We start from the raw sequence: 72,089 nt of genomic DNA on the forward strand, positions 1-72,089 counted from the left end.
CATGTTGTTTGGGCCTTTGATTATCATCATTCAATCTATACCTCTTTTGAACTGGTCGGCAATTGTAGTAATTGTAAGGTCTGATTTTTAAGTAATGTCTGGTTGACCCTTCGTATCCAGTTGGATTTGGCCTGAGTTTGTGCCAAAATTGTTTGGATTCATAACCCAAACCACATCGCCTCCCGTTGTTCTTAAGATTTATGTTTTGAATGCCTTGAACCGTAGGCTCATCATGTTCATATACCGAGCTAGATCTGACAAATTTAATTGATCTTAAACTGTCTTTTTCTAGCAACGGTTGAGTTGAAGCTTCTGAGGTATTACAATCATTTATGCAGTAACCGAGCCCAGTTCTATCCCCGGCTGGTTTCTGCATTTCATGTATCTTATCAAGAGAAGCAGAGGACTTGTTCCACATGTTGATGGTGCTTAATAAACGTTTGTTTTCTTTTAAAGTAGCATGGAACAGTTTTCGTAAATCATCATTCTCAGCTGCTATCAGACTTAGCTTGACTTTTAAACTTTCAACCTCTTTGTGCTGCGAACAGCTGGAGAGAGTTAGTTTGTTTTTCAAGTCTTTCTTTTCTGTATCAGCTTCATTGAATTTCATATATAGTCCTTTGAACTCATTCACCATCTCGTTAAGTGCTGTAACAAGATCTTCACGTGTAAATTCTTCAGAATTAAAATCAAATACCATTTCATCAGTAGCTTCTTGATCTTCCTTGGCCATAAGACATTCGACTCTTTCGTCTTCACTTTCACTCGAAGATTCTTCAGAAGAAGACTTTTCTGATTCTGTTTCAGCCCATTTGCCTTTGTCTTCTTCTGCAACCAAAACTTTCTGACTCCTTTTCTTGAAGAACTTCTTGTCGTTTTTGAATCGTCTTCTATTTTCCGGCTTCTTTTCATCCTTCTTTGGCTTATTGCATTCTGCAATAAAATGTCCCTTCTTTCCACAGTTAAAACACCCTTGACCATCCTCAGTATGGTCTTTTTTGAAGTAAGGTTTATTCATTTGAGATTGATTTTTGCGCATAAATTTACCAAATTTTTTAACGAACAAAGACATGGCTTCATTGCTTAGTTGCTCAGCTGATTTCTTACTTGTGGACTCTTCGACCGGAAGAGTCACTGTAGCTGCTACCAAGGCTTTTGTTTGTTGGGTTGTGGGCGGCTCTTCTTCAGTTCGTATTCCTAGCTCAAATTCATATGCCTTGAGATCAGCAAATAAATCATGTAGTTCCAGTTTGTTTAGATCTTTGGATTCGCGCATAGCTATTGTTTTCACATCCCACTCTCTGGGAAGAGCTCTCATGACCTTTAAAGCAATTTCTCTGTTGGAGTATTCTTTTCCAAGTGAGGTAAGTTCGATGATAATGCTGCTGAATCGCTCATCAAATTCTGCAAGAGTTTCTCCTGGCTTCATTTTTGCATTGTCAAATTTTTGAATAGCCACTGTCAGTTTGTTCTCTTTGGTCTGATCATTTCCTTCGCACAGTTGAGTGAGTTTTTCCCATATTTCTTTTGCAGTAGTGCAGGTCTTGATTTTGGCGAACATGTTCTTATCAAGAGTTTTATAGAGAATGTCTTTTGCTACGTTGTCTAAGTTTGCTTTCTTTTTATCTTCAGCGGTCCATTCAGATCTGTGCTTCTCCATCATTTGAGGAGCACCTTCAGTTATCCCAACAGCCGTGTTTGCTTTCATTATCTTCATTGGTCCATCAGATATCGTCATCCTGAGCTGCCAGATGTGCCTGCATACGAATTTTCCAATCGTCATAATCTTCTTTGGAAAACATAGGGATTTTGTTGAAAGAAGCCATATTATTCAAGATATATCAATGTTTGAGAAGAACCCGCTCTGATACCAATTGTTAGGATCGAGAAAGAGTTAAGAGGGGGGGGTGAATGAACTCTTTCACATTTTCTTTTGTAAAATATATTTTCAACCGTTTTTAGGCGGTTCGAAATACTTCTCTCTCAAACGGTCGAAAGAGGTGAACCACAGAAATGTGCGGAAGATGGTTCACTTCCTTTTGACAGATATTTCTCAAATATTTAGTAATCTAAACAACAAGAATATCAATAACAGATTGCATAAGATAAACGACACAGTATTTTATGGATGTTCGGAGATTAAATACTCCTACGTCACCCCTTCTTCCTTGGTAGGAAGGAATCCACTAAAAGACTTTGACTTTACAAATCGTTTGTAACAGCACAATCCAATCAGGACTTATCCCATTGCCTGTTTTGGAACTCCTAGTGATCACTTTACACTTCTGGATGTTTACGAACCCTCAGTTCACCAGACTTCCAAACTTTAATCAAGTAACCATAGGTTATTGATAAAACAGTAGTTTGTTTTGGTAGCACGAAAGGATCCTTGAGAGATCAAATATGTGACTGTAAAGCTGCGTGCAAATGAGCGATAATGAAGATGTAAACTGTGAATGCGCTCTAAGATTTTTGTGAAGGCAAGCTGAAAGACTTCTTTCAATCAGTGTTAGAGTTGTGTAGCTTGCTTGTCTAGCTTTCATTTCTTTCCAGATAATATAACCGAGTGATGTAACGGTCAGAAAGTACATTTACCGTAAACCTGAGCTCCTGAATCAGATGAGTCATTTTCTCATTTATGAGCAATAAATACTTGTATTTAAACTTCCTTTTGCTTATCATAAATTTGAAGCTCTTTTCTTGAGGTTTACTCCTTTGAGCGACTGTACATGCAGCAGTAGGATATGAAAACTGTCTCTGAATGTCTTTTCTAAGAAAGAGTTATTAATGCATATCTTCCTTGGAATTGATGTGAGATCGTTGACTTTCGAGAATTTGAATTGCATTCAACCGGTCAGGGAATGTTGGAAAGCAATAAGTAGATCTCTTAAATGAAACGACTGAACCATAAGGAATAGACGGTTGAAAACTAGCGGTTGAGAATTTCTAACCGCGGTTGAGAATTTCTAACCGCGGTTGATTTCTAATTTATCATATACCAAAATTCCTGAAATTTCATTTCTTAACACAATCATTCAACCATTGAAGCCTATATGGTTGAGGATGTTTTATTGTAGGCAATCCCAATTTCTCCACCATCTCAACACTAGCCACATTGGTGAGACTTCCCCCATCTATGATTACATTGCAAACCTTACCATTCACAAAACATCTAGTGTTGAACAAATTCTCCATTTGGCTAGCCTCCCCATCCTTGACTTGGGCACTCATGATTCGCCTAGTCACTAGCGCTTCTCCTATAACCGCTCCATATCCCTCATCGGGATCCTCCAACGCAGGCATATCATCATCACTACCCTCGCCATCTCCCTCACTTTGAGACTCATACTGACCATACTCATTCAAAAACATTACCCTCTTATTAGGACAGTCACTAGCAATATGACCCAACCCTTGACATCTAAAACATTTAGTATCTCTAGAACGAGTAGAAGGAATTTCAGTTTTACCTTGCACTCCGTGTCTAGGTGTCTCCTGCTTTGTCTCAATCTTAGGCTTGGTCACCACTTTGCTATCATCACGCTTTGCAACATTTGGTCGCCAAGAGGAAGACGTACCTCCAGTTTGGTTGGTGCGGCCAACTCCATGCCTTTTGAGTTGTTGTTCCACCTTTATGGCCATTTGCACCATCTCGTCAAGGTCCAAGTAGTTCCTAAGCTCCAATTGATCTTGAATCTCCCTGTTCAAGCCACAAAGAAAACGAGCCATGGTTGCCTCACTATCCTCCTCAATATTGGCCCTAATCATGACTACCTCTGACTCCTTATGGTAGTCCTCAACACTCTTTGACCCTTGCCTCAAAGTTTGTAGCCTCTTAAACATCTCCCTATAATAGTGATTGGGCACAAACCTCTTTCTCATTACCCTCTTCATCTCATCCCAAGAATTAATGGGTCTCTCGTTATACCTCCTCCTAGTGGTCACTAATTGATCCCACCAAATGAGAGCATAGTCTAAGAATTCCACCACCGCCAACCTCACCTTCTTTTGTTCGGAGTAGTGGTGACACTCAAAAACAAATTCTACCCTCTTTTCCCATTCTAAGTACGCTTCCGGGTCAGATTTGCCATGGAAAGATGGAATTTTCATTTTAATGCTACCCATGTTCTCATCTTCCCTATGCCCATCATTAAATCTACCCCTCATAGCTTCTCCTCTTCCTCTACCAACTCCTCTACCTCTTCCATTCCTACCCCAATTTTCATTTTGACTCTCCTCTTCTCTCCCCAAATCATATTCCTCATCTTCGCCTCTACCCAAGTCTCTAACCTTAGATTTACCCCCACTAGGACTCACTTCAATCCTATCCAAACGCTCATGTAACGACTCCATCTCAATCTTTATCATCCTAGAAAAATGTCCAGTCAACGCCTCCATTTGGACCTTAGATAACCTCGGATTAGAACTATCTCCTACCTCCCTCTCCATTTAATTTCAAATTTTTACCTGCAAGAAAAGGTTAGTAGAAATAAAATAATCCTCACCCAAATGCTCACGGTCACTCCAAAGAAATTCACTCGTCTCTCTGATTTTGTTTGCTCACAACAAATACTCACCGTTCACTCCAAAGGAAAGTCACTCGCACTCAAGTGTATCACTCGAATTTTGAAGGCTCTCTTAGAAGTGCTCAAGCTTTGTATTTGGTTATATCAAACAACCAAGTTTCAACTTGTGAACAAATGCGACCGACTCACTTGGACTGTGTAGACAAGAACTTCGAATATATGAAATAAATTTTTTTTTTTTGACTGTGTGAGGCAAGTGTATATGATTCACAAAAAAGAATAGAACAAAATATCAAAAAGAAATAATGGTGGATTTTCGGATTTTTGGTAATCTTTTTTTTTAGGCTGCGTACTACTTGAAAATCCCAAAAAAAAAGACACCAACAAATTTCGAGAATCACAGATTCACGAAAAATTTACGAAGAACAATAGAACAGAACACAGATATGACTGCGAAACTAACAGATAACTAGATCTGCTAAAAGAACGAATGATAAACTTACTTGAATTCAATAAACCCAAAGCTCTGATACCAAATGATGTGAATCTCGATACGAATAAATAGCAAACACGATTAAAATGCAATCGCACCCTCTATTTATTTACGATAATAAGACTCGTGTGTTTTCCCGATCTTTTGAATCAAGTAATTGATGTGTTAATCACCTCTAAATTATGAAAGTTTAGCAACAAATAATCACGAGGATAACAATCGAAATTTGATACGAACCTTCGAAGAACGACGCCTACGACAATCCGCACAAGCACGATCGACAAACGCCACAAAGTTTTAAACTTTGATAAGTTTGATTTGATTTAACAAAGCTAAAGCCTTGAAAAGTTGAGAGAAAAATTTCACAAGTTTGATAAAACTCAAAATAATATGTGTATTGTGTGTAAAATTTCGTCCAAGATATGTCTTATATAAAAAAGATAACAAAAATCTAGTTTTCTAACAAAATAAAAATCTAAAGAAGGTAATTTTTCTCGCCCAAAACTCTAAGACACGGATCCCGTGTAGCCCTCCGGGTCCGGGTCCGTGTACACTCGGGACTAAGCTTCAGCTGGAAACAAGGGACACGGACCCCGTGCTCACCTCCGTGTACGGGTCCGTGTAGACACTGTCTTCACCAATATAATAGGGCACGGACCCCGTGCCTGGGTCCGTCGTCGGGTCCGTGTAGACACTGTCAACGGGCTTCTCAGGCTGTATAGAGCACGGACCCCGTGTGCAGGTCCGTGTCAAGGTCCGTGAAGACTCGGTTGATGAAATTAATGCTTGAATCATATTCCTTTGACCTTCCAACATACTCTTATGCATCACGACCCCTTCATGCCTGCTCATTACTCCCTGTAGTGCCTCCTTTAACTTCTTTAGTCGACCCCTCGTGACTGGTCCTTCCGGCAACTGCAACGGATCCCATGCTTTCCTTAGAGCTTGGCCGTCCATGTTCGCATCAGTTTGTCTGGATGGAACACATATGCAAAGAATGGATGTCTAACATGTGCTGATAAGACAAATGCATTGTACTTTAAGAATGGCAATAAGTGGTCATTCAGAGGGCACTGTCGCTTCTTATCTCCAGATACAGAAATTCGAACAATGGCAAGTTATGGAAAGCCAGAGCTACGTGAGTTAGATATGTCTCCGTTGTCTGGATCTGATGTCCTTAAAATGACTCTAAACAAAAATGTCTTGTATGGTAAGAGTAATGCATCGAAGACAACTGCACGGATAAAGGGTCAATTGAACAAATGTGGCAAAAAAGAAGTATATTTTTTATTCTTCCTTATTGGGAGTTAATTTGATCAGACATAATTTGAATCTCATGCATATTGAAAAAAATGTTTGTGACAATATCCTAGGTACACTTTTAAATAATACAACCAAGAACAAAGATAATGTTGCCGCGTAGAGATTTGAAAATTTTAGGCAATATGAAATAATTATGGCTGCATAAACAACCAGATGGTACAAATTATTTTCCAACCTCTTGTTATTCTTTGAGTAAACCCGAGAAGAAAATATTTGTTGGGTTCTTAAATATATACGTGTCCCTGATGGTATGTCATTTGACATTTCAAAGTGTGTTGATGTTGGATGTTGTAGAATTATGGGTTTAAAAACCCATGATTGTCATGTCATTATGGGATATTTCTTTCCAATTGCTCTTCGTCGAGTGTTGTAAAAAAAAATTTGTTGCACCATTAATCATTTTGTGTGAATATTTTAAGGCAGTTTGTGGAAAGTTATTACGAGAAAATGAGTTACAGAAAGCTGAAGAAGGTGTTATATTGGATTTATGTCAGTTGGAAAGAATTTTACCACCATATTTTTTCACAATAATGATGCATTTGGTGGTACATTTAGCATATGAGGCAAGAATAGCCGGACTGGTACATTATCGATGTATCCAATAGAAAGATATCTTGAGAAACTTAAAAATTTTGTTAGAAATAGAGCACGGCCAGAGGCAAACATTGCAGAGGTATATTTGGCAGATGAATGTTTTGTATTTTTTTCTCGTTATTTAGAGGGTGAAAACCCATTCTATAGTAATGAAACAAGACACAAAAAGACATCAAATTTTGAGTTTCTTTCATTGCCAATGTTTCCACAAGTAGGACGACCTACGAAAGGGCGCAAGTAGTCACCTTGGATGTCAAAACTCTAAATCAAGCTCACATATATATATTCTTTCTAGATGTACAATGTTGAACCCATATCGTGAGTATGTTAAAAAAAAAATTAAAAAATATTATTTTTATTGTTTTTATCATCAATGAAAGTTTCTAACTTTCAGTTCCTGCCACTATTGAACAAAGAATTTAAGAACAAGTTGAATAGAAGACATATATATATGGGCGTTGTTCAACTAATTTTGAATTAGATGATTTGGTACAAATGCGATTTGTGGGCTATTTTGCAAAAAAAGTAAGTAATTTATGATTATATGTTTGTACATCAAATGTTCATCGATAGAAATATTAATTTTTTAATATTTATATATGATAATTATTGAAATTTTTTGTATATTGTAGGCTGATCGAACAAATGAACAAATTGATGACTAAGATCTAAGAGCTCTTTCATGTGTACAAATTCTATTGCATTTCGTTATCATGGGTTCAATATAAATGGTTTTGCATTTCGCACAGTGGAATCTGAACAAAACAAAAAAATATGCCTGCTCATGATAATGATGATCACGAGTCAACTTATTATGGTCGAATAACTGATGTTATCTCACTTTATTATGGTGGTCGTGGACGAATCGTTCTTTTTCAATGTAATTGGGTTAATGTTACTAATGGAGTGAAAATTGATTTGTTAGGATTCACAATGGTGAACTTTTCGCATTTAATACATACAGGAGAGCGTGAAGAACATGAACAATTTATTTTGGCTTCACAAGCTCAAACCTTCTATTATATATGTGATCCAAAAGATGAGAATTGGTATTGTGTCATTTGTCACACACCAAGAGATATATACAATATAGGAGATGAAGATGATTTTGATACAACACATTTCATTCATAATAATTTTTCTGGTGTGCAGTCGTTGTTAGGTGATGTAAATAGAGAATATATTGAGTTGATAAGAACCGATGTAGAGTGTTGGAACTTTTCAAGTTTGCAATCTTGATTTTGATGATAACAAAACTTATTAATTGTGTTACTAATGATCTACCTTAGTTATGCAGAATCTAGGATCACTCTCGAGATGTTTACATCGCAAAACTGAAGACCCAACTGATCACACAAATTAAATCAGTCTAACTGGCTACGTCATTTGAGCAGTACAGCTGGTTGACCAGTTGATAGGTGATTCAACAGGAAAACCTCAGAAGCCTGGCCAGCCGAAGGAGTGTTAAACTGATGAAGAAATCCAGCTGATCAGTCCAACTGAACGAATGTGAAATCAGTTCTACTGACGAGTCAACTGATTTCACCAGCCCAACTGAAAGATCAGTTCAAACTGACCAATATGAAGCATCAGTTAGAATCCTTCAGTTATGGTTGATGATAATTTCCTTCGAGTGGATTCCAGCTGTGCGAGAAGGTACAAAGCCATTATCCAGTCAAAGGACAATAATGGACGTTGCATCAGAGCATTAAAGACAAAACGCTTCAGAGGGACAGTCAAAAATATGAGACACATAGTCCAAGAAGCCGATTCAAATGCAACAGATACAATAAATGAGTCTCAATGTACGATCAGCTTCCTCCGCCTATATAAAGAGAAGATCAGTGAAGACTCAAATAATAGAAGGAGCACATATACAATACTAGAGAGAAAAGGGCACGCTCAGTTGCATATCAGCTTTCAGAAGCACTTAAGCCCAAAGGGAATTCTTCATCGTTGTATCAGCTTAGTTTAGAAGCCACTTTCCCTCAGTTTGTGAGAACATTCTTGTTCAGTTCTCACACACATACTTACTGTAGTATCCCGATGCCTAATTTGAGTTAATTATTGGATTAAATATTATTTCGGTGGGATCGGAAGGACCGAACAGGGTTCGGATCGTCCGATCAGGGTTCGGATCGTCCGAAGACAGGTGGCTGGACACGTGGAAGACATGCAAGGTTCGGATCGTCCGATCAGGGTTCGGATCGTCCGAAGACAGGTGGCTGGACACGTGGAAGACATGCAGGATTCGGATCGTCCGATCAGGGTTCGGATCGTCCGAAGTGTGCCAGATCGGATCGTCCGAAGTGGATCGGATCTACCGATCGTTGTCTATAAATAGAGGCGCGAGGCTTCATTTGTTACTCGCCAATTCCGAGTGTTCCAGAGCGTTTTAGTCGTTTCTGATGGGTTTCTAGTCTTTTCCCGAGGTTTAGGCACTAGCGGGGAGCTACTGGTTTTGTAGCGGAGTTGTGCTCTAGTTGGGAGCTAGCGGCATCAGTGGGCTGACTACGGACGCAGGCTTGATTCTAGGGCTGATTGCTAGGATCTACTGGTTTGAGGTACGAAAGTACTATCCGAGATAGCAGGATTGAGTATACTTTGCTATGTGTTGCATGTTTATATGTTGCATTATTATCTGTCATATGATGCATGGTTTATTATGCGGCATTTGCATAATCATGTTGAGCCTGATTATCTTTGAGATAGCATGTTGAGAGGGTGCTCAGCCCTCGTTTGTTGTGGATGGTTGGACCCCGTTGGCCGACGGTGGTCAGGTCACCGGTATATCCACAGGTTTATTTTGGTATGGGAGCCACCTCCTGGTGCGACGGCGCAGAGTGCTACATACCTTGACGTCATTTACCTGAGCAGTATTTCGTTATACCCAAATCCTGGTATCCAGTACATTTTGCATACATGCATGTCATAGTCTTGTATACTCATGCTTTCGGTGCTGAGCGTTTTATGCTCACGTCCTCGGTTTATCTCTGTTTTGGACACCCTATTCGATGGGGCAGGTCTCAGGTTGGACGGTCCAGGAAGGAGTGGACAGGGAGCTGGCAGAGGTTGACTTGTAGTTATTGGTATTCGTTCTTGGTATTTAGTTCGATCTGGTTGTTTAAGTATTTTGTACTTACAGATTCGATTGGGTTGTATTACTGTTTTTCCGCTGTATTACCTGATTCAGTTTTAAATGTTAATTTTGCATGCTTAAGTTCTGATTAGTAGGTGATTCTGGAACGGGTCACTACATTTATGGTATCAGAGCATGCATTAAGATTTTGGGATTAGAACTGTTCTTTTGGGTTTAATCTCTGGTAACTTTTGTAGCTAAGAGATGTCTGGTTTTGACGACGATGCTAGTAGTCATGGCAGCATTGGACGCTGGGGAGACCGCGACGATCGGGAGCGTCGTCGAGAGCATCGAGAACGTCGTCAACACCGTCGTGATGAGCCTCGGAGTTTTAGTATGCATCGGTTCTTGCAGATGGGGCCGAAACCTCTTTCGGGCGGTGAGACTCCGGATGTTGCGGAGAACTGGCTTGAGAGGATGGAGAGCTGCTTCAAGACTTTTCAGTGCTCGGCAGAACAGCAGATTGATACCCTTGATTTCTTGCTGGAGGGTGGTGCGCGCAAGTGGTGGAGGTCTACCTCTGCACCGATAGTTCAGCGACAGGGTCGAGTTCTTTGGGCCGATTTCCGAGCCGCTTTCATGCTGCTTTACTTTCCACCAGCCCTTCTGCAGACCAAGGCGATTGAGTTGATCAATCTGAAGCAGGGAAGTTTGTCTGTTGATGAGTATCAGCAGAAGTTCTTTGAGTTGCTTCCGTATGTTCCACATGTCAGTGACAATGCTAGGGCCAAGTATAACCATTTTCTCCAGGGCCTCAATCAGGAGATTTTTGATCGGGTTGTTGTCTGCGATGATCCGACATCGTATGAGGGCCTTGTGAACCGTTGTCGCCAGGCTGAGGGCAGTTTGCTGAGAGGTCGAGCTATACAGTCTGCTCGTCCTACTAGTTCTTTGGGTCCCCGCGCCCAAGCATTCAAGAAGGCTGGATCTACTTCTTCTTCCTCTGGATCTGGAGGAGTTCACCATTTTGGGAAGAAGAAGGGCCCGTGTCAGCATTGCGGGAAGGATCATCCGACGGAGCATTGTCGCAAAGTTGCGGGTGCTTGTTACAAATGCGGTGAGATGGGCCATATGAAGAGAGACTGTCCACAGACGGGCGGAGGATCAGGATCTGGTTCTCAGGCTTCAGTTCATCAGAGGCCACAGCAGGGACAGTCTACTCAGGGTTCTAACCTCCGACCGCGTACTCAAGGGCAGGTCTTTGCTCTTAACCAGGATCAGGCTGCTGAGGAGAACGACAGAGTTATCGCAGGTGTTTTTTATTATGTGGATTACCTGCTTACGTTCTCATTGATACTGGTGCATCACATTCATTCATATCTGCGAGATTTGCTAAGCGTCATGCATTACCTTTCACTTCTTTGGACGTTGTGGTATCTGTTTCCACACCGATGGGTCATTCGGTGCTAGCTAAACGTCTAGTTTTGGGTTGTCCTCTAGAGTTTGAGGGTAATGTTTTAACTGCTAATTTGATGATTCTTGCGATGGAGGATTTTGATTGCATTCTGGGAATAGATGTGCTGACTGTGTTTAGAGATACTGTGGACTGTTATCAGAAGTTTGTGCAGTTTCGTCCAGTTGAGGGCGACAGTTGGTTTTTCTATGGAGAGAGAGCGCGACCCCCGATGCCTGTGGTTTCTGCTCTGAAAGCCTGTCGTGCTTTAGAGTCGGGCGGGAAAGGCTACCTTATCTATGCTATTGATTCGTCCGCAGATAGTGTCGGTATCAGCGACATTCCAGTGGTTTGCGATTTTCCGGATGTTTTTCCCGAGGAGATTCCTGGTTTTCCTCCCGTTCGGGAAGTGGATTTCGGCATTGATTTAGTGCCAGGCACGGCACCAATCTCTAGAGCTCCTTATCGTTTAGCTCCATCAGAGATGCAAGAATTGAAACAGCAGTTGCAGGATCTTCTTGACAAGGGGTATATTCGACCCAGTGTGTCCCCGTGGGGAGCACCAGTTCTTTTGTCAAAAAGAAGGATGGTTCTATGCGGCTCTGCATAGATTATCGGCAGTTGAATCGTGCTACGATAAAGAATAAGTATCCGTTGCCACGGATTGATGATTTATTTGATCAACTGCAAGGTACCTCTGTGTATTCCAAGATTGATTTAAGGTCTGGTTATCATCAACTTCGGGTTCATCAGGGAGATATATCGAAGACTGCATTCAGGACCCGGTATGGGCATTATGAGTTTCTGGTTATGCCTTTTGGGGTGACGAATGCACCAGCAGTTTTTATGGATCTGATGAATCGGGTTTTTCGGGAATTCTTGGATAAGTTTGTTGTGGTGTTTATAGATGATATCTTAATCTATTCGCATGATCAGCAAGAACACGTACAACACTTAAGGATTATTTTACAGACACTTCGCGAGAATCAGCTTTATGCGAAGTTGAGTAAATGTGAGTTTTGGATTGACAGGGTTGTATTCCTTGGTCATGTCATTTCTAGCAAGGGAGTTTCAGTTGACCCGAGCAAGGTGGAAGCGGTATTGAACTGGTCGCGTCCGACGACGGTAGCCGAGATCCGCAGTTTTCTGGGATTGGCTGGGTATTATCGCCGTTTCATTGTCAACTTCTCTCAGGTTGCTAAGCCACTCACTCAGCTCACTCGGAAAGATGTTTCATTTGAGTGGACATCAGAGTGCGAAGAGAGTTTCTTGGAACTTCGCAGACGTTTGACATCTGCGCCTATTTTGGCTTTACCGTCTGGATCTGGTGGTTTCAGTGTTTACACCGATGCCTCTTTACAGGGACTAGGGTGTGTTCTGATGCAGAATGAGCATGTGATTGCTTATGCGTCGAGACAGTTGAAGCCTCATGAGGAAAACTATCCTGTTCATGATCTGGAATTAGCAGCGATCGTTTTTGCTTTGAAAATCTGGCGCCATTATCTGTATGGTGAGCGATTTGAGATTTTCACTGATCATAAGAGTTTGAAGTATCTGTTCACTCAGGCTGAGTTGAACATGCGTCAGCGTCGTTGGATGGATCTACTCAAGGATTATGATTGTGAGATCAAGTATCATCCAGGATCTGCGAATCTCACGGCCGATGCTCTTAGTCGCAAGGTGAGATTGTCTGCTCTTCAGACTTGTGCTGTATCTGAGATTATTCAGGATTTCTGTTCGATGGGATTCAATTGTAAACATCGGAAGGGAACGGAGAGTATCCGTGTAGCTACTATTTTGTCTGAGCCAGTTTTGTATTCTCGGATTAGAGATGCTCAGATGTCTGATTCTAAGATTCAGAGATTAGCTCGGTTGGCTGATGGAGATAATACTTCTGGATTCCACTATCAGTCCAAGGGTCTTTTTTGCTTATCTGGTCGTGTTGTTGTACCGGAAGATGACACTTTGAGGGAGGAGATTTTATCACAGGCTCATCGTAGCAAGTTGAGTGTTCATCCGGGGAACAACAAGATGTATAAGGATTTGAGGACTCGATTTTGGTGGAAAGGTATGAAACGTAATGTTTATCAGTATGTCTCCAAGTGCCTAGTCTGTCAGCAGGTGAAGGCTGAGTATCGACGACCTGGAGGTTTGTTGCAGAATCTTCCTATTCCGGAGTGGAAGTGGGAGCATATCACGATGGACTTCGTGACTCACTTGCCTATGTCTGTGGGGAATAGAGATGCTATCTGGGTGGTAGTGGATCGGCTTACTAAGTCTGCCCATTTTCTTCCGTATAACAGAGATTTCACTTTCGATCGGATGGCACGGTTGTACATTCAAAAGATTGTACGGTTTCATGGTGTGCCCGTGAGTATCGTTAGTGACAGAGATCCTCGATTTACATCTAGATTTTGGGGCAGCTTTCAGCAAGCCTTGGGCACTACCTTGAGTTTGAGTACTGCATATCACCCAGAGACTGACGGTCAGTCAGAGAGGACTATTCGTACTCTTGAGGATATGTTGAGATCTTGTGTGATGGATTTCGGGCCAGCTTGGCAGGATCATCTGCCACTGATAGAGTTTGCATACAACAACAGTTTTCATAGGAGTATTGGTATGTCTCCGTTTGAAGCATTGTATGGTCGACGTTGTCGTACTCCTCTGTTCTGGGAGGAAGTCGGAGAACGACAGGTCGAGGGTCCAGAATTGATTCAGCAGGCCATGGACAAAGTTCTTGTGATCAAACAGCGGATTAAGACTGCTCAGGATCGACAAGCGAGTTATGCGAACACCAAGCGCAGACCTCTTCATTTTGATGCAGGCGAGAAAGTGTTTCTCAAGGTATCACCTTTTCGGAGGATTCTGAGATTTGGACTCAAGGGTAAGCTATCTCCGAGATTCATTGGTCCTTTTGAGATCTTAGAATGTGTGGGAGATTTGGCCTACAGATTAGCTTTGCCACCGTATCTGTCTAGTGTTCACAATGTGTTTCATGTGTCTTTGTTGAGACGATACGTAGCGGATGAGTCTCATGTTTTGCATCCGACAGAAGTTCAGCTGAATCCGGATTTGTCTTTTGTGGAAAGACCGGTTTCGATCTTAGACCGGAAGGATAAGGTGCTGCGGAATAAGACTATTCCTCTTGTCTTAGTGCAGTGGCAGCGCCGAGGTACTGAAAAGCTACTTGGGAACTAGAGAGTCGCATGCGGTCAGAGCATCCAGAGTTGTTCTAGTTGTAGTATTTTCAGTTATGATTGTAATTTCAGTTGTACTTTCAGTTGTAATTCATTCTTAAGTTGAATGTATTGTTGTTCAGAATTGTCATTTTTTTCAGACTCGATTTCGCGGACGAAATCCTTTTTAGGGGGGGAGAATGTAGTATCCCGATGCCTAATTTGAGTTAATTATTGGATTAAATATTATTTCGGTGGGATCGGAAGGACCGAACAGGGTTCGGATCGTCCGATCAGGGTTCGGATCGTCCGAAGACAGGTGGCTGGACACGTGGAAGACATGCAAGGTTCGGATCGTCCGATCAGGGTTCGGATCGTCCGAAGACATGTGGCTGGACACGTGGAAGACATGCAGGATTCGGATCGTCCGATCAGGGTTCGGATCGTCCGAAGTGTGCCGGATCGGATCGTCCGAAGTGGATCGGATCTACCGATCGTTGTCTATAAATAGAGGCGCGAGGCTTCATTTGTTACTCGCCAATTCTGAGTGTTCCAGAGCGTTTTAGTCGTTTCTGATGGGTTTCTAGTCTTTTCCCGAGGTTTAGGCACTAGCGGGGAGCTACTGGTTTTGTAGCGGAGTTGTGCTCTAGTTGGGAGCTAGCGGCATCAGTGGGCTGACTACGGACGCAGGCTTGATTCTAGGGCTGATTGCTAGGATCTACTGGTTTGAGGTACGAAAGTACTATCCGAGATAGCAGGATTGAGTATACTTTGCTATGTGTTGCATGTTTATATGTTGCATTATTATCTGTCATATGATGCATGGTTTATTATGCGGCATTTGCATAATCATGTTGAGCCTGATTATCTTTGAGATAGCCTGTTGAGAGGGTGCTCAGCCCTCGTTTGTTGTGGATGGTTGGACCCCGTTGGCCGACGGTGGTCAGGTCACCGGTATATCCACAGGTTTATTTTGGTATGGGAGCCACCTCCTGGTGCGACGGCGCAGAGTGCTACATACCTTGACGTCATTTACCTGAGCAGTATTTCGTTATACCCAAATCCTGGTATCCAGTACATTTTGCATACATGCATGTCATAGTCTTGTATACTCATGCTTTCGGTGCTGAGCGTTTTATGCTCACGTCCTCGGTTTATCTCTGTTTTGGACACCCTATTCGATGGGGCAGGTCTCAGGTTGGACGGTCCAGGAAGGAGTGGACAGGGAGCTGGCAGAGGTTGACTTGTAGTTATTGGTATTCGTTCTTGGTATTTAGTTCGATCTGGTTGTTTAAGTATTTTGTACTTACAGATTCGATTGGGTTGTATTACTGTTTTTCCGCTGTATTACCTGATTCAGTTTTAAATGTTAATTTTGCATGCTTAAGTTCTGATTAGTAGGTGATTCTGGAACGGGTCACTACACTTACTCTCAATACCACCCAAAACAGTCTTGCACAAAGACATTAAACTTGTGTATGTAGTCTTTCTCACATAGACGTTAAATAAGTATTGGCTGGAAGTTGTTGTTTTCAGTCGTAGCTAGGAGTTCAGTTTAGGTAGTGGATAAGTCCTAGCTGAGTGGGCTTGTACATGTAATTTTATAAACCAAAGTATTCTAGTGCATCCTATCCATGGAGATAGAAGGGATGACGTAGGAGCAGTTGAAATCTCTGAACATCCATAAACATATCTTGTGTATTTAACTGATTAACTATCGCTTTAAAATCATTTTGATTAGTTAGAGTGTTCGTGTGTTCAGTTGTTATCATAACTGAAATACAAGAATGCAAAAACTAGTATGTGTTCTTTCAGTTAGTCAGTTTACACAAGTTAAAATACTTTCTAACATTTCAGCTTTCTTTACGAAGGATTACTTCGAGTTTCTTCAGCTTGGTTTAAAACCAAACTCGATTTAATTCATCGATGTTGATAATCTTAGAACACGAGCTATTGAAGCTCATTGAAGGTTGTTTTGTGCTAAATGTCTTCGAAGGCGCTAGCACAAACGATCCATCATAGAGGGATCAAAAGTTGAGGACATGCCAATACTGAACAATGAAACAGATGATGAAAATTCATGTTGATTTTTTTTCTCCTTGTGAATCTTTTGCTACTCTAATTTATGTATATTAGATCTCATTGACTTATTGATTGTAAGATTCAATGAAAAGGGGTCAACCTTATCGAGAAATGCAACCCAAACTTTCAAATTTTGTGAGAACGATTGCTCGGAATGGAAACTTGTCGCCCCTTAATTTTTTGGACTAGAGGAAAATACCTAAGAATCGTTTGGATCTTACATGGGGATCTGTAACTATAAGTTGAGAATCCTTTAGTTCCAAACTTCAATTTGAAATTAATATAATGTGTTTAATGTTTGTAGGCACGTTTTTGTATCCCTACTCGCCACAGAAATATTGTGATGCAAATAATGGGAGCTGCATGGAGATAATGGAGGACTCAAGTCAAGGCAACATCTTATGACACAAATATTCCTTTAGATGAGCTTTTGCAAATTCGTCCTGTCCCTCATAAGATGACACCCGAGGTTTGAGAAACCTTTTGTGACTATTAGAAGAAGAATGAGGTAGAAATAATAAATTTATTGTTTTTTTTTAAAATGGATAGATAAGTGTTTATGATGTATTTTTTTGTAAACTTATTGCAGAGAACTTCAAAAATTAATAGAGAAAATGTTAATAAAAAACGATGACGTCATGCACAAGGACACATAAATATTCCAACTTTGGAACATAAATTTGTAAGCATTATATATAATGATTGTTTCTGCAAGTTTTATATGATTTTAATTCGTAAGTTCTATATTTTTAGGGGATTTTAAGTATTGACTAAAGTGAATAGAATATATTTGGTGTTAGTTAAGTGTGATGGCAGAATTTGCTGCCAAAATTTGTTGATTAGTTTAAGGAGAATGGCATAAAACCTACTCGTATTGAATTATTAGAATTAAGTTGTCGCATTAAAAAGAAATATAGGTGCTCCTATTGATGATGAAGCTATAAGACATGAGGTAAGAAATTATTTCAGTTGTTTTAAAATGACTTTTCAATATATTTTTAAATTTTATGGAAAATTTCTATGTCAGGCTTTGTTGAATGAGGCTATGAAGCACCATCTCCAAGACATACTGGAGGGAATAGATCCAGGACAAGTGCATGAGCAAGCATTTTGATAATGAGCACTTTTAATTTTGTAAAGTTATAAATTTTATGATACTAATTATTTTTTATGCAGCGATGTGTTTGGGCATGAGCATTCTGGGCGAGTTCGATGTTTAGGAGATGGTGCATTGCCTAGCCAAGTTTTTCAAGAGAAATATAAGCATAGCCATTTCCAAGGATATGACAATGCTTTAGATGTTATAGAAAAATTCAAAGAATGGAAGAAAAAATAAAAGATATGGAAGCCAGGGAGGCAGCACGAGAAGCACAATGGAAGGAAGAAATAGTGCCAAAAGAAGCAGAGAGAGAAGCACAAATACATGCAGAAATGGAAGCACGTGAAGCACAAAGGCAATCTGAGATGGAGCAATCAATGAGGCGGATGCTGGAACAACAATTACAAAATTTTACCCGTAGTATGCAAAGTATGATGGTCAGAATTGCTGTGGGATCTCGAGGGCCCGAAACGTTACCAGGAAAGGTGTTAACATGTTTGATATTAAGCAGCCGTGCCTTTGCGACCCACAGCACCAGAACAGGGTAGCACCTCCGGAGATCCAATGGATGTTACTGCTACACCCATGGAGACTTTGTTGAAACGATTCCAGTCTTTCAGACCACCTACCTTAAGAGGTACAGAAAATGCAATCGAATGTGAAAGCTGGTTGGAGGATATTGAGATGTTATTCGAGTCTCTGGAATATAGTGATGAAAAACGAGTGAAACTCATTGGCCATCAATTGCAAGACGTAGCTAAGAATTGGTGGTTGAACATCAAAAGAGCATTTGAGCAGCGTGGCACGGAGATTACATGGAAAGTGTTCAAGACAGAGTTCTATCAGCGATTCTTTCCTGTATCCTACCGTAAAGATAAAGGCGCTGAATTTGCAAACCCGAGGCAAGGGCAATTGAATATTGAAGAGTACGTTGCTAAATTTTCTTCCTTGCTTCGCTTTTCACCTCATGTTTCAAGTAGTGATGAGGCCGTAGCAGATCAGTTTATAAACGGCTTAAACCCCGATATCTTTACCTTGGTAAATACTGGGAGACCCAACAATTTCGCCGATGCATTGAACCGTGCCAAAGGAGCAGAAGCAGGATTCCTTAGGCAACGGAGCGTTCCGTATGTTGCCCCGGGCCCGAGACCGCCACAACCTCCAGTGCAACCTCCTCCTAGATTCGATAGCGGCGGTAGTAGTAGCGGGCGGAAAGATCAGTTGAAAGCGAAGGGGAAGCAGTTTAAAAGACCCGGGAGCAGTTCGTCGAGCTCCAGTGGATCGAGACAGAGTGGTTTTGAGCAGAGTGCAAGGTATACAGGAGTTTACTGCAATTCTTGTGGGGGTAGACAAATGATATTTAAAAAAAACTTATATAAATGCATGTCGTAAAATCCCCTTTCTTTTGTAGATGACAAGTGTCATGTCAGAAATAATGCAACAATATCTGAGTATTTCTTCAAATGCTCAAGAAAGTATCCATAGATCTCCTTGAGAGAAACCACTATTAGAATTTTGGAAAAGGATTTTGGATTTATATTAGGGTTGAAAATAAATAATATTTTTTTAGTTGACTGATAAGTTATTTTAGTTGATAATGATTTCGTAAGGATTATATACTGGTTTTTTTATATATATATATATATAATGGAATGTCATTGTTTATTTCAACTATTTATTATATTGAGTTATGCAGTGATTTCGTTTAGAATGAATTTTTTTTTTAAAAAAAATCTATTTGCGATGTCTAGTGGATTGGATGAAAAATCAAAGTATTTATTATAAATTTTTGGAATAGAAAATAATTAATTTGTTGAATTGAAAGCTAATGCAGTGGTCGATTGGTTAAGACTCATGATTTGTAGGAGCGGATGTTTAACCCTTCCTAAATTACAACATTCAAGTGTAGTCACAAAAACTGCTTCGAAATATGACTTTCAAAAGCAGTAACGAAACCGCTCCCCATGCACGCATGTAGAAGTAGTGAAGAGAAGCGCTCTTGCAGCCCACATTTAAGAGTGGTTAATATATGCTCCGAATACCTGCAAACAGAAGCTGTTTCGTAAACCGCTCCTAGGTTTCACCTTCTGCCTCGGCTTAAAAACCCTGGCCATATCCATGTCTTACGCTCGGTTGGCAACCGATTTAACATCCTTACTTGCAAGATCGGTTCATGTCCATATCTGATATGAAGACTTCAGATCGGTTTACTTAAACACTCCATCTGAGCATATATTACCGATGTTTCTAACCGGGGCAAAACTAACTTTTTAGAGCGGTGATGATAACATTTACCACCGCTTTGTTCTTCTGTTATAATTGCCCCTGGGAACGGTCGCAACAATTGCGCTTGAGAAACTGTTGCCATATTTGTAGGAGCTGTAGAAAACCACACTTGCAGGTATTGGAGGATAATAATTTAGTCTATTTTTGTCTACATAAATACACAACATAAATACGAAATTTACAAATAATTTTGAGTTTTCGAGCACTAACTTGAGTTACCTGATATTTTCAATGGTCAAGCTCGAGCTCGAAACTGAATACATGATTAAGTTTAAATCGAACTCGAAACTATAAAATTTAAATCGAGTTGAGTTCGAATAGAATGATACTCGAGTTCGACCCGTGTACACCCTAAATATACATGTACGACCAAAGCCGAGACACAACTATATTTTTATTTCATCCAAATTTTTTTTATTATCAACAATATATTATCAGTCAATCAAATATTATAAAGGAAAAAAGAATTATACATTTGATCTAACTTCTTTGCCACTCTTCAGAGAGATAAACAAATATAGTAGAATTTGGCTATAGACTTCTAAAGCAAAAACCAAAAAGTCGGAATTCGTATCAGGTCAGGGCCTGCGACTACGGCTCCAGTGTTCCCTTTCCCCCTTCCACAAGGCACCGAGTCGACTTTACCCAAAATTCCCCCACAAAGAAGCTGAACAGTTGATTGGAAATGGCGACGCCGATGGTGGAAGACAATTTCGAGGACGACCATCTTTCCTCCATGATTACTGAAGATATCATCCGCGCATCGCGCCTTCTGGACAATGAGACGCGAGTCCTCAAGGTTTCTTCTTGTCCTCCATTTTTGTGGCTATTTTCGGATTATTTATTCAATAATTGAAGTGGATCCATATGTATTGGGATGTTATGTGATTTTTTTCTTTTTTTACAGGAAGAGTTGCAGAGAACGAATCTAGAGTTGGATTCGTTCAGGGAGAAGATAAAAGAGAATCAAGAAAAAATTAAGCTCAACAAGCAGCTTCCTTACCTTGTTGGAAACATTGTCGAGGTGCGTATCTTCAAGTAGGATTCACCTTATTGATTTTGGTTCCTTTTTTACTTTTTGTGAAGTGTTTTTTACTTAAGTTTTTACAATTTTGTCTTTTTGGCCCGGGGAGGAGTACAATTTGAAAGGAATAGAGGCAACACAGTTTTTATTGTGGGTTGGGACTTTAGGTTTTGATTAGGAAAGTGAAGGAATAGTTTACAAGGAAACTAGAAAAGTGGATAAAGTGCAATGGCCAATATATTAAGTCCGGCCGTCCAGTTTTTGCGTCAAAACGAGTTGCAGTGGCTTCTCATGGTATATCGTATATCTTTGTTAGAGCACCACTTCAATAGATTCGATCGCAGGCAGTTAACACATCAAGGAAAGAATTCACAGAGAAGATTAGAAGAAGAACAGAGCGTAGTTGGGATTCTTATTCCTTCTTTTTTGTTTCACTATTTATACTCAGGTGCAAAGTTTGCTACTGTAATTGATTTACAAGTTAAATGGTATTTTGTTTCTTCTACCCTTTACACATTTATTTACTTGCATACAAATCGAGTCTTGACATTCTAGTATTATTTATGGGCAACAAAATCCACCAATTGTCTCTGTGCTCCTTTCATACGTGTTGACCTTTGTTGGTTTCTTCTCTGGTTGCCGAGAGAAGATTGCTTATGGGGGCTGTAGCTTTACATAACACCATTGTCCCACCTCTATAACCTTATCCGAGCAATGTTTGTCAGCATGAAATTTCATTCTTTCTTAGGACCTTCATAGATTGTCACGTAAAATGGAGAGTAATTCATCTCTATCCTGTTACAGCGCATCTGCAGCCTCGATAGAAGCAGACCCAGGAACATATGATGGTATAGATTATGGGGTTGGCCGAGTGGTATGATGACAAGTTTTCTGATTCCACTTTGTATTCTCCTATCTGGGCCTCTGGGGTGATAATGCACCAACTGTTGTTCCTCGTTTCTTGTCAACACCAGCTGCCCTTCCGCTGTTACTTCCCAATCCACTCGGACCATAAAAACTTTACGCTAGAAAAAATTTACAACAGCAGAGATGCTTTCTTGACGAGCGAAGGGGCTGTGTTATAACTCTGATGAGAAATTTTTTGTTGGTCATAAGTGCAAAGGGCAGTTGTTTCTGTTTGTGACTGAGGAAGAGGAAACCATAGAAGAAGGTGGTGTTGAGGAAGTATCTTTTTATCAACCTTCTATGGTCCATGAGCGTGAACTACCTGAAATTAGTCTTCACGCCATGGCTGGTCAAGTTTGCCCTAGGACCTTACGGCTTAAAGGCAAGATCTCGGGGCTGCCGGTGCAAACACTAGTGGATGTGGAGAGTACACACAATTTCATTCAAGAACATCTCGTCAAGTTTTTGTAGATTCCTATTGTTACTTCATCTCATTTTTCGGTTTTGATTGGCAATGGGGAGTCAGTGGAGTGTCGAGGGTTACTGCCCGAAGACAACCTTTCAATTGAATGATGAGCCATTTGAGGTGATTTTTTATGTGTTGCAGTTGCATGGGGTAGAGGTGGTTTTATGGGTTCAATGGTTTCAGATTTTGGGTCAAATAATCATGGACTATGAGCAGCTCTATATGGAGTTTTTGTATGATGGCAAATCAGTTCGCTTGCAAGGCCAGCCGTTGTTACAGGTGGAGGAAGTTCAATCACACGAACTCCTGCGGTTGACACAGACTGAGGCTGTTGCCCAATTTTTTCAACTATTTTCTATATCTGTTTCAGCTACTGCCATTACTCACATTCAATCGACACCAGAGTCATTAGCATCTCTCCTTGAGTCGTATCAGGATGTCTTTATGGAACCTAATAACTTGCCACCCCATCTCACTATTGATTGCTCTATTCGTTTACTTCCTCACACGAAACCATTTAATGTTAAGCCTTATAGATATGCTCACTCTCAAAAGGCTGAGATAAAAAAGCTTGTTATTGAAATGCTCGAATCGCGCATCATTCACCATAGCCAATGTTCTTTTTTGTCTCCGGTCCTTTTGGTAAAAAAAGAAATGGCACTTGGTGTTTCTTTGTTGATTATAGAGCCCTTAACCATGTCACCACTAAAGATAAGTTTCTTATCCCTACGATATATGAACTCTTGGATGAATTGAATGGTGCAACTATCTTTTCTAAGCTTGATTTACGGGCTGGCTATTACCAGATCCGTGTTAACCCCCTTGGTATTCCCAAAATAGCCTTCCGCACCCATGATGGCCGTTTGGAATTTATTGTTATGCCGTTTGACCTCACTAACGCCCCCGCCACTTTTCAAGCTTCCGTGAATCTTATTTTCAAACCATTTCTTCGTAAGTTTGTGATTGTATTCTTTGACAATATTTTAGTTTATAGTCAATCTTTTCCAGATCATCTTATTCATCTTACAACTGTCTTACAATACCTACTTGATGATTCTTTTTTTTTCAAACAATCCAAATGTTCATTTGCTCAAACCTCTATTGTTACCTTGGGCATATAGTTTTTGCTCACGGTGTTCAACTGGATCCCGCAAAACTGCTGGTTGTGCTTTCTTTGTCAGTACCTAAGGATTTGAAGGCTTTGAGGGAGTTCGAGGGCTTTCGGGGTTCTATAGAAAATTTGTTCAGGGCTATGCCACTGTTGCTTATCCACTCACCGAGCTTCTAAAAAAAGATAACTTCACTTGGTCCCTAGCAGCCCAAGATTCTTTTAATTAGCTCAAACAAGCTCTCGTTCACGCCCCTGTCTTAGCCTTGCCGAATTTTTCCTTACCCTTTCAAATTCAAACAAACGCATCTGGAATGGGCGTAGGAGCTGTTTTGTTGCAGCAATACCACCCCATTGCTTATTTCAGTAAAAAACTCCCTTCTCACTTGCTTAATGCATCCACTTATGTCTGGGACCGTTACCCTGGCTGTACTTAAATGGCGCTAATATCTATTGAGTCAACATTTTTCTATTTTAACGGATCACTATAGCCTCAAAGAAATATTAAACCAAGTTATTCACACTCCCGAGCAACAAAAATATCTCATTAAACTCTTGGGTATGATTTTGATATCACCTATCATTCTGGAAAATCTAGTCTTTGTGGCGGACGCCTTATCTCGAAAGTTTGAGCCCGACCCTTCTTTACCTTCTAGCAATGATCAACTTTTTGCTCTCTCCATACCTACTTTCTAGTTTATCGAACAAATTAAAGCAGAAGTAATCTCCGACCCTTATCACCATAACCTTCTTTCCACCCCGACCACCTCTTTACATACTCCATTCTACATCCGGGATGGGTTGGTTTATATAGGCCATATGATTTGTCTCAGCCCTTCTTCACCCATTATCCCCAAAGTATTATTCGAGTTCCATAACACACCGGCTGCGGGTCATGGAGGGGTGCGCAAGACGCTGGCTCGTATTGTTCCGGGGTTTTACTGGGTGAAGATGAAACACGATATTTGGAATTACGTGGCAGCATGTTCTGTGTGTCAGCAGACCAGATATAGCACGTAGAAATCTTGTGGGTTATTACAGCCTTTACCGATCCCAAGGAATGTGTGGGACGAAATTTCTATGGATTTCATTACGGGGCTTCCTTCTTCCAATGGATTTACTGTCATTTTGGTGATGGTCGATAAGCTTTCCAAGTATGCGCATTTGGCACCCTTAACTATGGTTTTACAGCCTTGACAGTGGCCTCCTTGTTTGTTGAGATTGTGGTCAAACATGCTTTTCCAAAGAGTATTGTTGTTTTGGACAGAAACCCCGTCTTCTTTAGCAAGTTTTAGTCCGAGTTGTTCAAGTTCAGTGGCACTTCTTTGGCTATGTATAGTGGGCAGATGGAGGTCCTTAACCGATGTTTGGAGCAATACTTGTGAGTGTTTGTGATGCATCTACCTGCAAAATGGTCTCGCTACTTGGCCAACCCCATAGCTTGAATTAATAATTGCGGCCTATAAATCTGGGTTTCCTTTTGATATGCAAAAAGTTTATTTTGTAACTTTTTCATTATTATAATAAATTTAGTTTTCTATCAAAAAAAAAAAGAATTAATGATTGCGGCCTGTAAACTTGGGTTTCCTTCCGAGTATCACTACGTAACCCAAAGACAAAACAAAACTAATCAATACATGTTCTGGCACTCTAGAATATCATTAGCAAGTTGTTCGAATTGATGTTGATAGGTAACCAAAGTTCCTGTTTGCGTGAGCTTACTAAGTTTTCCAAAATATCCTCATACTCGGACGGACCAAAACGTTTGGTGATCGCAACTAAAAATCCAGGCCAGCCGTGAATCAACCCATTTCTACTCATCCAGTCAAACTAGTCTAAGGCATCCCCATCATAATGAAAAGAAGAAACAATTAAGTGCTGAGGTTCAGGCGTTTGGTTATAATCAAAGTACCTCTGGATTCGTGCAACCCAAGCTGATGGATTATCTCCTGAAAACTGCGGAATATCCACACACATCGACTTAGAGAATGGCGGAAACTCACGAGCATTGTCAGATCGGGATTGAGGCGAAACAGGAGGTGGTTGTGGAGTCTGCATCGACATCGAAGTATGTCGTCTCCGTTGCTGCTCAACCTTACCATCAAGTGCCTGTAATCCAACAGTAAGCTCCTTCACCGAAGTCGTCAATGAATCGAGACTCAAATTCTGTTTTTCAACAAGAATCACCTGCGATTCCTGAAGTGCAGTGAGCTTCGCTAGATTTTCCTCCAACCGAGCAAACCTAGTTCCTTCCTCCATTGAAGACGAGAGCACCAATGTTAGAGCACCGCTTCAATAGATCGATCACTGGCAGTTAACACATTAAGTAAGGAAAGAGAATTCACACAGAAGATTAGAGAAGATTTGAAGAAGAACAGAGGGTAGAGCTAAAAATATGGGATTTTTATTCCTTTTTTTTGTTTTGACTATTTATACTCAGGTACAAAGTTTGCTGCTCTAATCGATTTACAAGTAAAATCGTATTTTGTTTCTTCTACCCTTTACACATTTATTTGCTTGCATACAAATTGAGTCTTAACATTCAAGTATTATTTATCGTTAATAAAAACCACCAATTGTCCCGGTGCTCCTTTCATACGTGTTGGCCTTTGTTGGTTTCTTCCTGCACTTCCCTGTATCATAAATCTTCTAATCAGTGTCGGAGTTTTATAGTATTTTTAGGATTTGTTACCATGGATGCTACGTGAAACAGATTTTTGGGAGATGAGAATGTACTGACCTTATAAGGGTTTAAAAAGTTCTTATGGACAAGCTTTATGACCTTTCAGTGGCTATGTTTATTTCGTGCTTTGCTCTCAATGGCTGTGTCTTGAGGTCCAATCTGTGCATTTTCTATGTCCAAGTGTTCCATGCAATTTCACTTATGTTACAAATTGGCTTGTTACTGTGGAGTTAATGGGTTCTGACTTTCGTTAGATTTTGGAGATGAACCCAGAGGAAGAGGCTGAAGAAGATGGTGCTAATATTGATCTTGACTCACAAAGGAAGGGAAAATGTGTTGTGCTAAAAACATCTACACGCCAGGTTAAATAGAATACTCCTATGCATCTCTAACTCTCATTTTCTTTCAATCTCTTCTTGTTCTTGTGCATGTGTGGTTATGACCTATGGGGGATTTTGTGTGAATTTTTTACTTTCAATGGTTTCAATCCAGTGCGTTTCTTTTTTTATTACTATTGTTATTTTTCTAAGAAAATATTGACCTGAGGCTTTTGATATGCATTTTTGTCTTTCGAACTCTTTCAATTGATAGGTGTTTGTCCGTCAAAATTCATTTTAAAAAAATGTGCTAATAAAATTTTAATCTATACATGCGTGGAAATATCGAAATGAAATAATTCTTTAGATTTTTCCTTTTTCTTAAACCCTCTAATCTAGATTTCTACGCCATATGGAGCCCATGAATGTGTCTACTCTTTTGAAAAGTGTATTAATTTTTTAGTTTATGAAATGCAGACGATTTTTCTGCCCGTAGTAGGCCTGGTCGATCCTGATATGTTGAAGCCTGGTGATCTGGTTGGAGTAAACAAAGACAGTTATCTCATCTTGGACACTCTGCCATCTGAGTATGATTCTCGAGTGAAAGCTATGGAGGTTGATGAAAAACCGACTGAAGACTATAATGATATCGGTGGCTTGGAGAAACAGGCAAGCTTATCCTGCTAGGGTCTATTAATAAGATACAAATTCTTCTTGGGAATCTTTTTCAGGCATATTTTGTTAACTATTCTATTATTTGTAAATAATGTTTAATTGCTTGTAAGGCTGGACTTAACCTATTTTGTCTTTGGAGGTCTTGGCTGATGCTTTATTTCAAGAGACCACCAACTTGCTTGATAAAGCAGAATTTAATAGCATTAATTGATACTGACAAATGAAAGTTACTTTTTATGATTCGAGATGAAAATATTTGACGAATACTATTTGATTTTTTATGTTGCTGCAGATTCAAGAATTGGTCGAGGCAATTGTATTGCCCATGACACACAAAGAGAGATTTCAAAAATTGGGAATTCGTCCGCCGAAAGGAGTCCTTTTATATGGTCCCCCTGGGACAGGGAAAACTCTTATGGCCCGTGCATGTGCCGCCCAAACTAATGCTACTTTTCTGAAGCTGGCAGGTCCCCAGCTTGTGCAGGTTAGGCATTTTCATAATTTCTTGTCAATGATCTGATGGCATACTTTCTGTAGCAGGCAATTTGTATAATCTAATTTTTTAAAAATGCTATTTTTACTATATTACAATCTCTGCCTATAAGGCTTTTACAACAAACAACCTTGATAAAGATTCGAAGTAAAATTTAGTCTTCAAATCTTCAACTTTAAGCAGCAAGTTGTGAACCCTGCTTCTCGTATGCCTTTAAGGTCAGTTTAGATCTTTCTAAATGTGGATATATAAACCACTGTTTGTAAATAGGATTGATTTCGGGATCTTTTAATCGATTTTCGAGACTCTCAATTTGAGTTTTTATTAAATTAATTTTCTTTTTTAATATTAAAAGATAATTAGCAAATGACATGATATAATAATCGAAATGTGGATCATAAATATAATCATAAGACATATACTTACATGATTTTGCAGAAATATGAGAATAGAACTTGAGAGAGAATGCTTCAAAATAATAGACTTTGTATTCAAAAAGAGAAAGTAGTATTTTTGGTGTGTGGATCACAAAAGGAATCCACTCCAGTAGTTCCATTTACTACCTCTAAAAACATGACACGTAAAAGATAGACGAGTACAAACCGATAAGAAAGCATCTACAATAATTTACATCAACAATTCAAACTTTGAGTCATGGGTTCCAGATCATCTTCCCATTATGCATTCAATAATGCAAAAATGTCATCATCTCCATCATACGGATCTTGAGCATCTTGCTCTGGATTATCTTGATCTGTCGTAGTAGTATCATCTCCAGTTTTTTCTTTTCCTTTTGAGGAGGTCGAGGTCGATGCCTGAGTTGATAAATTTGATTTTTCACCAAATACTCCAGAAAACATAAAAGTAATGATATTTTATCCAAATGTTGGAAAAGCTCTTTAAGTAATGTAGTCTGATTTGAGATGTCATGATTTTTCATAGTCTCTCTGGTTGGTCCTAGAGCAATTACCCCTTGTCGATCATAAACTTTTCATTCTGCAAAGAAGTCCTCTTTTCCTCATCATTTTATTAAAATTTTTCTGATTAAGATAGTAGGGGCAAATTTGATTTCGAACTTTTCTTTAACCATTTCTTGGATTCCATATTCCCATCGTATGATCCAGGAAACATTATAATTTATGACAAATTGAATCATGGCTGTCAATCCATCAAACTGTATATTTGCTTGTTGAAATTTAATTCATATATTTTAACATTTCTCGGAAGAATAGAGGGCATTACCCACCATGAAAAGAAGAAAGTTTTAAACCAAGTAGGGATAGACTGATGAATATTATCTAATTAGAATTTTATCCACCAAGAATGTTTGCGTTGAGAATTCTCGTATATAAGAGTTGTATCCCAGGCCATGATATAATCATGATAATTGAACATATTTGGCATTGCCTGAAAAGTGTTCAATTGCCTAGCTTGACCAAGAGGTAAACACCTATTAGCTGCTGGGATAATTTTCTTTATAATCATTTTAGAAAATGTGAAATCTCTGTTGCGATCCATATGTTGTATTTCAACTGAACCAGTTTCTACTAGGATTGTTTCAAAATAATCTGTAGTTTTTCTTCCCAATATGGGTTGTAAATCTTTAATTAAATAGCTTTGAGCTATATGGATTGGTGATAGACCTTTTAGGTCTTTATCAACAGGACAGCAATTTAGACATCTTGAAATTAAATAGGGATATTTTAATTCTTCTTTTGAACCTTTTAATGCAAATATTGCATTATTATAATAATGAATTTCATATGCAGTAAGATCGTCTGAGAATTCTTTAATAGGGTCAAATTTCTCTTCCTCTGTAGTAGCCATATTAGGCTGGGAAACTGTTGCACCTCTTTTAAAAAGTGGTTTATTCATGGGGTTTTTTCCCGTTGTTGGCCTCTTTAGGATTGTCTTCCAAGGTGGATCCTTGCAAAAATTCTCTAGTTAGAAAATCTAATAAAGAATTAGATTTTCCAGACATATGTTCAATATCAAAAACAAAACATGCTAATATAGCTTGCCATCTAGCAAATATTTGTTTTGATGCTATTACTTTTAACATCTTTTAAAAGAATATCTTTGGCAGATTTGCAATCTACTCTTAATAAAAACTTCTTATTTAAGAGATCACTTTCAAATTTTGTAATATATTTAACAATCGAAAGAATTTCTTTCTTTATTGTAGAATAATTCTTTTGAGTATTATTCCAAGTTCCAGAAGTATATCTGACAAGAATTTCTTTAGATGTATAATCTATTTTTTGTTTAAGTATTCCTCCATATCCAATATCAGAGGCGTCTGTTTCAACAATTTTCAATGCTTCAGGATTTGCAATAGATAAACAAGGGAGTCTTAACTCGTTCTTTTATTTTTTGTATTGCTGAAGTATGACTATTAGTCAATGGTTGAGGATTTTTCTTCAACCTTTGAAATAATAATTTACAATCTTGAGCGAGATCTTTATAAAAATCTCCTATGTAATTAAGACTTCCCAGAAATCTTTGTAATTGATTTATATCAGGGAATTTATCAGCAAAAATAATTGCTCTTTCTATAGGAATCATTATTCCATTTTCAATATAATGTCCTAAAAATTTTATTTTAGTTTGAAAAAGTTTTACCTTTTTCTGATTTACTGCCAATCCAGCTTTTTTAGTTGCTTGAATAAATATATTTAAATGTTTAAAATGTTGATCAATATTATCGGAATATATAAGAACATCATCTATATAAACTATGATATAATCTATATATGAATTATAAATTTCATTCATTATATTTTGAAATTCCATTGGAGTATTTTTTAATCCAAATGGCATTACATTTAATTCATAATGTCCAAATGTTACTGTAAAAGTTGTTTTATATTTATTTTCTTCTTTTAGAAGAATTTGATAAAATCCTGATTTTAAATCAAAAGAAGAAAATACTTTTTCTTTGAATAATCTATTTAATAGATCTCTTTTATTTGATAATGGATGTTTTATCCATTTTAATGCTTTATTAAGCGGTTTATAATTAATAACAAGTCTAGGAGCTCCTCTTTCTATTTCAGCTGCATTTTCTACATAGAAAGCTGGACAACTCCAAGAGCTATTACTTGGTCTAATTAAATCCTTTTTAAGAAGAATATTTATTTCTTCTTTGCAATAACTTAAAAGTCTAGGCCCCATAGCAATAGGCCTTGCTTTTGTAGGAATTTTTTTTATCCTCATTAAAATCATCTGTATAAGGAAGACTAACTTGATGTTTTTTCCTATTCCAAAAGGCATTAGGAACATATGCACATATATCTTTAGAAATAGTTTCTGAAATATTTTTTATTTTTTCTTGAATAAATTTTCTTTAATATTTTTAAAAAGAATTTCATCTTTTAATGAAATAACAAGATTTTCTTTATTAGTTACTTTTATCTTTAAAATATTGTTTTTTCTTTTTAAAAAGAAATCTTTTTCTTTTCTTATCTCTTTTAGGATATTGTATTGATTGAAAACCTATTTTTTCACAAAAGTCGCCGATAATATTTTGGTTTTCTTCTTTTTGCATATCAAGTTGTCTTTTTAACTTGATATCATTGGCAAGAGTTATCCCTTGGGCAGTTATCTTTGCAGATAAATCTCCATAAGTAAGAATGCTCCAATCTATAGAGTTTGTTGGAGATTTAGATTTTAATCTATTTTTAACTCTTTCAGCAAAAAGAACTGAAAGTCCATAAATAAATTTTTCTTTCCAGAAATTTGCAATGCAATCATTTCTGGTTAAGACTTTTGTCATAAACACATCTTTATACCATCTAAATTCAGATAGCATTGGAAATCTCAAATTCATTAATTGCTCTTGAAATCTATCTAATTGAAGCTTATTAGCTCCAATAAAATTTGATAGAATAATATAAATAAGTGTATTAACTGCATCTGACTCTTCTCTTCCATTAAGATCAATTATAGAAGAGTTAATAATTTTATTTTTTGCATCTTTTGAGAGATAAAAATTCCACCAACCTTGAAGTTGGCCAGTAAAACCAGTAATAATGGTTTGAGCAATTTGTCTATCATTATTACCTTATATTTTTGCAGCAAAAGTAGTTTTAATCTGATATTCAGACTTTCCATCAATATTCCATTCAGTAATGGCTTTCCCATTAAACTGAGCATAATTTTTCTTTTCTTCTATTTGTAGATCTATAGGTGTTGCCTTTTTATAAAAAGGTTTTACAATTGATACTTTATGCATTTTATTAATTTGCATCTCATCTTCAAACGAACTTGAAGAACTTTCAAGTTGTTCGTCTTTGGTAATTAACGAAATAGAACCCTTTTCTTTTATGTTAATTTTTTGTAATCGATCTATTAGACTTTCCATAAAATCTTCATCTTTTTTAGAACTTAAAAGAAATTTTTCTTGTTTAAGATTAGAGGAAGGTTTTATCATTAAAGTTTTTGAACATTCTCCACTAGAAATGTCTTTTTTAGATTTTGATAAAATTTCTTCTATTCTAGTAGTTTGATTTCTTAAAGAGTGTAGGGTAAGATTAATAAAATTATTTTGTTGATAGTATGGTCAAAATTACCATTTCCTAACTCATATTTTATAGGAGAGACATATATTTCTTTATTTCTTTTTTTAATCTGTAAAGTCGTAAAGGGGGGATGAATCTCAAAAGATTCTTCACCCGTTTCATGAACATACAATTTATATGTAGATTCAAGAGTATTTATAAAAGAATCATCAAGAGTATTTATAAAAGACTCATCTTTAAAATTTGGAAATATTTATTTCTTGCTGTAAAATAAAATTTTTCTATCCATATGAAAAAATCTAAATTTGATTGAGTTTCTTTAATCCACTCTTCATATCTTGAAGAATATAGATTTTGTTGTTTTGAGTTTAAACAACTAGAAAACCATTTTTTCTTATCTTTATTTTTAATTTTTTCTAAACTTTTCTGAATAAAAATATGATTACTAATAACCATAACATTATAACCCATATCAGAAAAAGTAGGAGAATTTTCTATTATTAACAGAATAACTTCTTTGAAATCGAGAAGTACTAGATTCAGGAAGATCAACCTTATATTCTGGTTGAGATATATTATCATTAGTCTTTTGAAGACCTGATACACTAATCTTTTCAAAATCAGATATGGAAGAAGTAGAATTTCTACTTTCTTCTGGGAGTTTAATTCGTAAATGTCTTTGGGATGAGAATATTATTTCAACATCACCATCTACATATTGAACTATACTTTCTAGTTTTCTAGATTCTTCTTTAATTGTAGGAGCAATATTCTCCATTTTCCAGATTTCTGGCAAAGTAAATTGATTCCAATTTATTGTTTTGGGAATCATGATATTACTTTTATTAATATCAGCTATAAAGAGTGTAGTTTCACCTCCTTTTGAACTAATTTGATTAGTATTAATTCTAAAATTAGAAATAGTTGAATTCATTACTTTATAACAAATTCTATATAATCGAACAACATTTTCTGTTCCATCTATCATATCGAAGCCTTCAGTCTCTATATTTAATGTAAGGGCTTTCATGATATTTGGATCAGAAAGAGAGTTCGGAAAATTAAGAAAACAGCTAAAATGTATTGGTCCTTCACATAATGAGGACTCTACTATTCCTTATAAGGATTCTTCAAATTTGTTGTGCCTAAGGAAGAAGTATTTAATCCTAATCTAGTGAGCGGTTTTAAACCTACTTGAATCATACCTAGATGCATAAATCTATAAGATTTCATATGAATATTTATAAGATTTTGAGATAACAGACTGAAAGAATCATAACCTCCTTTTAGAGGAATAGCTTCTTCTGTAGTTTTAATTATATAATCAGATTTAAATTTAAATCCATTAGATCTATATATCTTCGTATTAGAAGATACTGGTAATTTCCACTTTTGAATATTCTTTTCAAAATTTTCAGAAATATTTAATTCTTTATTCTTAGTATTACTATTTGAAGATTTATTTTTTGTAAAAGATCTTATTATTTTATCCATTAAGAATTAAGTAGATATTGTCAAGGATTTACACCAACCTTACCTTTTGGCTTTACAGGCTTTACGGAACCCGACTTAAGGATTTCTCCTGGGTAGAGCCACCTTCTTCTTTATAAGATAAAAGAATAAGATACATTACAAAAATAAAACTTTATTGAAGTCTGCCTATAAGGAACAACCTTGATAAAGGTTCGAAGTAAAATTTAGTCTTCAAATCTTCAACTTTAAGCAGCAAGTTGTGAACCCTGCTTCTCGTATGCCTTTAAGGTCTAAATGTGGATATATAAACCACTGTTTGTAAATAGGATTGATTTCGGGATATTTGAGTTTTTATTAACTTAATTTTCTTTTTTAGTATTAAAAGATAATTAGCAGATGGCATGATATAATCGAAATGTGGATCATAAATATAATCATAAGATATATACTTACATGATTTTGCAGAAATATGAGAATAAAACTTGAGAGAGAATGCTTCGAAATAATAGACTTTGTATTCAGAAAGAGAATATAGTATTTTTGGTGTGTGGATTACAAAGGGAATCCACTCCTTTAAAAAACTTAAACAGTAGTTCCACTTACTACCTCTAAAAACATGACACGTACAAACCGATAAGAAAGCATCTACAATAATTTACATCAACAATTCAAACTTTGAGTCATGGGTTCCAGATCATCTTCCCATTATGCATTCAATAATGCAAAAATGTCATCATCTCCATCATACGGATCTTGAGCATCTTGCTCTGGATTATCATGATCTGTCATCGGAGTATCATCTTCAGTCTTTTCTTTTCCTTTTGAGGAAGTCGAGGTCGATGCCTGAGTTGATAAATAGTGCAACAGTTTCCCAGCCTAATATGGCTACTACAGAGGAAGAGAAATTTGACCCTATTAAAGAATTCTCAGACGATCCTACTGCATATGAAATTCATTATTATAATAATGCAATATTTGCATTAAAAGGTTCAAAAGAAGAATTAAAATATCCCTACTTAATTTCAGGATGTCTAAATTGCTGTCCTGTTGATAAAGACCTAAAAGGTCTATCAGCCATCCATATAGCTCAAAGCTATTTAATTAAAGATTTACAACCCATATTGGGAAGAAAAACTAGAGATTATTTTGAAACAATTCTAGTAGAAACTGGTTCAGTTGAAATACAACATATGGATCGCAACAAAGATTTCGCATTTTCTAAAATGATTATAAAGAAAGTTATCCCGGCAGCTAATTGGGGTTTACCTCTTGGTCAACCTTGGCAATTGAACACTTTTCAGGCAATGCCAAATATGTTCAATTATCATGATTATATCATGGCCTGAGATACAACTCTTATATACGAGAATTCTCAACGCAAACATTCTTGGTGGATAAAATTCCAATTAGATGATATTAATCAGTTTATCCCTACTTGGTTTAAAACTTTCTTCTTTTCATAGCGGGTAATGCCCTCTATTCTTCTGAGAAATGTTAAAAATATATGGATTAAATTTCAACAAGCAAATATACAATTTGATGGATTGACAGCCATAATTCAATTTGCCATAAATTATAATGTTCTCTGGATCATACGATGGGAATATGGACTCCAAGTAATGGTTAAAGAAAAGTTCGAAACCAAATTCGCCCCTACTATCTTAATCTTAAAAATTTTAATAAGTGGGGAAAAGAGGACTTCTTTGCAGAAGGAAAAGTTTATGATCGACAAGGGGTAATTGCTTTAGAACCATCCAGAGAGACTATGAAAAATTTAAATCATGACATCCCAAATCAGACTACATTACTTAAAGAGATTTTCCAACATTTGGATAAAAATACCATTACTTCTATGTTTTCTGGAGTATTTGGTGAAAAATCAAATTTATCAACTCAGGCATCGACCTCCTCAAAAGGAAAAGAAAAGACTGAAGATGATACTCCGATGAAAGATCAAGATAATCTAGAGCAAGATGCTCAAGATCCGTATGATGGAGATGATGACATTTTTGCATTATTGAATGCATAATGGGAAGATGATCTGGAACCCATGACTCAAAGTTCGAATTGTTGATGTAAATTATTATAGATGCTTTCTCATCGATTTGTACATGTCTATCTTTTACGTGTCATGTTTTTAGAGGTAGTAAGTGGAACTACTGTTTAAGTTTTTAGTCTATTTAAAGGAGTGGATTAAAAATATTATTTTCTCTTTCTGAATACAAAGTCTATTATTTCGAAGCATTCTCTCTCAACTTCTATTCTCATATTTATGCAAAATCATGTAAGTATATGTCTTATGATTATATTTATGATCCACCTTTCGATTATATCATGTCATCTGCTAATTATCTTTTAATATTAAAAAAGAAAATTAAGTTAATAAAAACTCAAATTGAGTGTCTCGAAAATCGATTAAAAGATCACGAAATCAATCCTCTTTACAAACAGTGGTTTATATATCCACATTTAGAAAGATCTAAACTTTGTGTTTTAAATATTTTCAGTCTAATCTCAAAATAATAGTTTGTTCGGGTCTCGTGGCGTTGTGGTGATTCAAAAGACACTTTGGAGGGGAGTGCTCTACCTATTCTATTGCAGCCTTATGCTTTAGACATTTGATGACTCTTTCTGAGTGGGAGTAGTATTGTTCGCTGGGTGTTAGAATTGGAAAATGAGTCATGTTTTAGTGGGTGGGGGTTCATACTTTCAAATCAGTTATCCAGAGAACGGGATTCAAATTTCGTTTCCCTAGTCGATTCATATTCAATAAAGAACCCAACGACAAAGCAATTCCATGTGCACTGTAATTTAGGTTGGTCGACGTCTTCAACTTACTCTCCGGCCTTCTAGATTGTGTATTTTCTCTACCCATTAGAATTTTCATTTAAATCTTTGTCATATCCATAGCCCACATGCCTTAAAGGCTTGCCTGCTGTTGTTGTGAAAAGAAGAGGTGAGGATCAGTAGTAACCGCAAGTGCGTAGCAAGAAAACGAGTCCTATGAGATAGATAAGGGGCTGAGAAGTTTTGGATCAATAATGAGTAGAGCTGTTGCCTGTGGCTATATGTATGCTGGTTGAAATGGCTAGTTGCTGTTTGGATCTAGTAGGATTTTTTATTAATTTTGATGCTGATGTTTTATCCTAAATCAATCAGTTAGTTTCCAATTCGTGCTTGAGGTAGCATAAATCTTATTGGAATCCCATTTCTTTGAGGTAGCATGTTTCACGCTTGCAATGTGCAACGATATTGATCTGTGATGCATCGAGTCTCTGATGTGGTCCAACTGTTGCTTGCGGCAATATTTTTTTCTTTTGTTTCGCATGCTCTATAAAAAAGATTTTTGTGCATTTAGATGTTCATTGGGGATGGAGCAAAACTTGTTCGTGATGCTTTTCAACTTGCCAAAGAAACGTCTCCTTGTATCATTTTTATTGATGAGATTGATGCAATTGGTACAAAGCGTTTTGATAGGTAAGCACATACTTTCCCAGTAAATGTTCCATGATTTTGTATTCTGCACTCCTAACTGTTTGGGTTTTAAGGTTCTTGAGGGCTATGATGCAGTGTTGGTTACACTCACAAATTATGTGATATTCTGCAGTGAAGTTAGTGGGGATAGAGAAGTGCAGAGGACTATGTTAGAATTGCTGAATCAGCTTGATGGTTTTAGCAGTGACGAGAGTATAAAGGTTTCTACTCTACCACTTTCATTTCCTCGCTTTCATTTTACTTTGCTTTCCTTCATTTACTTTGTGATTAATAAAATCAGTCTGAAGCTTCTGACATTGAATTTGTTTACTGCATTATGATTTTTGTCTATGTTACTTATTTTGGCGTGCAACACTTTTTATTATTCAGGTGATTGCAGCAACAAATCGAGCTGATATCTTAGATCCTGCCTTAATGCGGTCTGGTCGGTTGGATCGAAAAATTGAATTTCCCCATCCTACCGAGGAAGCTAGGGCTCGCATTTTGCAGGTTTACCATCCGACTTGGGAACTTTTTTTTTTTTTGCGTTTGAGTGTATCTTGCTAATATTGGGTGGGCTTGTATATTCGATTTCTTCTTTACCAATATGATACTTTGTTTTCAGAAATTCTAACTTATGGGTTATTATCTTGTCATAGATTCACTCTAGAAAGATGAATGTCCATCCAGGTGTCAATTTTGAGGAGCTTGCTCGCTCAACTGATGACTTCAATGGGGCACAACTCAAAGCTGTTTGTGTGGAAGCGGGCATGTTGGCCCTTCGTCGTGATGCCACTGAGGTAATAATATTTGATTTTATTTGTTAAGTGTTTTTTCCTGATTTTTCCCACATATTTTTTCATTGTAAACTAAGCACACCGTTAACACTGCAACAAGTCAATAAGTTCAGAGTTTCTAAGAAACATAGGAAAAGAATCAACTAGAAGATGTGCCAGTTTAATTCATTTTTATCAGCCAACAGTTTTTTAGATGTAGCGGTGGCCCGTTCAATTTTCTTGCATCTTGTATCTAAATTGGTCAAGATAAACTAACATTTTCTAGTTTTCGATTTATTCACGTGTTTCATCTATTTTCCAGGTTAACCATGAAGATTTTAATGAAGGTATAATCCAAGTTCAAGCCAAAAAGAAAGCCAGCCTAAATTACTATGCCTAGACTTTAAACATGGTATAGTGTCAAGCTTTTTTGGGTGCAAGCTTGGGAAAGGAAAAACAACGTTCCAACATCGAATTAATCCCTGGTCCAAGGCACGAATTACGAAGTTGTCTCATGTCGTCACTAACCGGCTCTTTTTTTTTCTATCACAGCGGTGAGTATGTGATTGTTTTTGTTCCTGTGCTCCAGGATGATGTATGAGGGTTTATTCTTCTTAAAGTGGGTTGAATGCGAGTAGATTCGATCATATTGTTCACCACAGCCCTTTAAAGCTAGGTTGTGGCATGAATTTTTACGGCTTACTAGTGAATCTTGATCTGGATTTAGAAGACATCATATTCAGAATATGGAATGAATGAAGAAGTTTTTAATAAACCACCTGACCCATATGAAGTTATCTCCAGTGTTCGATCGGATCAAGGAAGATATGGGCTGTTATTTTCGAAAAATAAAGTGAGATTCAAATTGTTTGGCTCCTCTCGAATTTACTTATTATTTATCTTATAATAATTTGTTTTCGATAGGAGTAGTGGATGTCAAATTTCAGTTATAATATGTTTTGACAAACTAAGGTGAATGAGTGAGGCTAAGCTAAGGGTTATGGTATTAAAAGACAAAAATTTGTGCGAGACAGTATCATGGATCGTCTTTGTAAGATGGATCTCTTATTTGGGTCACCCATGAAAATCTATAACTTTTTATGTTAAGAGTATTATTTTTTATTGTGAATATGGGTAGGTTTGACCCGTCTCATAGATTATGATCCGTGAGACGGTCTCATATGAGATATACTCGTATTAAAATGATATTGTGTATTTCTGGTTATATTTTAGTTGATGATACTAATATACTAATATTTTGTGTTTTTTAGTTTAAATATATTTTAATTAATTTTAAAACTATAAATTTAATTTAATATATATTTTTTAAAATCCAATGATATTGACCTCAAGCCCAAAATAATCTGGTACCTAAAAATTATTTTACGGGTAAATTACAAAAAAATCTCTAACTCAAGTTTCACTGTTGGATTTTCTTCATAGGACATAAAATTTAGTTTGAACTCTTAATTTTAATTTAAGTGAACAAAAATATATTTGATTTTATAAATGAGTCAAAAATGATATCATAGTCGAGATAAAATTATTTCAAACATACACTGTTATTATTAATATATATTAAATGTTTGAGAATGAGATTTTTCTCAAAAATTATGGATTTGAACAAATGTTCCAGATTAAATTTTTACAGAATTTATTCCAATATTTTGAATATTTAAAAGAATAGCTAACCAAGATTAGACACAAAGAATAAATAGGAACACAATATAATCCTATGATAAACTTATGATTCAGTGCAATAGGTTCCTAGAAATATTCTCTTCTAAACTCTCCGGAGATCTTAGAGAAGTCCAAAAGACGATACAAAACTATGATAATCAATTATACTATCATCATCCTTTGGTATCAAATCCCTTATACACCAAAGAGGCAAGCCCAAGGTAATACCAAAGTCTTTAACCGACGAAGAAAAAATTATCAATCTGCTCAAATTTGTCTCAAAAAAGAAATTAAGCTGATGATAGAAATCATTGGTCTAGAAGATCTTCAAAACCTTGCAGGGGCTTTTGCGAATTTTAAGGTCGCAAATATGAAGTTGAATAAAACAGATGGTGAATCTCCCTAAATAACTTGGTCATATTCCGATGAACCAACAAGAAAAAGCGTGGGATCTAATAATAGAAATATGAGAGACCTCAAATAGATTGTCAAGTAGGTGGAGAAGCACACTTAGCGAGAACAAAATCAAGCAGAAGTCAAATTTCCTTGAAACAAACACCCTACGGGAAGTCCGTTTTAGAAACAATACATCTTTATGGTGTTATTTTTAAAAACAGAGAATATCTCATAGATGAATGGACATCAACTTTGAGAATCATAACATGAACACTTAATTTCAATAAAGAATGGTTCATTAAACTTGTATAAATGAGTCTGATGGGATTTTATAGTTTTGAATTACATGACAGTTGTTTAGTGGATAAATATACTATGTTATTTATTAAATATAGATGGAATTCAGGGGTCGAATAAAATATTGCAATGCAATTTTTTTCTCTAAAATTCCAAGTCCCTAGAGAGAAATGCTAATTAAGGAATATTTCTCTTGCAATCCAGATACTTTGACACGAATGACCTCTATTCTCAATGTAAAATTGTCATAATCGTGTCATATGACAGCATTACAAAATAATTATAAAGATCAGGGAGAATTAATAAACATATTCATTATTTTGTAAAGAAAATGATCTTCCAACAATCATTGGAAGTAAGCCGCAAAGGCAGAAAAAAAAAGATCTTTAGATCTCATCCTTATGTCAGAAGTGGAAGAAGGCGAAGCAGTTCTTGGAAACCAAAAACAGTATGTACTAGATAAAAAGCCAAATCTTACAAATCTAGGCAAATAAATGGACCGTCAAGAATTAAGATGTCATCCCACACATTAAACTTATCTCGAAGCACGTGACATACACTAAAAAATAAATCTTTCAGAAGAGCTCAAACCTGAGCAAGTGAAAGTTTTAAATATTGTATTTGCTGGACATATAGAGAAAGGTGTCATATTTCTACCAACTGTCCATAAAGAGAATAAAACGCTTCGAACCAACTCCGAGTATTTAAGAAGCAGTTTATTACCAAGACTAGAGTACATATGAAGAGAAAAAATCCCGAGTCAAGAAGAATCTGACTGAAGATGAGGTGTTTCGACACAGAACAGATGAAAAATTGTTTAGTTTCTTTAGTCAGACACCAATATATCATAACATGGTCCTAAAAATAATGCAAAAAAATTGTAGGAATAATTTACCCTATAATTTTCTACAACTTGGCAGATCAATATTTCAGTTGAGCGTTAACATTACATTAAAATCTCAAGAAAAAAGGCTGATGAGAATATACCACATTCTATAACTTATCAAATTTCATATGATCGATATAATACACATCACACGGAATTAGAAATGAGTTTATTGAAATACCAGAAATATTTGAAAAAATTTCTCAGGTAATTTATCCAAAAAGAATCGCGTTTCTTTTAATACAAGAAACAGATATCCAGATCTATGAAAAATTGATTCTACAAAGAAATAAATGTCTTAGACTGAAATCGAGAAGACTATATTTTCAAGGAGACAAAATATTAATTCACTCGTAGGAAAAATACACATGTCCAGGAATCCTAGGAAGAACTAAAATCCTTCAGACAAAAGGAAATCTAAGATGTCCAGAAAGGTAGAAAGAAGTCGAAATAGTATTTGATATTACAAGACAAAGAAATTAATTTTCTTATAATATTATATACTATTTGGAACAACCTATGATAGAACTTACCAATGAACGATCAATATCAGTGAATTAAAAGTTCTTATCAAAGGAATCCTAGGAAAAGAACTTAGATCAATTGGTACTTGGGCTAGAGTTTTTAGAGGAAAAGACATTGAAAATGTCTAGAGAATTGAATGAAATTTATGGCAGATGATAGAATGTCTAAAATCCAATGACCACGAGGCTATTCTTGATATACATCCCAGTGAAAATATAAGACATAATATTTTGTTGCTTATATTGATTCCGGAGTTGGAATCTGTACAAGAAAGGATGAGTTTTTCCAAAAATATTTTTAAGAAGAATTACCTCAGATTGTTAGATGAGATTTCTCCAAGTGAATCTTAATGTTATGTAAAGTGAGATGACGTAAATATTAATCGGATGTACTAGAAAAACACCTTGGTACAAGGTGAAAACACCATCGATTTATTTTCATGATACATGAGCAGAAATTTTGCTAGAAAATAATTTATTGCAAATGTTAAATCATAAGCACAGGAAAATGAGACTATAAGATTAATGTTCACAACACCATGTGATCACAATGTCATAATATAGATACTAAGAAAGACATTTTTACATAAAATTGTCAATCCAGTTTCGCAGAAAGCGTTGTGATTAGGAAAAACTTCTGAACCCAAAAATGTAGAATTCTGGAAGGTTTGGAGAAAAAAATACTTCAATTTAGAGAATAACAAGACCTCCAACTGAAATAAATATAATTCCTCAAAATAACTTTATATCAGAAGGATGTAGAGTTCGAATCAAAAGTTTCCCGAGAACTTGTCAAGAAAATGATCAAATCAAACTACAATGAAGATCTTTTGGCATAGTGGGACATAAACCAACTCCAAGTCAGCCTTAAAATTAAGGAAGTCAATGAATTTGAGATCGTCATATGTAAGAATTTCCCAATGAACATAGTAAATCAAAAGGATATCCATATTATTATCAAGGAATATTTAAGCATTGGTTTAACCAAAGCATGAATATCAACATATAGTAGTCCATGTTTTCCGGTAAGAAATCGTGATAAAATAAAAAAGAACAAACTAATATTAGTAATTAATTATCAATAAATTATTACATTCTGGAGTTTGATGAGTCTTTTATTCCTATAAAAAATAGTTAATCAGTTGTATACGTAACTCCAAAATATGCTCTAAATTCGGTTTAAATTCGGAATCTATCAAATTCAAATTAAGGAAGGAAACAAGAAATTCACAGCGTTTTCCACACCACAAGATCACTATATTTGAGAAGTATTACTAATGAGATTGACTAATTCACCCCTGATATTTCAAATAAAGATGGATAATTTATTTAAAGATTATTTTAGATTTATATTTGTTTATAATGATGATGTTTTAATGAAATCTGAAAATATGGAATAATATATTAACAATTGAGATATTTTTTCTAAGGTGTGTAAAAAAGAAGGACTTGTTTTATTGGAAAAGAAGACAACCATGACAACAAGAAAATTGAATTTCTTGGAATAAAAACCGATGAGTCGGGAATAATTATGCGAGAACACATTGTGGAAAATGTGGAGATTTTTCCAGAAAAACTCGAAGACAAGAGACAACTTCAAAATTTTTTAGGAGTTGTTAACTTTGCTAGAATGTTCACAAAAAATTAGCAAAACAATGGAAAGTGCTTAGTTCATTACTAAAGAATGATGCATGATTCTTATGGATAGAAGAACACACAAAATGATTAAGCCAATTAAAAGAAATTAACAAAATATTCTAAAAATGGTTATTCCTCAAGATGAATATTATTAGTATTATATATAGATGTCTGTGATCACTGGTAGGCAGCGGTTCTAACAAATCTCACAGAAAATAGAGAAAGAAGGGAAATACAATTTCCATATTAAATTTATTTCTCAAGATAATTCTTCCTTGTTGATATGATATTTAATATTTAATTATGGTTTTGCCTTTCTAGATAATTATATAAAGATTTTATTGTGATATAATTTCTTCCTTAAATTTAATTTCATATTGATAAGATTATGTGGAATATTTGATTTTACCTTTCTAGATATTATCTTTATGATAAAGATCTTCTAGATATAATATTTATGATAATGATTTACATGATATAGTATTATTGATTTTGTTTCTAATAGAATTCTTGTTTGCCATATCTTATAGATTTCTTTATGGAAGATAAACCCTAGAAGAGATCAAAGCTATAAATAAGAGGTGATCAACGTGAGGTGATTGAGGGCGAATAGAGAGAATAGTGTAGAGAGAAGAGAAAAATTCAAAGAGTTCACGCGTAGGAGTTTTCGTGGAGAAGATTTTTGTGAAGGTGATTTTTGTGGAGATAGTTTTTCGTGAAGGTGATTTTCGTGGGAGTTTTTCGTGGGAGATTTTCGTGGTGCTCTCTTCTCTCAATCATACACACTTACACGCACGTGTGCACACTGTGAAAAATTCAGAGAAATAATCCTTCGAGGGACGTGCTGTTTTGAAGAGTACATATACCAAGTGTTGCCTTGAATGTTGGGAATATCTGCAGACAACATCCGTAATGAAGTTGGCTGAAGATCGTTTTTGTTACTCCAGTCTTTTGGCTCACGTTTTTAGCTTTCGTGATTAAGTTTTTTATTCTGGTTATTTGTTTTAGAAAGCATTTGTTTTCTCAACTTGTTGAGGAAATTGATTTTTGTGAAAATCACTACTGATAGGTTTTTGTGTAAATGATTTGGTTTTCTAGTTATTTATTTTTTTGCCATAAGGCACCGCACAAGTATTTATACTTGTGCAAATTTAATCTCGTCCATCTGTTTATGTTAAGTGAATTTGTGTTACAAAATATAATATTCCGCTGCATATTGTCCGAGATGTTGTAACATCTGGAACAACATTTAATTCTGGTAAAACACAAATTCTTTGTTTTACATCCTATACTGATATTTTTATTATTTACTAGTATATGTCGAACAAAATTCCTTACAGAGAACAATCATGCATGTATTGCAGTGAACTACTCTTTCGCTTCATCAAGTTGAGAAGACCAGACATGAAAATTCAGAAGTTCATCAAGGATCATCTGGAGAATGAAACACATTGTCTCACCACTCACTAAAGACGGCATTTCCACTGAACGAGCATTAATATTATGTGTCTGTTTCATACAGATAGACAGAGTCAATGTTCCATTTAAGTTTTATCAAAATTATGTAAAAGAATCATTTATGTTAAATACAATGGTAGGAAACTACAAGATTTTGCAGAAGAAATATTTGAAAAGAAAATAAATCTTCTGTGTAACAACAAGTTGCCAAGGAGTAAAGAGAATCGTCAAAAATTCTACAATATGGCTAATGTGGGAAGATGGTCAAAAAGAATCTTCCCAGAGTTCCCAAACCAGAGAGAGCCAGAATTCGGAAAAGGTTTTCAGTCCTAATCTAACCAAAAATATAATGTGGAGAAAAATCCAAGTAGTAAAGGTCCACACAAATCACGTTTTTATGGGGAACATACAAAAGAAAAAGATTATCCGACAAAGGTAAAGAAGGATGTGATCCAACCACTCCATAGTGGGATGGACAATTCAATCATGACAACATGACATACCATTATCTAGTGGTACACAAACTAAAAGTATTAAAGTAGATACCCTGCAAGCCAACAGTTGGCTAGGGAATTTATTGACTCAAATAAAATAAACAATCTTTATTTTAATATAATTTAACTTTTAATGGTTTCGTTATACTTTATCTGTATACCCATGCAATTAGCATAGATAAAGTCCTTGATTATGCTTTAATACAAATGAATCGTAATTCGATGTTGAAAATCATTTAAACACTGCATATTCTAAATTCGTTCCTAGTCGATTCAGCCGCCTAAAACATGGATAAAGGTCGCTTGAGCTCGAGACTAGCATAAGTGATGTTGTGTACTGCGTTTCTTGGTAAGGTCATGGAGATGTCCAAACATGCATATGGGTAGTCATATGATGATTATACCAAACAACCCTCCCTCGGACTTTCCAAGTGGTTATCATTAATCTAGAGGATAAGTTCGTGGTTATGATTGTACACAATTAGTCCTTATGACCCGGGACAACACTAAGGCTCTATATGCTAGGGCTCTGCTTTGACTCGTTTACCGGCTCCAGGAGAGTCATCAGGTGGCAAGGTTGGGTATAGTTGCAACACATATAGGAGCCAGTGTATTGTAGTCGGGGATTCACCGCTCACCTACGGGTGTGGATATCCTATGTGATCTGATGAAATAATAGTGCGTGGAATCTCTGGCCAGAGTATGAGATGTACATTAGAGAAGGAGTTCTCCAATGGTACATGCAATGCCACTATTTATTGTTATCACATAGTTATCGAATTAACATGTAACCCTCGATGTACCAATGGTTGCAGATTCGATCGGGATATATGAGATGATGGGACTGTACTGTACGTTAATCATAATAGATTGGTTCTTGCAGGCACTATCAGTGATACCTAGGGGATCATGGGGCGATACTACTAGACGCTCTTACCATGACCCGATGGGTGCAATCATAAATGAGTTCTGACATTCTTGATCAAGGTGTTGATGAAAAGAATGGGGCTAACTAGGGTAAGCCCGAATAAAGGATTATGTCCTGAATCACAAAGAGTTTTGAACCCACGGCTAGCTGTATCCCTGAACCATTGAGGGTCACACAAGCACTGGATCGTTTGTTCTCGTTGAGAGAATAAATTCAATAAATTGAATTTATATTATATAGTAAATTCAAGGAGTTGAATTTATGATAATTAAATTTTGAGAGAATAAATTCAAGGAGTTGAATTTATAAAATTTGAGAATTTAATTTATTAAACTCAAATGTTGGTTTTATTATATATTAAATTTTGGAGGTGATATAAATTCAAGGAGTTGAATTTATAATTTAAATAATAAATTCAAATGTTGAATTTATAATGAATTTAATTATTTAAGCTCAAAAGTTGAGTTGATTAAATATTAAATTAAAATTAGCGGGAAGTATATTTATGGGCTTGTAGGAGTACAAGTCCAATATACTTAATAATTAAAGTTTAATGAACTTGAATTAAATTAATTAAACTAGTTGGACTAGCCTAATTAATTAATAAAGCTCATTAAAGTTAATTATATGTATTAGATAATGGGTTAAATATAAATAAGTGAGATGTCAAAACCCTAGCCACCACCACAACCATTTTTTCGAGAACATCTCTTCCAAAAAAAAAAAAAAACGGCCACCTCCTTTTGAGAAATATTTTTGAGCCGTCTCTCAAATAATTTTCTCCTACGTAAAATCTCTTCCAAATTTACAACTGCAATTTGAAAGAGGATCAAACTATTCAGTCGTGGACTTGATTAGAAGAAAAGAAAGGAGTCTATTGAAGAAATTTCGTAGGGATTCATCAAAATCTAGATCTGTAATACCGGATCAGTTGGATCCACGTGATTAATTCACAAAGGTATAATTTTCTGACATCCTATGAATGTTTATGATAAAACCATACGAGTGCCGAAAGCAAAACATATTTTGATTGTCAAAATAAATAAATTTGTTAAAACTTCCGCTGCATTTGGGCGTGTAGAAAACCCAGATCCAACAGTGGTATCAGAGCCAAAGTTTTTTTCTAAATCGTATGGTTTTTTATTGAATAATTTATTTCTAACCACACAAAAAGTTTTTTCAGAAAATTGTAGCACCATTAAAATTATTTTTTACAGAACTGCTCCGGTCAGGGCTCCGCACAGCGCGCGCCCGCTATGCGGAGCGTCCGTACAGGGCACGCCGGATGTACGGACCTCCGCACAGCGCGCGCCGGATGCGTGCGCGCGGCGTGCGGAACGTCTGCACGCGGCCGCCGTGCGCGCCGCGCGCAGGGCTGCCCGCACTGCCCGAAACGTTCGGGCAGCGGGCGGCAGCGAGGACAGCTGCCCGGGATCGTCTCGGGAAGCATGATGGATGATGGGCTTGAATTGTTTGGGCCTAGGGTGCAATTTTTTGATTTTTCAAATTTTTGGGCAAAATTGATATTTTTGAAAATTGGTTAATTATTTATTTTGGAAAATTGATTTTTAGAAAATTAATAATTTTCTTCTGAAATAAATAATTAGAATATGATTTTAATTATTTATGGTAAAAATGAGTTTTACAAGAAATCAATTATTATTTATTTAATTGGTAATGAAGAAATAAAGTGGTTTATTTAAATAATTAAATTCTTTAATAATTGTGGTGGTTAGTGATAAATTATTAGATATATAATTTATCAATTAATTAAATTGTTTAATTAAATTGAGGTTAATATTTGATATTAAATGCATGAAGGATGATCGAGAGCATTGACCATTGTATTAGGTGTATGTTAGGTTATTTTACTGTATTTATTCATTTTGTTAATATTTGATATTATTAAAGTGGGTCTGGTTTATGGCCCGTTCCCACCCCATAAGATGTATCCCTTATGTGCCATGGCTATTTAAATGTAATTATTAGAAATAGTGGGAGATCAAGACTGGAAGATGGTGACCCCGATGAACGAAATGAAGACATGTAAAATATTGGAAGCTATTGTAATAGTTGCATTTGCATCCCTGCAATTGAATTCTACCTTTTAGAAATTATAATTGGCTGATATTATTCGGGATTATAATTGGTTAATTGGACTCTACGTGCCCACTAAGGAAATACGATTTCTTTTTTTCATCAGAGGGTGATGGAAATGTCAAAATAGTGGGAGGGAATTTATAAAATAAAAAATCCATATTTTATATCTTAAAATTATTTTAAAATAATCAGCAACTATATTCTGTTTTCATATCAGTATATTTTCGATTTCGTCACATAATCTAATTTTGTTATTAACAAGCTAACCGAATTTAATTTTCAAGACTGGTTGGGAAAATTGTTCTAAATTCGGAGAAAATGACATACACACTAATATCAGTCCTGCTGAACTGACAAAGCATGCAAGATGGTAGGACCATAGTATACAAGCTAAAGTGTAACATGCTCGCTTCTATTCTTCTTCTATAGAAAAGTCTCTCTTTATTCTTCAATTCCTATCTCGTGGATTTCCCCTCTTCTTATGAGCATGAAAGCAGGAGACTCTTTCTTATTCTTAGTGAAGCTTGCCCCTTAGGGATCATGCACGTGCTTTTTTGAATCAGAAAGAGCCATTTACCCTTGATCCGAGATCCACATCCACTACCTTAGCCTTAGGCCCGAATTCGCAGTTGATTGAACAAGAGCAATCAACCTTTCTGAAAGACGACTTGGGAGTTGGTCTTTCTTCTTACCCTTTAGCTATTCTATTCTTCCCATCGATCGAAGATGGCACGTGGGAAGCCGTTCAAAGGACTTTCTGCTTTATCTTTCAATCACATGTTGATGAAAAAAGATTTTCCCATGACCTATTCAATTCAATAAACGTGTATTCACTCGATTGAGGGGGATAGCCTTTTTTTTAATGTCAAATGAACTGTAGGGAAAGTTTGAGGAAATGTTGAATGGTGCTGACATTCGAATACACATGCAAGAGTTGCATGATGCATGAAACTCGTAGAGTGATGCACATCACTTTTAAAAGCTCATGACTACACAAATGCAAGATGAGGTTTTGGCACATGAGCGTGGTGTACATATGATTGGGTTTAATGAGAAAGTGGTGGGCCTGGAATATGTGATTCCTAACGAGTTACTAGATAACATCAATTTTTTGTCTTTCTCTTCCTCATTTGACGGGGTTATGGTGATTTGAATAAGATAGATGATAGCCTTGAAGAGCTAGTCAATATACTTATGACTTAAGAGATCACCATAAAATAAGAAAAATTATTGTTTTTATAATGGGCATTTTCGTCGGACGAAAAATGACCCACAAGATAAGGGAAAGAAATGTTCTGCTCCTCACAAGAAAAACAATCCCAATAAGAGGCAAACTCTGAAAGACACTTAAAAGGCCTACAAAGCCCGATAAGTTAGAACATATTTATTTCACTGCAAGACGTCCGGACATAAGAAATTATATGCGCCAGAAATGTTCTGGAAATGATAAGTGAATGTCAAAGTAAACATTATTTCAACAACAAACAAAAGAAAGTTAGATGATCCAAATCCCACATAACTATGGCATGCTAGACTATGTCACATTTCCCAAAGAATGACGCACAAACTAGTGGGAGAAGACATGTTTGATTTGTAAGACATAAATTCTCTACCTACTTGTAAATCTTGTCTAAAAGAAAAAAAAAATGACAAAGGCTCCATTCGATGGAAACGTGGAACGTGCGTAGGGTCTATTGGATTTGATCCACACAGAAATTTGTGGCCCGCTAAGTGTTAGCACAGAATATGGACAATCCTACTTCATTACCTTTACTGATGACCATTCGAGGTATGGGTATGTTTATGAAACACAAATCTGAAGCATTTGAAAGGTTCAAAGAATTCAGATCTGAAGTAGGAAATTAGCTAGAAAGGAGTATTAAGACACTTCGATCTGATCGAGATGGAGAATACTTGAGTGCTGAATTTTGGGTTATCTAAAAGAGAATGAGATTCTCTCACAGTAAACTCCACCAGCAACACCAAAATTGAATGGTGTTTCTGAACATCGAAATCGAACCTTGATGGACATGGTTTGATCCATGATGGGATTCACTGAATTGCCTACATCGTTTTGAGGCTTTGCGCTTCAAACTGCGGCAATGTTGTTGAATAATGTCCATACTAAAGCAGTTGATAAAACACCATATGAGATATGGAAGGGAAAAACTCCCAAATATTCTTACGAGAGAAAATGTGGATGTCCTGCTTACGTGAAGCAGACAGCGAGAGACAAATTGGATAGTAGATCCACTTTGTGCTACTTTGTAGGATATCCAAAGAATTCTGTTGGATATTATTTCTATCATCCCAATGAAGCAAAATGTTTGTTTCAAGAAATGATACTTTTTTGGAAAAGGAATTTCTATTAGATAGAATAGGCAAGATGATAGAACTTGAAGAAATTCAAGATACTCCCTCAACTATATAAGTTGAACCCATTTCCCAACAACCAGTAGTTGAAGTACAAGCTCCTAGAAGGTCTGATAGGGTTATTAGACCACCTGCAAGATATACGCTTCTTCATGAACAAAGCCTTGATGAGCATTGTGTTGGATGTGATCCAATGAATTTTAAAGAAGCAATATCTGATACTGATTCAACCAAATGGCTTGAAGCAATGCAGTCAGAAATGTACTCTATGTACTCAAACTAAGTCTGGACATTGGTGGATCAACCTGAGGGAATCGTTCCCATAGGATGCAAATGGATCTACAAAAAAAATCTGGGGCGGATGGGAAGGTAATGACCTTCAAAGTAAGACTGGTTACAAAAAGTTATACTCAAAGACAAGGAGTTGACTATGAGGAAACTTTTTCACCAGTTGCTATGTTTAAGTCCATTAGAATACTACTAGCCATAGCAGCATGGTACGAATATGAGATATGGCGAATGGATGTAAAGACTGCATTCCTCAATGGAGACATCAAAGAAGAAATTTATATGTCTCAACCTGAGGGATACACATCAGTAGGAAGTGAGCATAATGTATGCAAACTTCAGAGATCAATATATGGTCTCAAGCAGGCATCAAGGAGTTGGAACCTCAGATTTGATAGCACTATCAAAGAGTTTGGTTTTGCTAAGAATCTTGAGGAACCGAGTGTGTACAAGAAAGTTAGTGGGAGTGCAGTGACATTCCTTGTAGTGACCCGTTCCAGAATCACCTACTAATGAAGAACTAAGCATGCAATTAACTTAATTAATAATAATCAGAGATAACAGCGGAAATAAGGCTAACGACAATAGTTATACAACCCAATCGAAATCAGAACAACTCAAAATATAATCAAATATACGGTACAACCATATCGAATCAAAAAGATATCGAAGAACTAAACCAACCATCTACTCAACGTCCTCCTCCTCCTCCTCCTGAGCTGTCCAACCTGAGGCCTGCCCCGTGGGAATGGGGTGTCCAAGATAAACAAAACCGAGGACGTGAGCGATAAGAACGCCCAGTACAAAAGCATGAGTATACAAACCTATATGAAATGCACATGCTATGATATGATACCAGGGTAGTCAAGAAACAGGAGTAACAAAGGATCTCAAAATGCTCAGTCTAGAGGCGCCAAGTGGATAGTGCCGCGCGGTACTCCTCTGGGTCACTGCATCCACTACAAGAACAGACGTGGACCCAAAATGTCCCGGATCACCGAAGCCCTCCGGACCCGTCGGCCACTGTGTACTCTCGGTGTCCATGCGTCCACAAGACAAGACAGGGCTGAGCGGCCCCACAAGATATAGCTTATCTCGAAAGAGATACAGCTCAACAGTAAAGGCTATCTCGAAGGAGATACGGCTCAACATGAAATGCAACATGCATCATAAAACGTGACATAATAGCATGCATCATATGACATATATCAATGCACCACATAATCATGCAACACATATAAGGATGTATACTCGACCAGGATATCTCGGATAGTACTTTCGTACCTCTATCACAGCAAGCCTAGCCTTACGCAACACCGCTAATCAGGTCTAGAACAAGCCTACGCATCAAAAGCATACCCAATGAACAATACTACCATGCTAGACTAGCAAAACCAGTACTACCAAAGGTTTAGGGTTTACCTTCGTCCGTCGACAGCCCTTTGATGTCGATTGCCTCGTAACTCAGGCGTCACTACGCTACTAATCCTGGCAGCTCTTGGCTAACGCTCGACCGACAAACTAACCCTAGAAACCTTCCAAACCTCTCAAAATGAGACACAACTTCAAGAATTGACAATACAAAATGAGGAAATCCGAGCACTATTTATAGGCTATGTTCGGATCCACCGAACCCACTTCGGAACGTCCGAACTCCCACGTGTCCATCGGCTCTTGACACCTCATGATCGGATCCACCGAACCTACACTTCGGATCATCCGAACTTGCATGTAAACTGACGTGTCGATCAACTCTTGACACCTCATGATCGGATCCACCGAACCCACTTCGGATCGTCCGAACTCTTCGGTGCTACCGAACCATCTTCGGTCCGTCCGATCATGACCACGGTCAAAATTACACATTAAACCTTCTTAATCACCATTAATCCGTTAATTACCCAATTTGGAATTCGGGCTACTACATTCTCCCCCCCTTAAAAAGATTTCGTCCTCGAAATCAAGTTTATAGGATGAACAAAAACTGAAATAACAACATCGTTATTACATCTCAATTGTTGTTGAATACAACTGATATTTGGATTACAACAGAAAAACACACACACCTCCATATTACAACCATAGTACAACTCAAAAGAGCTCTGGATGCTCCGAACGCATACGACTTTCTAACTCCCAAGTGGCTTCTTCAGTGCCTCTGCGCTGCCACTGAACTAAGACAAGAGGAATGATCTTATTCCGCAATACCTTGTCTTTGCGATCGAGAATCCGCACTGGTCGTTCCACGTAAGACAAATCCGAATTTAGTTGAACTTCAGAGGGATGCAAAATGTGAGACTCATCTGCTACGTATCGTCTCAACAAAGATACGTGGAACACATCGTGAATACTTGATAGGTACGGCGGCAATGCAAGTCTGTAAGCCAAATCTCCCACGCTTTCCAATATTTCAAATGGACCAATAAATCTCGGAGACAGCTTACCCTTGAGACCAAATCTCAAAATCCTGCGAAAAGGTGAAACTCGGAGAAACACTTTCTCACCTGGCTGAAAATAAAGAGGTCGCCGCTTGGTGTTCGCATAACTAGCCTGTCGATCCTGAGCGATCTTAATCCGTTTCTTGATTATTGCAACCTTATCAATAGCCTGCTGGACTAACTCCGGTCCCTCAACATGTCGTTCCCCAACTTCATCCCAAAATAATGGAGTACGACAACGTCGCCCATACAACGCCTCAAATGGTGCCATACCAATACTACGATGATAGCTGTTGTTGTACGCGAACTCAATCAAAGGCAAATGATCCTGCCAAGCGGTTCCGAAATCCATCACACAAGCTCGCATCATATCCTCAAGTGTACGGATAGTCCTCTCCGTCTGACCGTCGGTCTCTGGATGATAAGCTGTACTTAAACTTAGGGACGTACCCAATACCGCCTGGAAACTACCCCAAAATCGTGAGGTAAAACGAGGATCTCTGTCACTGACAATACTAACTGGCACCCCATGCAAACGTACAATCTCTTGAATGTACAATCGAGCCATACGATCGAAAGTGAAATCACGGTTATATGGCAGAAAATGAGCAGACTTGGTGAGTCGATCCACCACTACCCAAATAGCATCACTATTCCTCGAAGACAATGGTAAGTGAGTAATGAAGTCCATCGCGATATGCTCCCACTTCCATTCGGGAATAGGTAAGTTCAACAATAATCCTCCCGGTCGACGGTGCTCTGCCTTAACCTGCTGACAAACAAGACACTTGGAAACAAACTGATAAACGCTGCGCTTCATCCCTTTCCACCAAAATCGTGTCCTCAAATCTTTATACATCTTGTTGCTTCCTGGATGGACACTCAACTTGCTTCGATGAGCCTGAGCCAAGATCTCTTCCCTCAAAGTATCATCCTCTGGTACCACAACCCGATTAGACAAACACAGAAGACCATTAGACTGATAATGGAAATTGCTATCTCCACCAGCCAACCGAGCTAATCTCTGAGTCTTGAGATCAGACATCTGAGCATCTCGAATCCGAGCGAACAAAGCTGGCTCAGATAAAATGGTAGCAACACGAATGCTCTCCATACCTTTCCGATGTTTGAAATTAAATCCCAATGAACAACAATCCTGGATAGTACTAATCATAGCACTGGTCTGAAGTGCAGAGGCTCTCACCTTGCGACTAAGAGCATCGGCTGTGAGATTCGCAGAACCTGGATGGTATTTGATCTCGCAGTCATAATCTTTAAGTAGATCCATCCAACGACGTTGTCTCATGTTCAACTCAGCCTGAGTGAACAGATACTTCAGACTCTTATGATCAGTAAAAATTTCAAACTTAACCCCGTACAAGTAATGACGCCAGATCTTCAGCGCGAACACAATAGCAGCTAATTCTAGATCATGAATATGATACTTTTCCTCGTGAGGTTTCAACTGTCTGGAAGCATAAGCGATCACATGACCATTCTGCGTCAACACACACCCTAAGCCTTGAAAAGAAGCATCGGTGTAAACACTGAAACCATCAGATCCTGACAGTAACGCCAAAACAGGTGCAGAAGTCAGAAGTCGACGAAGCTCTCTGAAACTATCTTCGCACTCAGATGACCACTCAAATGGAACATCCTTCCGAGTAAGCTGCGACAATGGTCTAGCTACCTGAGAGAAATTCACGATGAAGCGACGATAATACCCTGCCAGACCTAGAAAACTACGGATCTCAGCCACCGTCGTAGGACGTGACCAATTCAGCACTGCTTCGATCTTGCTGGGATCCACAGAAATTCCTTCCTTGGAAATCACATGACCAAGGAATACTACACGATCAATCCAGACTTCGCACTTACTCAGCTTAGCATACAATTGCTTCTCGCGAAGAATCTGCAACACAATCCTCAAGTGCTGGATATGCTCTTCCACACTGTGAGAATAAATCAAGATATCGTCGATGAAAACCACAACAAACTGATCTAGAAAATCCCGAAAGACTCGATTCATCAGATCCATGAACACCGCTGGCGCATTCGTCAATCCAAATGGCATAACTAGAAACTCGTAATGCCCATATCGAGTACGAAATGCAGTCTTGGAAATATCATCATCTCTAACTCTCATCTGATGATAACCCGATCGCAAGTCAATCTTGGAGTAAACAGAGGTACCCTGGAGCTGATCGAACAAATCGTCAATACGAGGTAATGGATACTTGTTTTTGATCGTCACACGATTCAGCTGGCGATAATCAATGCACAATCGCATAGATCCATCTTTCTTCTTGACAAACAATACTGGAGCTCCCCAAGGTGAAACACTCGGACGAATATAACCTTTATCAAGAAGATCCTGCAATTGCTGCTTCAATTCTCTCATCTCTGACGGAGCAAGACGATAGGGGGCACGAGAAATCGGTGCAGTCCCTGGCATTAACTCAATGCCAAATTCCACCTCTCTAACCGGAGGAAAACCAGGAATCTCATCTGGGAAAACATCAGGAAATTCACAAACCACTGGAATATCCTCTATACCAACACTACCTGTGGATGAATCAATCGCATAGATGAGGTAGCCTTCCCCGCCCGCCTCTAAAGCACGACAGGCTTTCAGAGCAGATATCACTGGCATCGGAGGTCGCGCTCCCTCACCATAGAAAAACCAACTAGAGCTCTCAGTCGTACGAAACTGAACAAGCTTCTGGTAACAATCCACGGTAGCTCGGTAAGTAGTCAATAGGTCTATACCTAGAATACAATCAAAATCTTCCATCTCCAGGATCATAAGATTCGCAATCAATTCGTTACCCTCAAAATCTAAGGGACAACCCATCACTAGACGCTTTGCTAACACCGAATGACCCATCGGGGTAGAAACGGAAAGAATGACGTCTAGAGAAACATACGGTAACTTATGACGCTTAACAAATCGTGCAGAAATGAATGAATGAGATGCTCCGGTATCAATAAGAACAAAAGCAGGAATACCGCATAAACGAAAAGTACCTGCTATGACTCTCTCCGTTTCATCTGCAGCCTGATCCTGGTTCAGCGCAAAAACCTGACCTTGGGCACGAGGTCGAAGATTTGAACTACCCACTGCCTGAACCTGCCTCCTCTGCTGAACAGTCGTCTGAGATCCGGAACCAGATCCTGCTCCACCTCGCAACTGAGGACAATTCTTCTTGAGATGACCCATCTCTCCGCACTGAAAACAAGCTCCCGCGGCTGATCGGCATTGCTCCGATGGATGGTTCTTCCCACAATGTACACAAGAAACCTTCTTCTTACCAAAGCGGAAAACACCGCTAGACCGTGATCCAGATCCAGAAGAAGAAGAACCAGATTTCTTGAAAGACTGAGATCGAGGGCTCAAAGTACTCGGAGGTCTAGAAGAAAGAATAGCCCTACCACGCTGGAGACTGATCTCTGCCTGGCGACACCGGTTCACTAACCCATCATAAGAAGTAGGATTATCACAGACAGTGACTCGATCAAAAATCTCCTGGTTAAGACCCTGGAGGAAATGGTCATACTTGGCCTCAGAACTGCCACTGATATGAGGAGCAAAAGGTAACAACTCAAAGAACTTCTGCTGATATTCATCAACAGACATACTACCCTGCTTAAGATTCAGGAGCTCAATCGTCTTTGCCTGGCGAAGGGCTGGAGGAAAATACAGCTGCATGAAAGCTGCACGGAAATCGGCCCAAATCACCCTACCCTGGGACTGGACTATCGGCGCAGAAGTCGATCGCCACCACTTGCGCGCACGACCCTCGAGAAGAAAACTAAGGGTCTCCATCCTCTGCTCCTCGGTGCACTGGAATGCACGGAAACAACTCTCCATGCGCTCTAACCAATCCTCAGCATCATCGGGAGTCTCACCGCCGACTAAAGGCTTAGGCCCCATCTGAATGAAACGGTGCAAATCAAAACGCCTAGGACCATCCCGACGATGACGATGTTCATGATGACGCCTACGATCGTCCTGGTCACCCCAACGACCTACACTTCCCTGACTACTCTCATCACCAAAGTGGTCAGCCATCGCTACAAGATAGAATGGGGAAAATGGTAAAATGGTCAACGAAAATCCCAAAACAGAATCTATATCCCAAAATCGTAAGCATGCTCTAATACCATAAATGTAGTGACCCGTTCCAGAATCACCTACTAATGAAGAACTAAGCATGCAATTAACTTAATTAATAATAATCAGAGATAACAGCGGAAATAAGGCTAACGACAATAGTTATACAACCCAATCGAAATCAGAACAACTCAAAATATAATCAAATATACGGTACAACCATATCGAATCAAAAAGATATCGAAGAACTAAACCAACCATCTACTCAACGTCCTCCTCCTCCACCTCCTGAGCTGTCCAACTTGAGGCCTGCCCCGTGGGAATGGGGTGTCCAAGATAAACAAAACCGAGGACGTGAGCGATAAGAACGCCCAGTACAAAAGCATGAGTATACAAACCTATATGAAATGCACATGCTATGATATGATACCAGGGTAGTCAAGAAACAGGAGTAACAAAGGATCTCAAAATGCTCAGTCTAGAGGCGCCAAGTGGATAGTGCCGCGCGGTACTCCTCTGGGTCACTGCATCCACTACAAGAACAGACGTGGACCCAAAATGTCCCGGATCACCGAAGCCCTCCGGACCCGTCGGCCACTGTGTACTCTCGGTGTCCATGCGTCCACAAGACAAGACAGGGCTGAGCGGCCCCACAAGATATAGCTTATCTCGAAAGAGATACAGCTCAACAGTAAAGGCTATCTCGAAGGAGATACGGCTCAACATGAAATGCAACATGCATCATAAAACGTGACATAATAGCATGCATCATATGACATATATCAATGCACCACATAATCATGCAACACATATAAGGATGTATACTCGACCAGGATATCTCGGATAGTACTTTCGTACCTCTATCACAGCAAGCCTAGCCTTACGCAACACCGCTAATCAGGTCTAGAACAAGCCTACGCATCAAAAGCATACCCAATGAACAATACTACCATGCTAGACTAGCAAAACCAGTACTACCAAAGGTTTAGGGTTTACCTTCGTCCGTCGACAGCCCTTTGATGTCGATTGCCTCGTAACTCAGGCGTCACTACGCTACTAATCCTGGCAGCTCTTGGCTAACGCTCGACCGACAAACTAACCCTAGAAACCTTCCAAACCTCTCAAAATGAGACACAACTTCAAGAATTGACAATACAAAATGAGGAAATCCGAGCACTATTTATAGGCTATGTTCGGATCCACCGAACCCACTTCGGAACGTCCGAACTCCCACGTGTCCATCGGCTCTTGACACCTCATGATCGGATCCACCGAACCTACACTTCGGATCATCCGAACTTGCATGTAAACTGACGTGTCGATCAACTCTTGACACCTCATGATCGGATCCACCGAACCCACTTCGGATCGTCCGAACTCTTCGGTGCTACCGAACCATCTTCAGTCCGTCCGATCATGACCACGGTCAAAATTACACATTAAACCTTCTTAATCACCATTAATCCGTTAATTACCCAATTTGGAATTCGGACTACTACATTCCTAGTACTTTATGTTGATTATATCCTGCTCATTGGGAATGATGTAGGATTACTGCAATCAACTAAAGTATGGTTAGCCAGTAAATTCTCCATGAAAGATATGAGTGAAGCATCCTACGTATTTTGAATACAAATGTATAGAGATAGATCAAAGAGGATGCTCGGACTCACCCAAACCACCTATATCGATACCATTATAAAATGATTATCTATGGAAGAGTCCAAGAGAGGATACTTACCAATGTGTCATCGCATTACTCTATCTAAAGCTATGTGTCCCAAAACTGATGAAGAGATAGAGATGATGACACGTATTCCATATGCATCAGCTATTGGTAGTATCATGTATGGTATGATATCGACACTTCCTGATGCAGATAACAGGCGAATCATGGTCCAATGCATTGGAAGGCCGTGAAAGATATTCTTAAGTACTTGAGAAGGACTAAGAACTTGTTCATGGTCTATGGGGGTGGAGAATTAAAATTGGAAGGCTACACTGATTCTAGCTTCTAATGTGACGTAGATGATTCGAAATCGACCTCTGATTTTGTATTCAAGCTATATGGTGCGGCTGTCTCTTGGAAAGGTTCCAAGCAAGACACCGTTGCGGATTCCACTACTGATGCTGAATACATTGTTGCATCTGATACAGCCAAAGAGACAGTTTGGATGAGGAATTTTGTTCAAGTGTTGGGCGTTATTCCTAATGGAGTTGATCCAGTCCCGTTGTACTGCGACAACACTGGTGCCATTGCGCAAGAAAAGGAACCAAGGTCTCATCAGCGATCCAAACATGTACTGAGGAAGTTCCACATCATACGGGAGATTGTGGGAAGAGGAGACATATCAGTCGAAATAGTCCCCTCTGCAGATAATGTTGCTGATCCACTTACATAGCTCTTGCCAGGACCATTTTTTCAGAAGCATCGCGAAGCAATGGGATTAAAGTTAAGGCTACTTGGCTCTAGGGAAAGTGGGAGATTGTTAGAGTAGATCCCTGCAAGCCAACGGTTGGCTAGGGAATTTATTGACTCAAGTGAAATAAACAATCTTTATTTTAATATAATTTAACTTTTAATGATTTCGTTATACTTTATCTGTATACCCATGCAATCAGCATAGATAAAGTCCTTGATTATGCTTTAATAAAAATGAATCTTAATTCGATGTTGATACTCATTTGTAAACACTGCATATTCTAAATTTGTTCCTAGTCGATTCAGCTGCCTAAAACATGGATAAAGGTCGCTTGAGCTCGAGACTACTATCTGTGATGTTGTGTACTACGTTTCTTGGTAAGGACATGGAGATTTCCAAACATGCAGATGGGTAGTCATATGATGATTATACCGAACAACCCTCCCTCGGACTTTCCAAGTGGTTATCATTCATCGAGAGGATAAGTCCGTGGTTATGATTGTAAACCATTAGTCCTTATGACCCGGGACAACACTGAGGCTCTATATGCTAGGGCTGTGCTTTGACTCGTTTACCGGTTCCAGGAGAGTCATCAGGTGGCGAGGTTGGGTATAGTTGCGACACATATAGGAGCCAGTGCATTGTAGTCAGGGATTCACCGCTCACCTACGGGTGTGGATATCCTATGTGATCTGATGAAATAATAGTACGTGGAATCTCTGGCCAGAGTATGAGATGTACATTAGAGAAGGAGTTCTGCAATGGTACATGCGATGCCACTATTTATAGTTATCACATAGTTATCGAATTAATATGCAATCCTAGATGTACCAATGGTTGAAGATTCGATCGGGATATATGAGATGAAGGGACCATACTGTACGTTAATCATAATCGACTGGTTCTTGCAGGCACTATCAGTGATACCTAGGGTATCATGGGGAGATGCTACTAGACGCTCTTACCATGATCCGATGGGTGCAATCGGAAATGAGTTCTGACATTCTTGATCAAGGTGTTGATGAAAAGAATGAGGTTAACTAGGGTAAGCCTGAATAAAGGATTATGTCCTGAATCATAAAGAGTTTTGAACCCACGGCTAGCTGTATCCCTGAACCATTGAGGGTCACACAAGCACTAGATCGTTTGTTCCCGTTGAGAGAATAAATTCAAGAAGTTGAATTTATATTATATAGTAAATTCAAGGAATTGAATTTATGATAATTAAAGTTTGAGAGAATAAATTCAAGGAGTTGAATTTATAAAATTTGAGAATTTAATTTATTAAACTCAAATGTTGGGTTTATTAGATATTAAATTTTGGAGGTGATATAAATTCAAGGAGTTGAATTTATAATTTAAATAATAAATTCAAATGTTGAATTTATAATAAATTTAATTAATTAAGCTCAAAAGTTGAGTTGATTAAATATTAAATTAAAATTGGCGGGAAGTATATTTATGGGCTTGTAGGAGTACAAGTCCAATATACTTAATAATTAAAGTTTAATGGACTTGAATTAAATTAATTAAACTAGTTGGACTAGCCTAATTAATTAATCAAGCTCATTAATATTAATTATATGTATTAGATAATGGGTTAAATATAAATAAGTGAGATGTCAAAACCCTAGCCACCACCACAACCATTTTTTCGAGAACACTTCTTCCAAAAAAAAAAAAAAAACCGGCCACCTCCTTTTGAGAAATATTTTTGAGACGTCTCTCAACTAATTTTCTCCTACGTAAAATCTCTTCCAAATTTACTAGTGCAATTTGAAAGAGGATCAAACTATTCAGTCGTGGACCTGATTAGAAGAAAAGAAAGGAGTCTATTTAAGAAAGTTCGTAGGGATTCATCAAGAGCTAGATCTATAATACCGGATCAGTTGGGACCACGTGATTAATTCACAAAGGTATAATTTTCTAATATCCTATGAATGTTTATGATAAAACCATACGATCGCCCAAAGCAAAACATATTTTGATTGTCACAATAAATAATTTTTTTAAAACTTCTGCTACATTTGGGCGTGTAGAAAACCCAGATCCAACAGAAAGATGTCATAGGCCACAACTGGAAAATCAATTCACAAGTTTGAAATATAGATTTCAAATCCGCCAAGACTTCTGTATGTATCAGGACAGAAAGAAGATGGAGACATAATTAACCTCTTTATTTTTTTTTTTTCAAGATAAAATTTGTAATATTTTCAGTTTATGTGTGTTGTTATCCCAGCTACTATAAGTAACTAAAAAAGTTTCTACTCATCTATTGGAGGTTACTAGGTGATAGTATTTTGTATATTTGAATAGAAAAGACAATGCTTACAACCCCTCTCATATATTTTCAAAATTAAATTTCATTACTATATATCATAAGGTAGGAAACGATACAGGATTGTGCTAAGTGCTGTTGAATGGATCCACGCCAGGAGCCTTCCATTGTGAGTGTGTGGTTAGGTTGTGAGAAGCAGTCTTTACAAACTGGTGGATACAACTCGACAACATTCCGGTCAAAGAGGTAAAATGTTTAATTTATTATGCGAAAACATGATGTATATATATAGACCCTCATATTCATGATATATAGGCTGGAAACCTTGCGTAGTCCTACGCCTTTGGGCAATCTCGATAAATATAACGACGCGTACCGAAAAAATTGCTCAAGGATGATTTTAATTCTTTTTTTATTGTCGTGGAATGAATAATAATGATATAATTCAAATTATAATAAAAAATTTGACTGTTATCGATCTAGCCTTAGGAATAAAGTTTTGCATTTCTTTCTCCTATATATTTATTCACACATCTTACATTCATTCAAAGTAACGTCAGCACCCTAATAGGTCATTTAATTATTGTTATAAGCATCAATCTTTTCGACGGACGGTCCGAGTTCTTTAATAAGTATATTTGTAGTATAAATACTATAATGAATGTTGTTGCCAGCAATACATAACTCTTACTTTAATCAACACATGTCATTGTAATTCTTTTAAGACATATTATGTTCATGCTTCATCTTTAATAACATCGCCAAAACAGATAAGAAAGAGTGACCGTGCGGGTTTCCATCTCATATCCCTTTTTCGTTGATTTGATCACCTCATACAATGATTTTATGTATTTGTTTGGATTTTCTGGAGCCTCATCAACCTGGTTAGAAAGTGGGTGTTCTTCATTGAAGTTGTCATTTTCATTTTCAAAACTTTCCTTGAGATTAAAATTTTCTTGGAAATTATTATCAAGACCAGCAGAATCATTAGGTGCAATCATTTGTGATTCCTAAATACGTTCAAAACACGGTACGAAGAAGACGTGGTATTAAGATTAATATTTTATGCGACGGACGAACGTATTTCTCCCCATAAAATCATCAACATTAATAATAAGGTACAAATCCATATATTCCTAAGAATAATTTAATCGTATCTTCGTGCAAATAAGTTTTGCTCTGAAATTTTTTGCGGTTGTACAAGCAGTGTACTTTGCCATTTAATAAGCACTTTGGATGACTCAAGGCAAACACAAGAAATGACTTTACTTAAGAACTCATTCTCCAACCTACGATATATTTAAGTTTATATTTAAGTTCAATGCTATCTATATAGCCTACAATATAGTGAAAATAGAATTGGTGATTTTGACTTAAATTTGATAGTTAGTTTTTTTTAAAAAATATTTATAACATACATTAATTACTTATAAAATAAATTGTCTATAATAAAAATTTACGTAAGATCGATATTAATTTACAATAAATATTTAAGTTAATAAGATATTTAAGATATATACATATATTTATATTAAGGTTAAATAATTTCGTCCCAATTAGCAACGGAATTATTGGCAAAACCATCGTTATGTAATTAATGCGACGGTTTTGATATTCCGTTGCTAATTTTACGATGTAATATTAGATCTCTCGCTAATTTTAATGACGATTTTTTAATTTTATCGCTAATTTTGTGACGGAATGTTAGATCCGTCACTAGTTTTAGCGACATTTTTTCTAATTTAGTCCCTAATTTTAGCGACAGTTTTGAAACTCGTCGCTAATTTGCCACGGTTTTTTAAAACCGTGGTAATTTGCCCACGGTTTTAATTAGCGACAGAATTAGAAAAAAACTGTCACTAATTTGCCCGCTATTTTTAAAAACCGTGGGCAAATTTTATTTAGCAAAATCTTGAAACCGTGGAGAAATTTTATTTCATGATGATTTTGCTAAATTAGCGAAAAAATTAGACAAATCGTTAGCAACGGTGCTAAGATAGCGACTGTTTCATAATCGTGGTAATTTGTCTACGGTTTTTATAAAACCATAAGCAAATTCAATTAAGCAATAATTTTTAAAAACCGATGCTAAATTAAGACGGAATTAGCTTTTTTGTAGTGTATTTCACGATGCTATGAATCCAACATACGTCCATTTATTCTTTTTCACAAACGGCAAAAAGAAGCCCTGCTCAATTTCTAAAAAGTCTTGGTTTAGCTGTTCGTCCTATTATATCAAATTTTTGTTTTTCTTTTTTCAAAAACAAAATTTTCTATGCCGATTAAATTGTATATGATTTTTTTTTTTGGATCGAAGGACTTTAAATTACTTTATACTGAGATACATTTGAAATCCACATAACTATTAAAAAAATTATAATTAATGATATAAAATCGATCGCGAAATTGATTTATAAGGAAATACCAATGAATTTTTTTATTATAACTTTGAAAGATTTAGACTCAAATACATTTGTAAGAATATTTTGTTCGACAGTTATGGGTAAATATATAAATAGCAATAAAAATAGTAAATTTATGTTTAATCAGAATTAAATGTTGTGCCAGATGTTACAACATCTCGGACAACATGCAGCAGAATATTATATTTTGTAATACAAATTGACTTTAAATAAATAGATGGACAAGATTAAATATGCACAAGTATAAATACTTGTGCGATGCCTTGTGGCAAAAATATATCACTAGAAAAAACAATCGTTTACAAAAACCAATCACTAGTGATTCTCACTAAAATCAGTTTCCTCGATGAGTTGAGAAAACAAAAGCTTTCTAAAACAAATAATCAGGGTAAAACAAAACAAGAAAGCAAAACGTGTTGATAAAAGCAGATTCACGAGAAAGCAGTGTTCGGCCAACTTCTTCACAGATGTTGTCCGCAGATGTTCTCAACATTCACGGCAACACCCTATCACAACTCTTCAAATCACAGCACGTCTCTTGAATAAGGTTTTCTCTGAAATTCTGAACGTGCACAAATGAGTGAATATTGACCGAGAGGAAGAAGAAGCTCAATGATGTCCTTGGTCTCTTATTTATATATGTAGAGTTTCATTCAATAAGGAAACCTATTTCACAAGGAAAGATAAGAGTTTTATTAGGAATAAACTCTTTTGAAACACCAATATCATATCTCATCAATAGATAACATATCTTTGAATATATTTGAATGATTATCTCATTATTTAAGAAAGGCAAAATCATATTAAATAATAAACTCAATTAGATCAACAAGGAAACATAATATTAGAGAAATAATTTAAATCAATAAAATATATTAATTAAAATTGGAAATAATATTTCTCTTCAATCTCCCTCTTTTTGCCTTTCTTGAACAAAATGAAATTCAAACTCAATTATGAAAGTTTAGTTCACATAAACTCCCCCCGAGTTAATCAACTCCCCCTGAACAAACTACACACATTAAAGATGTTGTTAGAAATGTAGGCAAAACTGGAGACAACATCTGCATCATTTCATTAGTAGTTGCAAGATAAACAAAGAGGCATAATCAACACATAGACAGAACCATTAGTAAAACAAAAACAAAACTCTTCATCAAAACACTTATTTCCCCTCATCTCCTTCATCCTTGGTCCCGGAAGGTCCAGCTTCGGTTTGATCATCTCCATCTCTCTTTTTTTGTCCAGGAAAGACTGCTACATCCAAAAGCATCCGAAAGTGTCTAGCCAATGCTTCATAGTATGCAATATCCGATGTGGCTTGTTCAACAGTTTTCATAGCATGAACAACACCAGCCTTGGCCTGCTCAATCTTTGCCTCGGCGTGAGCAATGTGGGCATGTGCTTCTGGGACAGAGATCATGATATAGTCAGTGGACTGGGATGGAGTAGGAGGACTTGGTGGTGGCTCCGCAACAGGTGGTGTTTTGGGAGATTCACAACATGGAAGATCAATTCGGTGATTGCCCTTGAAGAGTGCAGGAGCAATCTTGAATGGTTCATCAAGGTCATATAAGCGTTCTCTGACATCTCTAACAAAACCTTGGGAGACAAGAAGCCCATAGACCAGACTGGGAAATGGGAGCTTCGACGATCGCAGACCACCCGCAGCATACTGAAGCACTGTGTTGAACACCAGTTGTCCAAAATCAAACACTCCATCTTGCCCGATGGAATATAGAACCAGAGTCTGATGCCTGGTGACGGTGGTGGTGTTTGTAGAAGGATTCCAATTTCGGATAGCCAGCTTGTGAAGAACGGAATAAAATGATGTCAGATTTGCAGCTGAAAGCTTCTGTGGATGGACCGGAAAGTGAGTAATAACGCCTCCAGTGAGGGTTGAGGTAGCCGGATCAATGTCAGGGGCAAGACTATCAATGTCCAATGGTGGGGTCTGGTAGAACTGATTGATGACAGTAGGGGTGAACTCATAGATCATGTTTCTTACAAATACTTTCCCATACTTGGCAGAGCGTTCATCACCAACGCTCAGGGACATGTTGGCATAGAATTCTAATAGGCAGTCGAGAAAACGGTGTTACCGCTGATACAGTGGGAAGAAGATGGCAGTGCTTCAGAAAGGCGAGCAAATTTTGTCTTTCGAAGACAGCCTCATTAATATTCTTTTCCTCCAAAAATAAGCGGTGTGAATACAGATTCCACTGATCAGAGGCTTGCACAGTGTAGAATTTGTTTGAGAAAGCAGTAGTGAGATCATACTCAAAACCATCAGTGTTGTCCACACCGTTGGCAACATCTTCATCAGCAGAGGACTTTGCAGAAACATCAGGGCAGATGAGGCAGCCTCATCAGGTGAATCATCAGTATGGTGAGAGGGGCCACCACATTCAGTACTAGTAGAGAGGCTTGTCGAGGCGTCTTTGATCTCGTCATTACTGGAAGCAGGTGGAGGAGTGCGAGGCGTGGTCCGAGCATATTTCTTGTTTTTCTTCAGTGTGGCCATAAATTGAGCCAGGGAGACCTCATCTTCATCTGCTTTAGGTGCAGTATGTGTTTCCTGTGGAGTGATGGGTACATTAGCAGAAGAAGAAACTGTGGTCTTGCCAATAGTAGCAGTAACTACAAGGACGGGCCGTTTGCGAGGAACCAGCTCAAAATCAGCATCGTCGGAGTCATCCCCCGAGGTGCTATTAGGATCAATCAGTGACGGCCGAGTGGATGGCTGGCCCTTGTAACGGAAACGCTTCCCAGGTGTCAGATCAGGATTATATCCTGCTTGTCTTTTGGATCGTCTTCTAGGAACAGAGGGTGGATCGAAAACCCTGATGATTGGTGGGTTATCAATATCCAGTGCATTTCCAGGCTCACCGGGGGCAATGACTTCCAGAGCAGGAATAATCTGCAAGTTTTGAACAGGGAGTGTTGTTGAAGATGTAAAGCTTAAAAAAACACGGCGGTCCTCGGGTTTAGCCTCCCGCTCAGTTCAAGCCTGCTCCTTGGTCCCCAGCGTCAGTCTCCTCATAAACGTCCTCACCTGCATCGATCAACTCTAGTGAGTCTAAAGACTCCACACGTATAAACTGGAAGTAATGAATAATACGTAATAAAACCACATGCAACCTTTAAAATTGGACATACATACTTGAAAGTTGAACTTGCCATAAACTTGAACATACATACATAACATAGCCGTGTCATAACGTGAAAACTTCTCAAAACATGCTTGCATACTTGTACATACTTGACATACATGAACTTCATCGTTTTGCGTAGAGGATGTTTCAAACCAAGTGACCCATAATATATTTCGCCTGATCAGAATAAACCACGATACTGGGATGACAGGGACGTATCCACTGCCACATACATGAGATCCTCGTTCATAATTTAACGGGCTGATTGGTCTACGTTCATGATTTAACGCTTTCCAATCACGATCTAAACCCGTTCATAATTTAACGGGGTGGAGAGGTCCTCGGCCACGTTCACCGACTTCCAAACCCATTCATAATTGGTCACAAGACATTTAGCATACCTCAAAACTTCAAATATTTTCTTGCATGACAAACATACTTACTTGGAGTTGATGGATTCGTTGGACTTCAATCGGGGCCGTTGGTGCACATACTAAATGAATTTAAACTACTTAACTTGCATTGCTTAGACGTAGGTACACATGCTCACCACCAAACCCCATAAATAACTTAAGACGTTCTAAAACTCTCGGGAGTTGACCTCTTTTAAATCCGTGTACTAAACCATCACATGAAATCCCAAAACAAACAATTATGTTTTCCCAAAACATGAAGTACACGGACCCCGGGTCCGGTTCCGTGTATGGGTCTGTGTGTGCGCAAAGAAAGTACCAAAAAATAGAAGAGACACGGACCCGTGCCCTGGTCCGACTCCGGGTCCGTGTAGACTCGGTAAAAATACACTTCGAAGGATATAAAGGCACGGACCCCGTGCCCTGGTCCGTGTGGGGGTCCGTGTACTCTTGCAAAAAAGATAGTCAAGAAGAGACAAAGACACGAACCCCGTGCGAGGGTCCGTGTACTCTCGTTGGACGCAAACTCACGAAAATCCTGCACATGTCATGCTTACATTCTAGACTTGATCGTACGGACCATGAACTGACATCTCGAGACACATCCTAACATGCCAAAAAATAGAACCAACTTCATACAAGCACCCAAAGCAATGACGTCCACCTTACGACACATACAATTCAAAAACGTGGCAATTGACACCAAATCGGTTCCTACGACTTCTAGTGTATTCGAGTGCTTATAAACACCGAACGACATGTCAAATAACAACCCAACATCATACTGATCATTCATATACGCAGCAACGTTCACCCGTCGATCCCCAACGAAGCCTGCAACAATTAAACTTCAAGAACGCGTCAATACATAATTTTCTGAAAAACGCAGTTTGAGCAGTCCCACGGAAAATACCATAACTCACTCAATTTTTATCCAAATATTTCGAATTTACTGTAAAATCGAATGTATCAAAAATTTCTACAATTTTCACGTTGAAAGTTTTCTCAGAATCATGGCCAAAAAATCGCAGTTTTAAAAATGACAGAAAAAACGAGTTTTCAGATCTAAAATTATCTCAAAACTGATCCAAACCATTTTTCGCTCAAACGACGAACGTCGCACATATATTTTTACGCATTAAAATGCAACACATAATATGACATGATCGATGCAGCAAAAAAAAATTATACGTGCCTTTGATGATTAGAAATACCGTAACGACGATATCGAAGCGGAAACGGAGTGAGGGTCGATCTGGGACGAACGCGGAACGATTTTCTTTGGAGAAAATTCAACAAAATCTTGCTGGAATTTGAGAGAAAAGGGGCGGCTGCTGTATTGGTATGAACCCTAGGTTTCTTTTCATAAAAATATGAAGAGTGAGTCTCATGTGAGACCGTCTCACGGATCATAATCTATGAGACGGGTCAATCCTACCCATATTCACAATAAAAAGTAATACTCTTAGCATAAAAAGTAATACTTTTTCATGGGTGACCCAAATAAGAGATCCGTCTCACAAATACGACCCGTGAGACTGTCTCACATAAATTTTTGACAAATATGAATGAATAGATGTGTATGTGTATGTATTGTGTGATATACGTGTGTGTGTGTGTGTGAAATAATTAGGGAATGATTTGCTTAATTATTAATTAGAAACTAATTAAAATCCTAACATTCCCTTAACTTTTAATAATACCTCTACATTTGAGATAAAATATACAAGTGGCAATTATTTAAAAGGTACCATCATAAAATCTCTTAATCAATATAATAGGCTTTTTAAAATACTAAAACTCTATAATTTATTTAAAATGCCCCATCCTCAACTTAAAATAAAATACTACATTAAAATTGCCAAAAATCGTCACCGATCTTTTCCTCAATTCCGCCTCGAATAATCGCCTGAAACATGAAACTTGAAAAAAATTTCAACGTGCATCACATAAACATTAAAATAATGAAATTTAAATAAATCATTCATTGCTAAAATCATTTTAAACTTAAATAAAATATTTAACAATTTAATTAATGCATGGGTTATACGTGTACTGAATTTGGGCACTACAGCTCTACATAAGAATGAAGTGGAGTTTGAATCTAAGGTATCCTTAGAAGATGTCAAGAAAAAGATAAAAGAAAATTATAATGAAGATCCCTTGACATGGTGGGATAAAAATCAACTCAAAGCTTACCTTAAAATTAAGAAAGACAAAGAGTATGAATTTGTCTGTATGATCAAAGGGATATACAGATTGTAATCAAGGAACATTTGGACCTTGGTTTGATAAAAGCATGAATTTTACCATACAGCAGCCCATGATTCCTGGTAAGAAATCATGGTGAAATGAAAAAGAACAAACACAGACTAGTTATTAACTATAAAGAATTAATAAAATTCTGGAGTTTGATAGGAATTTTATACCTAGCAGAGAATATCTAATCAGTTGCATACGCAATGCAAAGATATTCTCAAAGTTCGATTGTAAGTCTGGGTTTTATGAGATTCAAATGGAGGAAGAAAGCAAGAAATTCAAAACTTTCTCCACACCATAAGGACACTATATCTGGGAGGTATTACCAATGGGATTGACTAATTCACCACAGATATTTCAAAGAAAAATGGATAATCTATTTAAAGATTATTTCAAATTTATGTTTGTCTATATTGATGATATTTTATTTGCATCTAAAAATATGGAAGAACATATTAAGCATTTACAGATTTTCTCTGATATTTGTAAAAAGGAAGGACTGGTTCTATCAGGAAAGAAAGCAGTCATTGCCACAAGAAATATTTAATTCCTCGGAATAGTAATCGATGAGTCTGGAATAATTTTGCAAGATGAGTTAAAAGAAAAGAAACAACTTCAGAGTTTTGTAAGAGTTGTTAATTTTGCTGGGATGTTTATAAAAAACCTAGCAAAAAAATGAAGGTGTTTAGTCCATTATTAAAGAAAGATGCAAGATTTATATGGACAAAATAACACACAGAAAGACTTGTCCAGTTAAAGGAGATTTGTAAAAATCTTCCGAAAATGGCTATTCCTCAAGATGAAGATAATCTGGTATTATATACAGATGTCATTGATCATTGGTGGGCAGCAGTCATTACTAAGCTCACCCCCGATGGAGAACAACCATGCAGATATTGTATTGGTTTATTCTCAGAACAGAAGCCATAAGATGGCATATCAACAAGAAGGAATTTATGTAGTAAAAAGTTCTTTTGAAAAATGGCCATTATTTTTACTTGCAAAGAAATTTACTTTGAATGTTGATAATACACAGGTGAAAGCTTTTTGAGAAATAGAATTGAATCTAAACCAGAAAAGGCTATACTTTTAAGATGGCAAGCTTTATGTCAAAATTATATTTTTGATATTATTATTATTATTATTAAATCTCATGAAAACATTCTTGCAGATTTTTTAACACGAGATGAACAACATTGATATCGATGCTATTATCAAGATGCAGAGAAATTTGAGGGGACACTTTGAAATGCTTCAAACCGAGTTTAACATGTTAGCACTGAACGCAAAAATTGCGAAAAGGCTTCCACAAGCGGATAAGAGAATTGTCTCTGATCAAATCACATGATGTTTACAGGCATACACTCAGATATGGTCTGTAACGCAAAGGCCTATCCTCCAAGGCATCGAGAAGCCATTTGTTTTCCGAATGGAGAGTTTTCGAGTACATGAATCTATACTTGGAGCAGGGGATTCAAGTACCTCTAGCACAAGTGTT

General features: G+C 37.4%; 1 protein-coding gene across 2 annotated transcripts; it reads left to right on the plus strand.

The window, feature by feature from the left end:
- The first annotated feature begins 20,613 nt into the window (after positions 1-20,613).
- Positions 20,614-38,673, plus strand: LOC140820808 (26S proteasome regulatory subunit 6A homolog). Of its 2 annotated transcripts, XM_073181153.1 has the most exons (10): positions 20,614-20,910; positions 21,019-21,135; positions 26,553-26,660; positions 27,093-27,284; positions 27,583-27,774; positions 37,135-37,253; positions 37,384-37,471; positions 37,641-37,760; positions 37,910-38,050; positions 38,349-38,673. In XM_073181153.1, exons 1-10 carry the CDS (start codon positions 20,797-20,799, stop codon positions 38,424-38,426), a joined length of 1,269 nt encoding a protein of 422 aa, XP_073037254.1. In that variant the 5' UTR covers positions 20,614-20,796; the 3' UTR covers positions 38,427-38,673. The 2 variants fall into 2 exon arrangements, with proteins under 2 accessions (XP_073037254.1, XP_073037255.1); XM_073181154.1 differs by lacking the exons at positions 20,614-20,910; positions 21,019-21,135 and adding an exon at positions 25,978-26,450.
- The last annotated feature ends 33,416 nt before the right edge of the window (positions 38,674-72,089 follow it).

The sequence above is a fragment of the Primulina eburnea genome, unplaced genomic scaffold (genome assembly GCF_022965805.1).
Source record: "Primulina eburnea isolate SZY01 unplaced genomic scaffold, ASM2296580v1 ctg150_ERROPOS100000, whole genome shotgun sequence".
Taxonomy (NCBI): domain Eukaryota; kingdom Viridiplantae; phylum Streptophyta; class Magnoliopsida; order Lamiales; family Gesneriaceae; genus Primulina; species Primulina eburnea.

Bases quoted from the DNA above. Each gene is read 5' to 3' on its own strand.
- LOC140820808 (XM_073181153.1), top strand. From the start codon at position 20,797: ATGGCGACGCCGATGGTGGAAGACAATTTCGAGGACGACCATCTTTCC. The intron at 37,254-37,383 runs GTAAGCACATAC...GATATTCTGCAG, and splicing joins GGTACAAAGCGTTTTGATAG to TGAAGTTAGTGGGGATAGAG. The intron at 38,051-38,348 runs GTAATAATATTT...TCTATTTTCCAG, and splicing joins TTCGTCGTGATGCCACTGAG to GTTAACCATGAAGATTTTAA.